Source organism: Lissotriton vulgaris, chromosome 2_1 (assembly GCF_964263255.1).
Source record: "Lissotriton vulgaris chromosome 2_1, aLisVul1.2, whole genome shotgun sequence".
In the NCBI taxonomy this organism is placed as follows: Eukaryota; Metazoa; Chordata; class Amphibia; order Caudata; family Salamandridae; genus Lissotriton; species Lissotriton vulgaris.
Genome location: NC_141687.1, coordinates 1,596,477,562 through 1,596,549,650, shown reverse-complemented (window position 1 = coordinate 1,596,549,650; position 72,089 = coordinate 1,596,477,562).

Sequence of the window (72,089 nt, the reverse complement as noted above, 5' to 3'; positions counted from 1 at the left end):
GCTTGGCTCCAGGAGTCAGGATGGGTCTGCCCAGTGGTGAATGGGGAAATCTGCATGTAGATGGGAGGGAGTAGTTGCACCTGGGACCTGAATAGGGCTGGGCCTTCACTCCACAATGCTGGCTCCACCCCTTGTGGTGCGTCGGATGTTCCTGACCCATCCTGTGAATAGGAGAAGAGGAGCTGAGCAAAACAAAGTGCTCAAGTGCTCCTAAACCAGTTGCATCTGATTTTGCCTAAACCATGTACTGGGTGACAAAGGAGTTTGCTGTATAAATAATGGGCTGTGAACCCGTGAATTTGTTCTTGTTTTTGCAACTTTAAACTACCACGGGTGTGCTGCTGCTGGGGCCCAGGGGAAGGCTTGCCTCCCTGGGCCGTGCCCTGCCTCTGGATGCCTTGGAGACTTTATTTCCCTGGGTAACCTCCTGCTTTGCCCCAGGATCCCTTATTTGTCTTTGGGGACCTTTTGCTGTAGCACCCTGGGAGTGCTTTTTTTCTCCCTACAGCAAAGCGCTGTAATTGCCCGGAGGAGCGCTTTATTTGTGCCTGTGATTTACGCAGCTGGTGAAGAGCACGAGGGCTCCGCAGTGGGGCGCTGCAACCTTTTCCGGGGGAATCTCTACATAGGGACTCCCCCCCTGCTGGAGGTGAGAAAAGCGGGAGCCCACCCCGCGTCATGGACACCTTTTTGAGTTATTAGTGCTAGCGGGTGCCCATCCTGCTTCATGGCAGCACTCTTTATTTCTGTCCCATTACGGGTGTCCACTCGCTGTTTATTTTTATTTCCAAGGGAGCCTACCATCATTTGATGTGCCGATTTCCGCCGTCACTCGCGGCCCACCTGGTTGTGGACGGGGCCGCCGGACGGAAGCAGAAGTGACATTGCAGCATACCATCACGGGCTCCCATGCGAAGAAAGAGCCCTGCGGTTGCTGCCGGTGGTGAGAAAGTCTTGGTCCCGAGATGGGGGACCGGGTGAAGCAGATGAGGTGGGACACCCATGACTAGAGAGAGACGCGCTTGCTGCCTTGAGGACGTCCGCCGAGGCCCCCATGAGCGAGGGCGAGCCTCGGCAGACTGCAAGGAGAAGACAGCATCTCTCCACTGCCTCCGGAGAGCAGCCGGTGAGCAGAGTTGCCTGGAGGGGTTGGGGGGGGAGTGCCCGAGCAATTTCCATGCAGTACTGAGTGGCCCCCCTTGACAGTGGGCTGCTCCATCCTGGCACACCGTGTGTGTGCCAGAGAAGGCACCGCGTGGGATTCCTTCATTTTCCGAGCTGCCCCACTGGATAGTGGTTAAGAGTAAAGGGGTCCCAGTGAAGGAGAGAGCATGTTATTTAAGAATCATTAGAATAATTCTAATCAACAAAAAAGTGCCTCTATAATGTTTTAATCACATTATAGGAAAAGAGCAATGTTAAGCATTCATAAAACATACACAATTGTAATGGTACAGGTGCCCCTGCGGATGGAAGGGAAGTGATATAGTGAAGGTGAGGTGGGGGGGTATTTTGTGACAGTAAAAAACACGATATTGATCGAATAATATTATGATTCCAATGTTCAATAATAAGCAAAATAAACGGTTAATCAATGCCAAAGTTTCAAAAAACATGCCCCAATGTCCATCATATACACGAATGGTGGGTTGAACGGGGCTGTTGAGGGGACGTATGTCGACGTTTCGACCCTATGAAAGCAGGATTGGTAAGATTCCTTGCAAGTGGGTCTTCTTCAGGACGGGCGGTATAGTAGGGGCAGCCAACCTAGTATTAAAAAGGGGGATTAGTAAATTAATTATGTAGTGGACAAGTCTTTGGTCTGGTCTAGGTGGGTAGGGTAAACAAAGGACGTACCTGCGTACATCAGTTTGGGGATGAAGTTATTCCAGAAAAGGGTCCATGACATTGGTTCAAAACCCTAAGAGAAATCATAATTATATCCATTAGAAATATGGTTATACGATTGAATCTACCAATTTAATAAAGGAAAACGCCAAGGGACTTACTAATGAAGTAAAGTCTGGATAGTGGGGCTGCTCCAGGGATGGGGGCATAATTTGAGGAGCCAGTGCGCTCCGTGGGGGCAGAGTGTTCTCAGAGCCAGCTGGCTCCCACGGCCCACAGAAGTGGTCCTAGAGCCCGTGCGTGGCTCCAGCAGGGGCAATGTTATTTTAAAGAGCCCCCAGCATGCCCAGAGGGCACAGTTGTGCCAGGGCCCATTTTGCCCTTTCCCCTGCAGTTCATTAGGGGACACCTGTTTATTTACATAGCCTAGATGGCTCCAACCTTTGGCGCAGTTTGTTGAAACGGGCGAGTGAGAACCCCGCCTGCATTTTTAACTCTTAAAGCTACCCAGCAAGTAGTGGCCAGCTGCACCATTTAGGCGCAATTCTTCAGAGAGTCCCTGGGAGGGACAGAAGTGGCACAGAGGTGCCAGACCTTCCACAGCTGTGCAGCACTTAGTGCCAGCTGCAGCGTTTAGGCCTCCATGTTGCGGTTCTCAGCTGCCCAGCAAGTAGTGGGCAGCTGCAACGTTTAGGTTTTGCTCAGTGGCGCAACCTTTACTTTTGCTGCTTAAGCGGTGAAACCCCATTTTTAGATGGCCAGTTGGCCAGGGGGATTGTTACATTTATAGGGTGCCAGCCCCTAATGTGATTTATGTGCTAATGCTTTTTGGGTGCTAGAAAATGTATTGTGTATAGTATGTTTTGCACACCCTATTTTGAGACCTCCAAAATACGGTTTATGACTGTGAGGTTGTTTTAACTATCTTGCTTTGTGTTACGGAGATTATACTTCCCTGTGTGATTTACGCCCTTAGGGTCGTTTATGTTTAGGTGGTTAGGGTCTAACGTATTTAGACTTGTGAGAAACTGTGCCTGTTATGATTTATATTACAGGTTGATGCTGAGTTTAGTGTCTCCCAGTGATTACTGGATGTGTTCTAAATTCATATATATTCTTTTACTATTTATTTACCGAGTTCACTCTGTGATAAATCTGACAGTGGCCCACGTGGCTCTGTACTGTGTACATAATCCCTTGTAAATGTTGCCTCATGCCAGTTGGCACAGTGTACATAACATGATTATTATTCTAATGTGTTTTTAGAATACAAAGGCTATTTTGTGTGGAGTTCCTTTTGTGGGGGGCCTGGTGGGTGCGTGCGCAAATGCTTTACACATTGCCTCGGGATAAGCCTTACTGCTCATGCCATGCTACCAAGGGGATGAGCAGGGATTATCTTTGGAGTGTAACTCCCTTGCCCTAACTAGAGTGGTGGTCTCTGCCTGGCTTTGGCGCAGGCCTCAGCCAATCAGAGATCCCATTTCTAACAGTAAGCAAGTCAAGATCCAGCAGCATCGTTCTACAAAGAGCAATTGCCAAAAATTGCATACACTGGGTACAACAAGAAGGGAATGGACGTTCTGTCCGGCTCCTCTTTCATGTCATCATTGACTTCACCAGTCACGTTGCAGAGGGCCAAATATCAATGTTGTCGACAGTAGAGGTACAGGTTAGTGCACAACAATAAAGTAGTGCAAGTAGGATGTCAACCACATAATTCTGAGGACAACAGCAAAAGAGCAGTACCATCAGATTCAACCCACCTGCTGCTCAGCATACTCACCCCAACAGATCTCTTTCATCAGACCTAGCTGGAGGTTGTATCATACAAAACAGCAAACACATACAGACTACAGCTCCTCAAAAAGGATTCAGACGTTGAGGGCGCTGTTATGGATTTATTGGTGAAAGATAATGTTAATGTAGTGCATATTTGGGAACGGGTGGAGGTAGGATGTTAAAAATGAATAGTAGTATGATTGTTATCATAGATGTGCTTAGAAGGATTTCGTTGGGGCCTGGTGGAGGTCAAATGTAAGTTAGGGAATGTTATTATTTACCACCGATATGATTAGCAGGGCTTGTGAGGGAAGCGGACTAGTGTGGATATCATCATTAGAGGATAGTATGTTTTTATCATAGATTTGCTTAGCAGGGCTTAGTTAGGGAGCAGGTAGAGATGTCATGTTTTAACATCAACATTTTGATGGACTTTAATATTTAAATCGAAACATTGATAATGGATTGCTGTTACTGTGAATTTCACTATCTTCACAGCAGGACTCAAAGTATTGTTCCTCCCAGTTAGATAATGCAGGTTTAACTGTTTTCATGGTAAGTATAGATCCCATGATGGTATCATATTAGTATGTTGTGCTGTTGAAAGTGAATTAAATGGCATATGGGTCCAAATTTACTAAGGCTGTGCACCAGCAAAAAGCAATGCGAAGTGATGGAAACTGGAGAATCAAATCTATCTTTTATTGGAAGGGCATTTTACCACCTACAATGTGCTTTTTTCTCAGTCCAAAAAGTGCAGGGCTGCTTTGCATTATTGTCTGTCAATGGGGCCTACCTGGAGTATATCTTGTGCAGATCACATCAAACATCCAAAGGGGTTGACTCAAATCCTGATCGCCTTAGATAACCAGACTGGGTTTTGAGTCAAAGCATAATGCTTCAAAAAACCCACCCATTGCTGAAATGCAGAGCATATATCTAGTGCATGGCATCATTCAAAGTTTATCTAGACGTAGGATTTTGTGTATTGGAACCGAAGCTAAAATTGCACACCCACCTCTGCAAGCCTGTGCACCATTCAAAAGAGCCTTTTAGACCTACTGCACAGAGAATGACAGCAACAGCAGGGAAATCTTAATAAATATAGCTGTTCACAGTACTCCCCCCTTCCGCAATGCACTGCATAAAACCTGATTGCTGCGCTGCACAAAATATCTGCCCATGGTATGACTGATCTGCCTTTTGACATACGCACATATTATCTGCATGAGGTGGTACCTTACTTGGCAACCTCTTTAGCAATTACTTGTAGTTCACTGTCACAAAACCTTCCTCTTGCCTTCATGAGCCATTTTATCAAATGTTGTTACTTAGGTCTGTGAATAGATGTCTAGGTCTAAGGACTGAAATGGACTGCAACTTAAACAAGCATTTGCAATGCAATAGGTCTCACATTTGCAAATGTTTGAGCCATTGGCATTGTATGAAAAACCCTTCATCCATGTGTTGGATTTGAAAACAGATAAATAAATTGAATTGTCATTTACAATGCCAATAACTTAAACTCTGGCATTGTAAATGACAATGCTTTTTATCCATGTTTTTAAAAAAGAAACATAAATAAAACGCATTGGCGTTCGTTTACAATAACAATAGCTCAAACTCATGCAAATTCTCGTGTTAATACCAAAAATACATTGATGCTTCTGCTTTTCAAACTTAAAAACATCCGTTGTATTAGAAGCACCTTAAACAAATGTAATGCAAAAATGTCCCTTTTGAAAATATGTCGTCCATACATAAATAGTATTTTATAGGATAAGCAATTAACGCACACTTACATGAACGGTCTTTGAAGCACTAGATATAAAGGGGCTTCCAGTGCAGAGAAAAAAACACAGCCCTGTTTCTCCAGTCTGCAACCTCTGACAACCACCAACAACAGACATAGTAGAATTATTTTGTGATGTCTGCTGTGGCTTTGAGCTGCTCAGTGAAATATCTCACTGGATTAGGTAGGTCACTAAACCTACAACAAGTGCTCCTTTAAATGTCCTGTAATTTATATGTGTGGATACAGCTGAAGTGCACTGTCCCGTCCTACACAACCACTGCCCCTACAGCTGTGGCAAGTAGAATTAGTGCATTTTTATTTAGCACCAACTTTAAATGGGCACGCCTAAAAGATTACGAGTGACACTATCTTACGAGCAAAATCAAGCAATATAGACAAGGGAAACATATATAAATCATAGAAACTACACCTATTTGAGCAACAAGAAACTCTAAGATATTAAAACTGCTGTAAGCAAGCACAAGAAGTGCAAGGGCACTAATATTGGCTGCTGCCTGGAGGCTGTGCGTCGCTGCAGCCAGGCCCCACTGGATCTCACTGATGAATATTAAGCATGGCGACTGTATTGTTCCTAAAGCTGAATGTTCTACATGCGCCGCAGGGCGGGACGGCAACGAGGAGCAAGCGGCAACACTGACTAATAAAAACCACTGTGCAGAAACATGTGGCCACGTTTCTACTGATTTTGTAACCAATTGCACTAAAAAAAAAAATTTATTTAGCATCTGCAGATTATGCAGCTGATGGTGAATTAAGGGGCAAACGCTGCATATGTATAGTTATTCAAAGAATGCCGCAGCTGCAGAATGGCATAATTGCAGTGGCCCTGCCCTTAAATATAGAAATGTGACAGGCACTACCATAAAAAAAGAGTGAAATTTAAATTTGTGAAATAATACATTAATGAAAACAAGTAGAACAACTATTACATAATTTATATTCATCATATCCACTGGATCACAGGAGCATATAATGTTTGTTACTTGTCTGAAAAACACTTGATACCCAGCCAGCAACTGGGCTTAAGCTTGTAATGATTTTTCATTGTGTACTGACCATGTTAGAATTCCCACAGTAAAATGTAATGAACAAAAAATGGATATGAAGGAAACATATGTATTTCTGAAAGATACTAAGTTTAGGAGTACTAGACATGTGTACACCTGTGAATTTCGGGTTACAATCATATGATTCCAATAGATATTTTGCAAAATGTGGTAATTATTTCACACTGGCGGTCATTTGGGAACCATAAATTGAGAGAAATCAAATTAGTAACAGCACATGTACTATTCGTTATTCATAAAATTGCTGGTAAAACAACTATACCCTACTTATGTGAGATGTCCTATCGTCCATGACAGGAAAGGTTACAAAATGTGACATGAAGACATCACATTTTTGGCATAAGAAATTACCCTTTTTTAAAAGGTAGGTAGATTTGGGGCTCGTCTCTGGTGCCACTAAGGAAAACCTACCAAACGCAAACATTTTATAAAACTAAACAATACATGGAGTCCAGGTTTGTGTGTTATATGAGGATCCCACCAAACTTTCTTACCTAGAATGCCCTTGGCTATGATCATTGATTTTCCTCACATTTCTGTGAGGGGAAATTACGGAATCAGCGGGGATGCACAAAATCTCTACCACCCAGCATTCCCACACTTTTCTCAACAAAAACAATAACCGTCTTGTGTGACTGAGTCTACCCCCAGCAACAGGAAAGTCCCTATACCAAGACTTTGCATCAGATTTCTTGCATAACAAATTACCCTTTTTGTTGATGTGGGTAGCTGTGGAATGTTTTACTTGGCTTGACTACAAACCAGGTAAATGTACCAAACGGAGATAGACACCCAGGGGAGTCAAGTGTGTTGTGATTTGTGCGGATCCCACTACATTTTCATACCAACAGTCCTCTACAAACCTTACAATGTGGTTAAAACTACACTCTTTCCGCACATTTATGTGAGGGAAAGTTCCAAAATCAGCGCAGACCCCTACAGTTCCTACCATGGTACAATACTTGTGTGGCTGGGCTTAGTGTATGCAACATGAACAGATCAAACAATATAAGGGACCATACATGACTTGCATGGTTTCTGATCTGATCTGCTTTCACTTTCAACATTTGATGTTAATATATTGTATGTGTTGATTATCACACAATAAAACAAAATTACCTGCAGGATGTGAAGTAAGTGCTTCCCTTGTGTTTGAAAGTGAGTTTTGTAAAAGTAAATCCATATGGTGCTTGCACCAACAAAATTTTGTTGCGTTAGTGTTTGTATGAGAAATCCACATCCTACATATCAGCGAGGTAGAGCAGTGGACATGAACATCTCCTCCACCACACCAAAGACAATAATTTAGAAAAAACAACCACCTCCTTCCTCGCTCATTTTTACAATTTCATCAGCTTGCCAACTGACTCCTAAACTGTACTAATAATAATTGAAGGTCCAACAGCTTGTTGCTCTAGCCTGTCTCCCATACACTGACAAACCTTCCCTCATTCCTGACATGTAGATCCTACCCCAAAATAAATGCCAAGGTATACCTGCGCTCCAACTGCTAATAACTTCCCATCCATTATTGTCCCCTATGGAGAGACCTTTTTGCCAGTGATTCACCCTACCCCAATGAGATGGGCAGAAAATACAGACCTTCTCTGAGGCCTGGCGGATGCGCGCGGCTGGCCAGGCAAGCTGGGTGATATCGCTCCTTAGCACAGAGCCCTTCGTGACATTTGAACTTAGTCCAGCACTTACACAATCCCACTCATGAAAAGGGACATATTTTGGATCACATTTGGACCCACAATATTTCACTTTCCACGACCCCTGCTCATTGGCAGATAAAGGCCGTAACTTACAGCGCCCAGAATCCTCTCACACTTAGAAGTGAACCCAATAATTCATACGTCATTCTTTTAATCCTATCAAGGGCTACTCCCACTGCCACTACTGCGGTTTCTCCCTCCAGCCAGCCGCAAAAAAGGCAACCCCTTCAGACATGTCATCCCCATTAAAAAAAATTCTTTTAAACTGCAGATCACTTTCAAAACATTCAACAAAATTGTCAATGTTATTGCAAGATTTTAAATCTGATGCACTGTTTCTGACGGAAACGTGGCTCCACAATGATTCTGACCCTATTCTTATCCAAACTCTTCCTCCCGGCTACCTGATACACAGGGTAAATCATAAAAGTTGTAGAGGTGGAGGAATATTGTCAATAATAAAGTCAATTGCCGTATCACAGCAGGCCCTTTGCCGGACTCCGAAAGTCTTATCTTTGCGATTGACGCCTCTCCGACTAGCACCTTTTCATGCCTCCTAATCTACCGCCCTCTAGGCACTCCTAGACTTTTCCTTGATGCCCTCCCTATCACCGTCGCTAATCTAACCTTTGAGCCTTCCAATTTTACGGTGCTTGGAGACCTTAATCTCCATCTAGATGATCCATCTAATAAGCCGGCCAATGAACTGTCCGAGAACCTCCTAGCACTTCAGTTTAGTGAGAAAGTGAGAAAACCCACTCATTCTAAATGCCATCTATTGGATCCTGTTTTTAGCCACTGGAATGAACTCAGCGCAGGAATTCCTGTCCCGCTCCCATGGTCCGACCAAACTTTCCATGGATCAGTGGAAACACGTCCTGGAAGTCACTAGACCAGCCAATGACCCTAATCTCCACCAGGCCATCGAGAATTTTAACCACTGGATTCAAGGCTCATTGGATGCAGTTCTTCCAAAAAAGCCTAAAAATAACTTAAGCAGGCAGAACGTTGCACCATGGTTCTCCTCTAAGTTGAGCGATATGAAACAATCCTGCAAAATGTTGGAAAGGAAATGGAGAAGAGACTACTCAGATCTTGCTAAATCAGAATACAGGGAGGCAATTCGATCCTATAAATTTGAAATTAAACTTGCCCAGGCTGTCTTCTATGAAGGAAAGAATAATCTAGCCACCAATTCTCCCAAAGAAATTTTCTGTATTGCTAAAACCCTCACCAAACTGCCCCAGAAACAGCCTTCGCCGGATGGTGCTCTTTTACGTTGTAATAGCCTGGCTGAATTCTTTTCTCAGAAAGTCCAAAACATTTATGTATCATTTCCAATCTCACCGAACCCTCCTGCTGTGCTATCTATGCCAGATCCACAACCTGGAACCCAAATTTCTCTTGAACAATTCCCTCCCCTTGATCTTGCACTGCTGGGTCCTATAATGACCAAATTCAAATCTGGCTCCCCGATAGACCCTGCTCCCTGCAGATCCTTACTTGAGCCGTCAATATCGTTTGTCTGGTTATCCTTGACCTTGTGAACTCATCCATCTCATGGGGCACAGTGACCTCAGCCAGGAAATGTGCCATGGTTAAAGCCTTCCCAAAGAAACCTAATTTAAATCAGGACGATCTTTTCAACTATCGGCCCATTTCTCTTCTTCCCTGGGTGAGCAAGATTCTTGAGAAACACATTAATACTACCTTGGTGGACTTCCTCGAATCAAACAATCTACTTCATCCCTCCCAAACCGGCTTTCGCCCCCAATTTGGGACTCAAACTACCCTTCTCACAGCAACTAAGGAGGCCAGAAGGATCTTGGATGGTGGAGGTAATGCTGTGATTATCCTCTTCGACCTCAGTCCCGCTTTTGACACTGAAAATTATAACACGTTCATCCTCCAACTCAAAAACCTGGAAGTATCTGGTACTGCTCTAACCGGGGTACAATCTTTTTTGAATGAGCGATAATTTAAGGTTTTCTAAGGTGATGTTGTCTCCAATCAATAGCCCCTTAGTTGTGGGGTATCTAAGGGCTCCTCCCTGAGCCCTACACTGTTTAATGTGTATATGAGGCCACTGGCAGAGATTGTCCATCCATTTGGCATTAAAATCATCACCTATGCAGATGACACTCAGCTCATTGTGGCGCTAAACCACCACGAGCAGTCAGCTAGCACCCTAGGCTGTTGCCTAGAGGAGGTTGCCAGATGGATGGAGCTCTCTTGTCTTAAACTTAATGGGGATAAGACGGAGCTCATGCTCCTGGGCAATTCCCCCTCATTCAACTCTGCCCTGCTTTGGTCCAACTGCCTTGAACCCGCACCATCCCCAAAAGACCAGATTAAGAGTCTAGGCATATGGCTTGACCATTCCCTTACTTTCAACTCTCAGGCAGCGGAACTTTCAGCCACATGCTTTGTCCTACTTAGGATGCAGCGAAAGATACTTCCCCTCCTCCATTTTCAAGCCAGAGGAATCATGGTGCAGGCTCTCATCCTTTACCACCTGGACTATGACAATGCTCTCTATCTGGGTGCCCCTCAATAAACCATCAGGTAACTCCAGATTATCCAAAATTGTGTCACCCGTCTGCTCTTGCAGATCCCTCGCCAACAGTCTGCAAAACCAGCCTTGGAGACCCTGTACTGGCTACTGATTAGGGAAAGGATCCAGTTCAAAGCCATGTGTCTGGCCCACAAGGCTTTCTGGAAGAATGGCCCTGCAGTCATCCAATCCCTGATCACCCCATACCAACCTAGGAGGAACCTCCATTCAACTACTGCCTAACTTCTCCTACCTCCCAAAATAAGAAGAGCCAGGTGCGGCACACAATCTTTCACCTATAATTCGACCACCCTCTGGAACATTCTCCCACTTTCTCTTCGCCAGGAGCCAAATTTGTAGGCCTTCCGAAGACTTTTAAAAATCTGTCTCTTTAGCAACCACCTCTAAACACCTTTTGTTGACCACTGGTTGTTGCCGTCTGTAGCACTGGGAGGCCTCAGGGTAGCCATTGCGCTTTATAAATAACATTTAATTTAATTTAATTCATTTCAGGTCTGAGGTGATAGATCGAGTGACATTATTGGGAAGAACTGCAGGAAGGGGAATGGTTCAGTGGCTTGTCAGTGGAAGCATATGTTAGGCATGCAAATGTCTCATAGTTGACTGTTATAGGGCATTTGTATGAATCTCAAATGGTGACAACATTCATATGTATCATTGTGTGCCCTGGATGATACATTTTCAGGCTCCATTTTTCATATTGTCCAAGCCCTTCCGATTTGCTCTTGCTTCATAATGTCCTTTGTTAAACATGTCTCATGACTATAAGTAAACATGTATTGTAGCAGATTGGTAGCAGACAATGGGGCATATTATCAAGCCTGTGCGCTAAAATTATCGCCGCTTTATTGGCCGAAAACGGCCGATAAAGCGGCGATAATGGGCTTGATAATATGCTCTATGGAATTCCAATCGAAGCACATGTTAGATATGAAGACATCTAACATGGGCTTCGATTGGGATTCCACAGAGCATATTATCAAGCCCATTATCGCCGCTTTATCGGCCGTTTTCGGCCGATAAAGTGGCGATAATTTTAGCGCACAGGCTTGATAATATGCCCCAATGTTCCCCAAAAATAAAGTTGCATCTCGCTGTCCCTGACAACTACAGCTTTTTCTGCCAGCTAACCTGTAGCTATCACCCACTCCCATGTCCACATTCTCAATCCTCCACGTCAGCCTAGCACATTCCCCACAGGTCACCCATGTCCCAGCCCATCTCATCATATGATAAAAAAAAAACATTTATCTATTTAACACCTTCTCAAAGGAGGTGATAAAGCGATGTTCATGTAGAAACATTTTTTCCTAGCTATGGAAAACATAGGGATTTGGATGTAAACTTTTTGTGTCCATGTGTAATTACTCGTTTTGGCTAATGTAAATATTAAATCCTTAAAATGGTGCATGAATACCACCTGGAATTGGTGACTTGTAAAACGGGGATCCTTAAATTACAATATGAGTAACTAGTAACAATGTCCTATAAATGCTGTGCAAAGCAATATGTACATATGTACATGCAAAAGTCACTTATCTGTTTCTGTGACACCTCTGGCTTCCACTCTACCATCAATTCCTTCAATATTTGAAATGTTGACAATGCTGAAAAAACACCCTGTATCCATCAGGACCACCCCAATGCTGTCTCAATTAAATAAAGAGTTGAAGACCCACCTCCGTAAAGAAGATTAGACCACAATGCATTAACTGGTCATAACCTAGCTACTTTTCCAATCACTGCTTTATATCTGTTGTTGACCCTGTACAGCACTTAGCTGCCTTTTGCTTAGGCTTGCGCTATAGAAGTACCATATACATATATACATGCACACATACTTACCATGCTTTTCACTGCAACCCCTTTTGTTATGTTAGGAGATGTTGGTGTCTGACGTTAAATTTTGTGTTTTTATAGTGCTTGCCACCTGCTCCGAGGAGAATGCATACCTGTGATTTTGCACCAGGTAAAATTTCATCCAGGTATTCTGTGCAATAATCTGCACATGACAAAAGCAGGTAGAATAAAAATGCACATGAAAGAACGTGTAATCGTGTTGAGTAGAATTAGGCATCATACCGAGTTACAATTTCTTTCCACCTGACACAATGCAGGATTAGTCCTTTCCGCATTTCCTTTGTCTCTTTTGCAAATTGCAGCTTCTCATCATTCTCCTTTACTAGTTCATTGAAAGACAAACGTGTCGATATTAGTAGTGCAGCAGATGCAATGGAAGCAGCTCCCATGGGCATGAGGGGCTACTGCACCCTAGTTGAGCTCTTACTTGCCAACGGAGGTCGAAGTGGCCCTTTTTTTACTTGCTTACTTTAGGTATTTATTTATCTTAGAACCATGTTTATGCCACTTCCAGTAGATTTACTATCTTAAAGATTCGTGATTGGAAAGATTGTCCAATCCTTACTGGAACCAATAATTCACTTTTCCAAGCGTACTGATCGTTTATATTTTAGGTTGACAAAGAAAGGGTGGGGCAGGGAAATTATGCACCATGTTCGACTGTGTTTGTGACTAAAGTAAAGCACCTTGTGTGAAACTTTATTGCTAAGAGTCGTGGCATGTACGGACTAAGGAGCATATTACCAACAACTAGCGATAATTATCGCTATGTTGGCTTAGCAGCAATATTATTATCGCCGAGCTCCGCCGATTTTTATCGCAGATAAACCTTTCTATTATCAAGGTTTATCTCAAAAATGATAACAATCGGCCGAAATGCATGAATATCGCTGAAAATTCAGCGATATTCATGCATTATCGAGCTAATGCTCTTAGCCATGTTATCCACCTACCATTGGATAACATGGCTAAGAACTGCTCTGGGCAGGCGTTAGCTTTTGGAGATATTCGCGCTTAGCGCGAATATTTCTAAAAGTAGGTAATAGGAGATAGCAATGTTAGCGACTGTTTCCAGTCGCTAACATCTTGGCACGCCCACTTTGCATGTCATTAGCGATAAATATCTCTGACATGCAAAGCAGGCCCCAAGATGATCGCTATCTCCTACTAGCTGTCGATAACTGGTGTTAGCGGCAGCTAGGTAATAGGACGATGAAATTATCGCTGCTTTAACGGGAAAAATTCCTGCTAAAGCGGCGATAAGGCTCTTGGTAATATGCCCCTCAATGACCTAGGCCTTCACCACTTTTTTCTGTAAACAATTCGAACTAACCTTCACATTTATTTTTTACTGAGAATCACTTATTTTAAGTACTTAGGCCAATAATTCACAATAGGTTAAACACGTTTATGTTAAAATAATTTTACCTAGAGGGAATCTATTTAGAAGTAACCAGAAGAAAATTAACCCTTATCTCAAAATTTCGAAATTTGTTCAGCCCACCTTTATTGAATGTGCTCATTAAGTCAACCTAACTTGCCCAAAATACCCACCTAATCTCTGAACCTCTATTACAGCAGGGACTAGGCCTCTCCCAGAGATTCTACCATGAGATTCTGCCAAAATAAAATGGTGGGCCAGTGTGGGGGCAAATAATAAAACATAAGTGCACTTACCTGCTTCTCCCTTTGCCGCTGCGTCTGACGGATGCCTCGTTGCTCCTCTTCCGTAAGATCTGGGCCTCCACAGGCTTCCAGACACCCTACCCAATCCAGATGCTGCTCTTATGCTGTGAGAGCAGTCCCTGGATTGGTCTGAGTGTCCTGGTTAGGCACTCACGGGGGGACTGGGAGCCTGTGCTATTTCTCCACTCAGCTGTACAACACAGAAAAGTCTAAGATGTCTGGCGAAAAAGACATGTTCACTTACAAGTGTCCTCTACTCCTCCCAGTCCCTCGCTAGTGTCAAGAGGATTGCCTGGCCCCACCCTACTCTCAGCAGCATCAGCAGTCAATGAAAAATGAAAAAAATCTTTGTTTGTTTTATTTTTCATTCTCAGTGAAGCAACGCTCCTCCCTCATTGCGGAAGAGCTGCCGCTGGATTCTACTAGGTATTTCCACGGATTGGTTAATCGTGCACCAGGACTAGGCCTTCTTATGCTTCAGACAATACGAAAGAGTATCTCCAGTTGTCTGCCCTTTGCCAGTCAATGAAGTTTGCATTTACTATATATCATGGTTGATTAACACTGCTTTCAGTGATTAGAGTCCTGTCTACACCTGAGTGATGAAATTCAGTATGCTCACTGGTCTCTTTATCAGTAACCACTACTGCCAGTGTTGGCTTTCACTTGCTCTTGTGTTACTCTGCTCCTTTCCATGCAACTGTATTTCCAGGAATTGCTCAGTAGTTGCTTCAAGATAGGGATGTTGTCTTATTCTCTGGTGCATGTCAGTGCCTCTTGGGCTGGGCTGCTGCCACTCATAGAGGCAGTCTCTGAGCTCTTTAACAAGCCAATAAAATAGGTCTGTGGCCCTCCAGGGCGACCTGATATGGTATTATCAGTGGTTGCCTAGAAGTAGTACAGTGGATTGGCTGGAAGTGAGTTTAATGCTTATCCAAAGAATAATGAATGCTTGCTTATAACCACTCAACAGAGCATCCAAAGATTGTTAGTCTTTCAAACCTGGGTAACTCCACATAGTATTCACTTGCGGGTTTACTGTGCTTCAAGTGGCTGGGCATCTCTTGCTCATGAGAGCCTCAATATGGTTTCTGACTGGTTGATGTACAGGGTTTTTAGATATCGGTCCTCTGTCACTCCTGGTTGACTCTCTGTATTGTTTATCTGGTTGCATAACTGTACTTCTGGGGCTGGGCGTACCCCTTGGATGCTTCTTAACGTTTGTTCACTTGCTGCTTAACACTACTGTACAGATTCAGTATCTGAATGTGCAACTGTGTCTATTCTCACACTATTTGCTACAAGCAGCAACGTCACCGCACCATGTTTAGAGCAAGGCTTCAAAGCACATTCACCTCAGCCATTCTCAAGGGGAAGGTACTATAAATGTTACAAAACATTCAAAGTAATAAAATACAATAACAAAACAGTAGAGAAACATGATACCACAGTGGATGAACATTGTCACTGACGAGCCATCAATGATTCTGCGCTAAGAGGCACAATAAAAGGTGTGTCTAGAGATACCTTAGTAAGCATCTTTAGGCCCTTGAGCAAGAGAGTCAATATTTGTGTAGGTGTACTTCATACATTAAACAGCATATCTACAATATACATAAAAGGCATCCTTAATCTCGTCTGTGATCACGCGTGCAAGCACTGTCTTACTTGATAATAGTTTGTGAACAGTGTTATGGCCCCACTTTTTTTTTTTTAAGTAACTTCATTGTCTTTTATGAATCACACAGGTATCCGGGGCAAGCCAATGTCCTGTGTCAAAAATGTGACCCCCACCCCCTTTGTAATCCCTGTACAATAGAATAACATGATTCCGCATTGAGAAGAACTCATTTCTTAATTCAAGGAAAACTGACAGGAGAAAAAACCATCTTCCGGATCATTGATCTTTTCTATAACATTTCATGTGCCTAATATACATCTCAAGATGCTCGTATGGATCATGCCAAACCCAACTTTTGAGTCCCCTCCTCCTCCGCCTATCTCTCACTGTCCTCATTTCCAGCATGAAGCCATTATATCGATCTTTTGTCTACATGGTGGTGGTATACATCATTCACTAGTGCTAAGAATTAACGCATTCCATCTGCCTGTCCTGGTCCCGCCTTGCCATGGCGACCCCAATCTAACTTCCAGATTCCTGAGTCTCTGAGTTTTGCTCCTCTTTGATGTCCACCAGTATCTGAGACCATACCCATAGATCCTCTTCCAATTTTTCATCCGTTTTCACTAGTTTCATATGCACTTTTTCCGTAGTTGCCAATTCGCTCATGTCCCTCATCCATTCCCCCACCTTTGGTGGCCGGGATCTGTGCCAGTTAATAGCAATTTTTCTATTTGCCATCTCTCGGCCCAATGTTAGAAGGTGTCTGCTCAGTTTTTTGTTTTTGGGGGTGGGAAGTAGACCCAGCAGCACCTTTCGGATCTTTCTGGGGATCGTCCAACCCATCACCCTCTATAAGTGTGTGATTATCGAGTCCCAATAAGAGAGCATTTATGGCAAACAGTAAATTAATCATAGTCCATGTGAATCAAGAGATTCGTATAACCTTTGATGGACCGATTTGGCTCACACTAGAACATTCTGCATTCTACCTCCATAACTCCTCAAGCTGAGGGGCTCTGTTTTATTCATTTCACAGCACAGGGACCTCATCTATGACTTGCCTCAATCACAATGCTTACCAGGTGTAGGAAGGTGGATATCTGACTATATGGTTACCCCAACTTTTTGCCTAGTGTTTAGCTGGTTTTCAACTTAGTTGGCCTGGGATCCTGCTAATCAGGGCCCCAAGCTATCTGTTCTCACTGTAAAATGGACTCCATGTACTTTAGGTACATCTACAATTGGATATTGGGTCACCTTATGAGCCGCTGTATAGTGTACCATAGGTACTCAGGGCATAGGTGCATCCAAGGCCTACCAGAGGCTGCAGCATGTATTATGCCCCCCCTGGCTGGCCATCCACATTGACACAACTGGCTGATCACTCAGCGGGGCAAGGTTGTCTAATCACCCCTTGCTTAGGTATAGTATCCCTATACCTACCATTACATATAGACACATATATACCTATAATTCACTCCTATGGCAGGCCTTGACAATCCTGAAGGCAGAGTGATTAGTTTTATGTGAGATGGTGCTCTAGCATGAGCTGAGCCTGTCGGCAGCTTTCGGAACCATGTCCTAATAGCTGTTCTATGATATAGCCATACCATATACTCTTAAGTGCATTATAATCCTCGCGGTTAATGCTAACTTTGGTTTGGCTTTATCAAAACATGTGTAAGGTTTGGAATACTACTCCCTCCCCCCCCCCGCCAGTCCCGACGGCGGGGGTAGAATTCCATCCTTCTAGAGGGAGAAGACATGTAGTTGTAGCTTTACCCGGTTAAAGTTAAACAGAGCCTCAGCATCACAAAATGGATGCTGCTGCCACAGACACAAGTCTGACCTCCTGCAGCTAGGAGCCCTTCCAGTGAGGGAGGCCTAGACAATAGGTTTCCTGCCTTGGGAGGTGCTAGCACCTCCGCAGACAGGCTATAGTGTATTGGGGCAGGGTGGGTTGAATGAAATGAGACACTGCCTGGGGCACACAAGGTGCTCCATGCATAGCCCGGTTTAAACCAGTTGCTGGGGCACTCCAGCCCCAGCTCTGGTGCAAAACTGGACAAAGGGAAAGGGGTGTAACCACCCCCTTCCCAGGTTCCACCCACAGGAGGGACCTAGCAGGTAATCTAGCCCCTTTAATTCATGTAAAGCTAGGAGCTGAGTCTAGAGATTTTAGATTATCCTGAACTGAAACTGTGAAATGAAACTCTGGACCTTCGACATTCTACTGCAACTAGAAGACTGAAGAATCTCCCTTGTGGTCAAGGAGTGACCACCCTGTGCAAACAGTCACCACCTAGCAACTTGCTGGTTTGCTTTGTTGATGCTCTTGAAGGAACCCGACAACCCTACTTCACAGGACTAGACTTCCAGACTTCTCGGACCCCTACCCACACCTCCAGCAAAGCTGAGACCCATGGCAGACACGAGAGACGTGGGACCGGACACCTGGCCATTTTGCTCTTTGCTAAACTGTGCAGCTTCTGAGGTGTCCTCGAAGTTGTGCATTGGGGATTGAGAAGCCCCAACCCCGAGCCGTAAGTGCAGTGAAGATCAGCCCGCCACACTCCACGAGTGCCGCGTGGGGCCTGCTCTTGCATTTCTACTTGACGCGTCTTTACGGTTGCTAGCCTGTTGGCTAGTGGCCATCTTAAAGACACCATTTTAAAACAATGCTGCTTGCCTGGTTGCTCTGGGCTTGCTCCTGCTTTCCTGTAAAAGGAAAGTCCCACAAACCTTGCTGGTCTTTACAAGAAGCTGATATTCACATCCTGCGTGGATTGCCTTTTCCAAGGCTTGTTGACTATGATCCAGAAGCCTCCACCGCCAACAGTGAGAGCCTTTGTGGGACAGTCCCTATGCAGCTCCTGGTTGTCGTCGACGCCTCCTGGTCCACGTGGCTGCAGAGACAAGCTTCACTTCTTCACTTGTTTGCAGCTCGACATCGCCTGGTGCCTTCCTGGTTCCTTCCTGGTCACTGGCTAGTGACCCAGACTCTGTCCCCTCTGCTTTCAGGTTCTTCACCTCCTCGATCCACCCTTGGATCCACCCGGACATCTTTCTCCTGGTCGCCTGCAGCATCTTCTTGCAGCTCTCCATAGGATTCGACGACGAAACCCAACACGACTTTGCACCTATGCACCCGGCTTCCCTGGGTGAGGTAACTCGAGTACTCCGGTGCTCCCGTGGGTATTAACTATCCAAGTGTCCTACTTTAACTGGGTTTTCCCGTAGTCACTCCAGAAGTGTCTGAAATCAACTAGTTTCTAACTTTTACGTTCCTATGCTAAGTCTATGAGAACTTGCGTGTGTGTAAAGTCACTGCACACGCATCCTGTAGGGCTCCTGCTTCCTAACCTTTGGTTTCTCACTGTAGCCCCAGCGATTTCCTAGGCCCTAAGCCTATTCACTTGTCCTGAAGTGGTTCTTATACCACTTACTTAGTATATGGTTCGTGAGGCCTCTAGGGCAGAATTGTATTTGTGCAACTTATAGTATGCTTATTGAGTTACTTGTGCTGTATCTTGAACTCTGACCTCATAAAGAGGGCAGAGGGGTTGTGTTAGTAATACATACATATATATTTGATATATACCTTGTGTGGTGTCCTTTCATTTGGTATTCAAGGGGTTATTATTGGTAAAACAATTGGCTTCACATGCTCTCTGAAGTATTAGCCTAAGACTGCTTTGTCCATGCTACCACTAGGATAGCTGGTCTATAAGGTTGACTTTACAACCATCACCGTAAGGGTTGTTTGGACTGATACAGGGTGCCCACTAGAATAGTGGACATCACATATCAGGCCAAATTCTCACACCAGGGTCATTAGAAAGATCAAGAAATCAAATGCAGTGATCCTTCTGGTCCAGCAAACTATGGGTTCCTTTCCCCCACTGTCTAGTTTAGGAATTTCTGTGGGTTGCTCCTCAAGTTCTATTCTTCATGAACTCCCCTCCATTGTCTCATTCTGCTCTCTGGTGGATCTATTAGGAGTCTGGAAATTTAGTGGTTAGTCTTTTAGGCAAAAGGGTCTCTCAGGGTGGTATCCTATTCCATTAAATAGCCTTGCCACCTGAAAAACATCAAATATTACTTTCGGAAGTTGAACCATTTCGACATGTTGTTATTCAAGACGTGTACAGCCAGGTTCTGCAGGTCTCCTATTGACTCTTGATTGTCTCATAGATAGGTTTTACAAGGTTTGTCAGTTTTCTCTTCATAACAGTAAGTGGTGAATAAACTTTTAGGTAAATTAGCATTTCAGTCTAGCTTTTACTTGAATACCTAATGTGGCATCCCAGAACATATGTACAATAGTTTACTCTCTGATTCTTTCCTGTAATTGTTCTAAATTATTCCTTGCCTTACAGGTTGCAACTATGGAACCTTTATGGAGGTTGACGTAAAATTCTCTGAACATAAGAAGTATAGGGGCAGATTTATGTTGGGAATGCGCCACGTTTGCGTCACGCAACTGCGGCATAAACGTGGCGCATCCCTACGACCCATTTACAACGTGATGCATCTAGGCAGATGCGTCACGTTGTAAAGCCCTGCGCCACTTGTATGCGTTTCGGCGCAGGGTGGGCGTTCCGGGGCAGGTGCGCCTCGCAAAAGTGGCTGAGTGAAATCTACAAGATTTCACTCAGTCACTTTCAGGCCAATGCTGCGTCAAAACCCTGCGCCTGCTTGAAGCAGGCGTAGGTCTTGACGCAGCATTGTAAAGATGGGGCACCCCCGAGCCTTGCTGGAGCTGCGTCGCGCTTGCGACGCAACTCCAGCAATGCGCCACCTTTTCGGCACAGATGCGTCACGCATCTGTGCCGGTTTTGCCCCATGGTGCGCCGCATTGTAAATGCGGCGCACCATGGATGGCGGAGCAGCGGTGCAAAATAACTGGTGCATCCCTGGGGATGCGCCAGTTATCATAAATCTGCCCCATAGACTTGTGACATTTTTTGTCGGGATCCCCATGTTTTTTTCTGAAAAAAGTCATCCCCAAACACGGTCCAAGGTTTCTGTCCACATTTTCTTCCCCTTTCCATTTCAAGTTATATAGGGGCAGATTTAGAGTTTGGTGGACAGACTAGTGTCTGATGGGATGGCTAAGGACATCTCCTCCACCAACGAAATGTTTTTTGCTAGCTAAATTTAGAATTGTCGGCTGGACCACCGGCCAACTCTGTACATTGAAACCAACTGCCATATGGGGGTAAAAGGTGTTTAGATCAAGCACTACCTTAATAGGGCCAGATTTTTTTTATCACATCCCAGGGCTAGATTGTCAAATCTTTATAACATATAGTGGTGTAGCAATCAGTAGTACAAAGGGTGCAGTTGCACCAGGATCCAAGGAATTCGAATTAAGACTTCAATTACCCAAATAGTGACTGGGGGGGGGGGCATTTTACCTGTTACTAATAGGGCTATTATAATGTTGATACCTACTGATGAAATAGCCCTAAAAATAAGGATTTTAGAAGAGGAGATTTGTCATGTGAAACTTCAACCTGGTCCCTGGCCTCCGCTGAAAAGCTCAACATCCTGTGATTCTGGGCAAATCGCTTAACCTCCCCATGCCTAGCAAAAAATAAATGTGTCCTTTTGTAATGTAGCTGGTGCTCATGTAAAGCGCTCCAATACCTTCCAGTCAAGTTTGCGCTATACATAACTGCAAAAAAAAAAAAGAACTACGTTTAAGCCACACCACAAATCATAATAGCACTCCAGTGTTTTTCGATGTATCGGATACACTTCATAATTGACTATCACAATGTGTAGCAACCCACGGCACAGGGCAAGATGGAAAGAACATTATATCTACCAGAATTACTGTGTGGTAAATGTACTTGTGCTCGTAAGCATCACACAGAAATATACATGGGTTCTGGTTAAAGGGAGCCACTACTAACAATACTATAATTGGTCCTGGTTTCCCTTTCACCTCTTTGGGACGCTCCTGCCTGCCTTTCTGAATGTATCAGCGACCCCCAGGCGGAGGCATATTCGAGAGTTTCTCGATTTACATCAGGTGCAGAAGGAAACAGCACACAAACCTGTCTTCTGCCCCACGACGTCGCGGCTATTTTAATTGCGGCATCTGTATTTCCTGCTAACAATGCGAAACGATCCGTTGGGTCAATATTCCCAAAGTTGCTGAGATGATGACACGCAAGGGTTTCGGAAATCACACAACTACACGTGTAACGGATCCCGTAGCACTCCCCTGCAAATTGCTCTTTATAGGTAAAACCGCAAGATCGATGCAGGACAAGAGATGCAGTACACAGTTCTCGGAACAGAGGCGGGATAATGACTTTTGCTGTGATTGCTCGCTTTATAACCTGCAAAGATTCTTCAGACAGCTTTGGTTTTTGGCACAATTATGAAAAAAGGGTATTTGGGGGACTGGAGGAAAGAGCAGCACTTTTTAAAAGGAAGCCGAAACCGAAGAAATGTTGTAGTGTGTCAGGAATACACACCCTATACGGCCCTCCTCCAGCTGGGGAACGGGAAGTAGCCATCTTTGATTTCTGGAAACATACTAATTCTCAGAAATCACCTTTCATTGCACTCTACTCTGTCTACTAATAGCAAGCATTAATAGATATAAAAGAGCTTTGAAGGGGCTGAGTGATGGTATGGGCAGCGCTATAGAAAACATTGGAAAAAGCATCGAGTGAATGCATATATTTGCGTGTACAGGATTTAAATAGAGCAAATCAAGGTGCAAGTGTTGCACAAGAGAGATAGTGACAAATTGAGTGCAAAAAGGGCAAACTATATGAGTTGTTATTTAGAAGAAAGAATGCAGGGCAGAAGAGAAGGTTTCAGTTAGTGTTGCTTAAAATAAATGGGCACATTTCAAAACAGGAATTTGTCCGTTTTTTTCTCTTGTGGAGTGAGATTAGGGTGTGCAGCAGGTGTAAAAAAACTATGGGGCATATTACCAAGGGCCTTATCGCCGCTTTAGCGGAAATTTTTCCCGCTAAAGCGGCGATAATTCAATCGCCCTATTACCTAGCTGTCGCTAACACCAGTTAGCGACCGCTAAAAAGGCGATAGTGGGCATTTAGGGGCCCACTTTGCATGTCAGCAAAAATTATCGCTAATGACATGCAAAGTGGGCGTGCCAAGATGTTAGCAACTGGAAACAGTCGCTAACATCGCTATCCCCTATTACCAACTTTTGGAAATAATCGCGCTAAGCGCGATGATCTCCAGAAGCTAACGCCTGCCCAGAGCAGTTCTTAGCCATGTTATCCAATGGTAGGTGGATAACATGGCTAAGAGCATTTGCTCGGTAATGCATGAATATCGCTGACTTTTCAGCGATATTCATGCATTTCGGCTGATTTTTATCGCTTAGGAGACAAACCTTGATAATATCAAGGCTCCAAAGAGATAAAAATAGGCAAAGCTCGGCGATAAAATTTTGCCCGCTAACCAAGCTTAGAGATATTTTTCGCTTAAGCTTGGTAATATGCCCCTAGGTCCGAATCCCAACACAATTGCTTTCAGGAGCATTGTTAGAGGTTGTGCAATGTACTTGCCTTTGTGGTAATTTCATTAATTTAAGTACTTTTCCCAGATTCCTGACCTTGGTATTGAAGGCAAATTCAACAGCAGGAAAGCCTGGTGCAGTGCCTGCTTGCAGGGTCTTCCTGGTACTCTGGTAGACAGATGCCCCACACAGCCTTCCTTGCTTGGGGTCATGCTTCCAAACAGTGTTAACAGCAGGAAGGGGTTTTAATAAATTAATGCATTTTCCATTTCTGCCTAGCTCAAACAGTGATGCACAAGTATTCGGTGCTGGAGCAAGGCATTTTACCAGCTTTCATATGCGAAATCATCAACAGCAGATAATACTCCCAGATGTTTTCTGCCTTCCTAGCATCTAAAAACAAGCATTGATGATGCATCAGTTTCACCTATGTAATGAAATAAGAGCTGTTTTCATGAATCATCATGCTGGAGAAGGAAAGAGCTCTCTGACAGATAATACAGGAGTGGAAAGGATGTGGCAAAGTGGCCAGAGCTGGTGACTAGAGAGCCGTGGATCCCGGTTCAAGTCTCAGCGGTGCTGTGCAACAGCCTGTGATTCTATGTAAATCCCATACTCTCTCCCAATGATAAATTGTTATGTAAATATGCTGCAAGAGTAAAAGGCAAAACTTGATGAAAATATAGTCCCACCAAAGGAGATGTTAACAGTATTTCAGCAGAGGGAAACTGATAAGAGAAGCAGACGAGGAACAAGCATTAGTAAATACAGGAAAATATGCTGCAACAATAGAAATGGAGGAAAGGTAATTTGCACGCACAGGAACCAATGAGAAGCCAGGAAAGAGAAGAGGCTGGATGTAAGACCCTTTTAAGTTTATAATAAAAATAATAGATTTCTCAAGCACAGCTCAAGCGCTGTGCAGGTGAAAGTTAATCACCCACTATTAGTTACTACTAGTTACCTTAGGGAGGGAGTGGCTACACAGTTTTGTGCAGTAAAAAACGGGATGCTCTGAAACGTCAGTTGGCAGCAGGGACAGTTTGGGTTTAGGGAGGGATATCTATAGGATGAGAGAGAAGGGAATTGTTTTAGAAGTGTTCAGAAAGAGAGTTCTGATACTGCAATGGGGTATTCCTTGACAAGACAGATCAATATTTAGAAGTCGATACAGGACAGTGTGTACGATTTGCAGAGGGAAGAAGATCCACGTTCTTCTACAGCATTCTTATATACATCTTGCAGTGTAAATTTAGTCCTGTGGAACAGAACTCAGTAGATGTCTCAAATAAATTAAATTGAAACCTATTCCTAGAGTAGTCTGTGCAGTTAAAATTATATTTTATTATTATTTTAACACATTTAAGGTTAACTGGACCTTTTGGTACAGGAGTGCGTTACCTTGAAACAGTTTTAGCAAAATAGGAGTTACATAAAGAAAGGTAGGGCATATGAGAAATCAGAGAATATTTCACAATAGTTACATATTTGCCGTAGAATACATAGGTAATTCCGACATTAAGTTTACAAATTGTCTGAAGCGGTGGACTTTAAGCTGTGTCCTGAAGGTGGTAAAATGGCTTTTGTTTCTATGAGTGAGCAAAATGTTCCAGGATGTGGTAACGGACCAAGAGAAGAGGCATACGTACAAGGGCCTTGCATCATGCTTGCTTCATGCAATGTGGCATACGCACAACGCAAAGCTTTATAATTATTGTATAATGCAACACAGCACAAATTGCTGCATTGTCATACTCTGCACAAGGCATTGCGGTGGGTGGTCTCACGCAACTCATGATTTTTTACGCATTACCAGATTCACCAGGACTTGTAAACCTGGGAATGAGTCACAATCTTACACCTCCCCAGGTGAGGCATGACAAGGAGAAACATGTTTATGCCTTCTGCAGCACTCATAGGAACAGGAAAACAACTATCTGGATTGTGTTTGTGCAGGAAGGTGGACCTTTCTGCACAAATTCAATCCTGATTTTATCACAGGCACTTTGCACCATGGTGCAAGAGTGCCTGCATTGGCAATAGGCTGCTCAAATGGCTTCGGCACAGGGGGAAAGAAAAGGAATGCACTGTGTAGGGTAAATACAGTGCATTCCTGCCCTTTCACCGTGATGCAGGCAGTGCAGCAGGTAACCATTCTAGTAAATTGCCCCCAAATGTTTACATTAGTTATTTTCAAAAAGACTGATTTTATAAATCCTGGCTCCCCTCAAATTGCCAGAGCTGCTAAGCTGCTCTGCTAGATAGGGAGATGTTATGGAATGAGTGAAAGTCATAGGAGGAATAAAAACACACAGGAATGCAGGACGAGGCAAAAGAGAGCAAACTGGGTGGGTGACACCAGGAGCAGAAACAGGTGAGAAATAGCCTAGATTTGGAGAGGTCCATGGAGACGATGAAGAAGAGGACCAGAGGATTAGTGAAAAATATCAGTTTCAGTGGGAGATCAAGGGAAGATGGAGCATGAAAAGCAAATGAGGAATAAATAGGGGAATTGACAAATTGAAATGGAATACTGAGGAACTGGACGTGAAGGAAATTAAAGGGGGTCAAACAATTAAACTGAAATGCCCACATAAAAAGAAAACAGTAAAAATGAGGAGGTGTGGAGAGCAAGAATGCAAGGACAAGTCCATCTGAGAAAGGTTGTTGTGATGGAATTTATCTTTCTTTCAGGTAATATATAGAGGCTACTATTAATTTATTCTTGCAGTTTTGCGTAGAATGCACTAGGGGCTTGCTCCTAGGATCTGGAGTGAGGGAAGCAAGGTTGGATGGAGCACAGAGGGTTAGAGAATTTTAGAATATGTGGGGCCTAATTTGCAAGCCCATTGCGCCACTGGTATGTCACTTTTTTGACCCACCAACAGTGTAGTGTGCCTGCCCATATTTACAAGTCCAAGTAAGGTCACCCTGTGTGGCTTTTCATGGCCTTGTAAATATGGATCCCTTTCACGCATTACTCTGCTTGAAAGGGGTATGCCATATGTGTTGCTGCGGGTGTTCCCATGCAACATGTTTGGAACCTGACACATTCCCAGATTAACTAAGTTTTGGAAAGCTGGGAATGCATGATAATCCTATGCTTCCACAGTGGAGTGGTGAAATGAGGATACATACTTTTAATTTCCCTCTTTCTATGTGTGCTTCATTCTGCAGCATGCATTGAAAGAGAAAAATGCCATAAATTATTATCTTTTTGCAGGGAGGTGTCCCTTCCTGTGCAAAAACATCATCTCCGCAATGCAGGCAACCTTACAACATGACGCAACGATGCCTGCGCAGGTTCATGGTAGCCAATTGTGCGCCAGCTCGGGGGAAAACACACGGATGCGTTGCATAGTTGTTTATATGACGAATCCCTGTGCTTTAAAATACTGAAACTCGTCACAGCAAAATGGCTTGGTGTGCCGCCCTGCATATTTTTTGTGTTGATTAGACCCATAGTTTTTGAAGGCAAAGAGGTTTTTAAAGTTTCATAAGTGAAGAAGAATCATGTGCCAGACTTAAAGTCTAGCTACTGAGAATCCTCTGTCTCTTGTGGATTTGCATTTGGTTTTGGTGTTTATGAGAAGATCATGACGAGATTTAAGTCATTAGACCATAAGGAGATTTGTTTTAATTATGTTCTGTTTGTGAGTGATTAGCCAACAAGGCATTCAAAAAGGAAGATAAGGGTTTTGAAAACAACCCTGTCTTTCACCAGCAGCCAATGGAGATTCTGAAGGAATGGAAAATGTTTTGGGTTTTATCCTAATCATAGATGAGGTGTTCATCAATGTTTAAAGCTTTTTAAAGACTGTTAACTTGGTACAAGGGCAACCAGCAGTAAATGAATGAATGAATTCTTTGTTTGTGTGGTTACTTAAAACCATTACAAAAAATACAATTTATATAAAGACGGTATAAAATGTAAAAATCATTAAAAAGCATGTGTATGTACAATACAATGTTAAGATTCTCTTTACTTTGTTGGGTAAAAACAGCCAAGTGTTGATCAGTCTTTTGTATTAAACCTGCAGTGTAATGATATGCAGTAGTCTCAGCAGATATAAATTAGACCTATGACTACAGAGAAGTGACATATTTGTGAAAAGATTATATGACATCTGCTCCAGACTATTATTTGAGACCGATGTCTTTGTCGAAGAAAATACCTACATTCCTGACCCAAGTTTTGATTTTCACAGTTTTACTGATGAAGATAAAAGATGGACATTAAAGTGTCAATTCAGATTTAAGCTTTTTTAGCTCCTCCAGGTTTTATCGTGGTCTGATTATTTGGCCATTCTTTTTCCTGCTCCGGTAATTCCAATAAGTTTGAGTATCCTTAGTGTAAACGTGGGATAGAGTTTTGCTTGGAGAATATGCTGATGCTTTATTTAAAAATAGAAGATGAGAGGGGCTAAAGGGTCGTTTGGAAAGCCAACAAACTTTAAAAATAGTGGCTAGGTAAACTTTCTTAGTCTAACTTCTTAAGATAAGTCTTTGAGAAACGATTTAAGTGAAGATAGTGATCGGTGTGTGAAATGTGCTTCTGACTGAAGAGAGTGCAGAAGAATATTGTGGTTCACTGTGTGAAAAACAGCCAACAGGTCACACAGGATCACTTTTCAAAATATTCTGTGTTCATCATTTTCAGGATGTCATCCCATAAAGTTATGAGGGTGGTTTCTGTCCCATATTAGGGGCAAAACTCAAACTCATTTGTGTCTAGCATGCAGTTGGATTCGATGTAGGACTGCAAATGAGGGGTGACCACTTTGACTTAGATTTTAGCTATCCCAGGAAGGCCAGCAATAGGGTGCTACTTGTTTGAGTCAGCAGTTTTGAATAAAGGATATTTAGGGGTGGATGACCAATGAGTTCTTCTGAGGAGGAAGAGGTTCATTGACCTGAGGCAGTTAGCAAAGTGAGCAAGTGGGGGAGTGAGTGAATTACCATACTTGGCCTGCGCAACGGCTGGGCAGTGATCTCCAGGGTTCTTGCTTGCTTTCTGCCTTCTACGTAAGCAGGTGTAGTAGCTTGTTGAAAATATAGAGAAACAGAAAACTGTAGAGTAAAATGCGTAAATCATGTATGAGGAGTATTTGTGGGAATGGAAACGCTACTGGACATGTTGATTCAAATGCGTTGAACTTTTTCAATGAAGAAGAACGTGTATATGGAGACAAAGCTGCACAATTGCCAATGTAAAAGGTATTAAACGTAAAATACTATCTCATGTTTGCATCCAGTTGGGGAAGCGGTTGAGAAGGTGGAGACGAAGGTGAGAGGTTGGGTCATATCTGCAGTCCCAGAGAACCGAGCAATCAGGAGTTTTTTTCATTGGAAGTTGAATGTGTATGACAAAAGTAACTGGTTATATTATGCTAAATGTTTAGGAGCTATAAGATTGACACATGTACTTTAGATGATCAAGGAGACATGCAGGTCATTAGTGATGCATGGGAGGTATTCAAGTTCCTTTTTGTTCAACTGAAGGGAGCTGAAAAAAATAAGGGTGTGGACAGGTTTAGTATGCAAAGCAACTGATAGTATGACCATGGTTATCAAAGAGATGTGGCCGACTTGGAGATACCCTCACAAGTGCAGTAGGTTGCGGAACACCTCATAGTGGATTGCTCAGTCAACACGGGAGGACAGTTCAGAGCAGAATGAAAGGCATGGGAGGATAACCCAGACATTGGAAATGATGGTTAGGGAAGAGAGCAGAAGGTTTATTAAAAAAAACATCAAACCAACCAAGGTCAGATGAAAGGAATAGAATGATCAACTTTGGATGATTTCCAAGAGGTACATAGAGATGTGTTTGATATGGAGAAGAGGAGGACATTTCCAAATCAATATTTCTCTGATTTTTCAGAATGTGTGGGCCCAATCATCACCTCCTCTACCCCAAATGTTAATTATGGAAGATACCTCCAACTCATTCTGCATCAAAATGTAAGCAATTAGGTGGGCATTGGCCCATTTGTGGCATCTCTAAATAATAATTGCAGAGAGTCATCACTGGATTTAGTGCCAAAGAATGAGCAGGGTGAATGATTTACTACAGTTTGAAACCAAAGGATAACTTAAATAGCTAAAGTTTGAGGAGAAAATGGTCTGTTCACACATTATTTTTTGTCAGTACAGATAATGGGCAGAGGCAAAGGTCTGCGATCAGATCTAGTTAAAGCAAGCATTAAGGCCTGATGCTCAAAGGTACCTTTCATTTTTGAGTAATTTACACTTTTGAGTGAGTTAATTAGTTTTTCGGCTATTCACAAAATATGAGGGTACATTTACTCCAAAAGTGTAACTTATATGTCACCACCAAATTGAAGGGCCTGAAGGCTAGTCACTATGCTGACATACACTTTTAGGTAATTTACAAATGCAATTTACTCTTACATATTTGCGTAACTTGACTACTTTTGGCTACCCACAAAATCAGAGTATAAAGCTAATTAGTATTAAAAAATATGCTCTGAATGAAATGCTGATCCGATGCAGAGCTGTGCATATGTTCACACCCACTTAGTACCACTGCAGATGACAGTCTTTCAATAATGAATGTCATATTATAGGTGCCCCAGAATAACACTCTATTCAGACCTAAAGTCAGATAAAAGAAAACATCTGGTCCACAGAAGCACCATGACATTTCTTTCCTACTTCTGAAAATGGCTGACACTCTTCCACCTTTCCTCACCAATAAAGATCTTTGCTACCATTTCACCTGGAAAAAGTCCTGCAGTGAAAAGAAACTAGAATAAATGGCTGATTCTCAATTCCTGGCAGAGACACGTCAAATGTTATCCTCTTGCCCCAAGAAACCTTTGAATTGGAAGCAGTGACCAAGCATTTGCATGGGAAATGTGGAGGCTGATTGGAATTTTATTTGTGTGATAAGATGTCACATTTTTCACAGAACTTCCTTTTCACACACTTCAGTGAAAGGAGTTTCTTAACATTTTATTTCAGATTTTGCATCTGAGGGACGATTGCCATAACACAGTAAAAACTATTCCATTCTTTCTGCTAACCTACAAATGATGGGAAAAGTTTTAAAATGGTACTCCTTTTATCTGGAAATAATAATGATACTTTATTTGATTTAAAAAATCATAAAAGGGTGGGCTTACCACCATGCAAACAGCGTATACATCATAAAAAAAAAACTTTTATCTGGAAAAGCAATATGAACAAATAACAATGTCCAACTCTCTTTCTGACCACTCATCCTTTGAAAAAGTATTTCCTACAGGCCCGATCCTATCCCTGACAGTTTTCAATTTCCAGATACAACTCCTTTGTTCTTTCATGAGACACTTTATTACAGGGATACTCAAAGTATGGCCTAGGGGCTGCTTGAAGCCCTCCTGAACTTTACATATGGCCCCCTACTGAACAGCAGCACTGGGCTGTTGTTTACTTGACCAGGTAGTAACATTCAAAAAGCTTTTAAAAGGGGAAGCATTCCTTTACATGTACACTGAAGTACAAGAAAAAAAACAAATAAGGTGTCTTGCACCACTTATCTTTATGAACACCTTAATTTGTAAATACACTGTGCACAAACATGTAAAATATGATAAAGTCTCAGCAATTCTTTTCGAAAAGTGCTTTTATTTAACTTGCAGAAGCATTTCACCTTAGTGCTTCAGTTTATTTCACTGCATTGAAAGGCATTTATTAAGAGTGATAGTTTTCAAGCACAAAATTAGAAGCATTCATACCTCCCAGCTCCCTCACATCAATGTCATCAGTGGACCAAGAGGCAAGTCATCTTTCATGTGCACCCTCTGGTTGGCCTAGGTTGTTCTTGCACTTGGAACAATATTATAGTTTATTAAGTCAAACACAGGAAAAAAATGTGTACTGTGCGCAACCTGAACTCATGCAGTTAAAAGTGCTCTCATATGTGATAATGTACAAAAAGGAAACAAAGTGAAATAAAACAAGTGTCTGAGATCCCAAAACCTGGTCATGTGGGAAAGCCGAGCTTAATCCCAAGATTTTCTGGTTTCACATTGTGCCATTCGGCCACTCTATGTGTATTTCTTTCCCACTCTCATTTTATATCAAAAGCTAATGCATTGTCTTTAATTCTTGATGCATGAAGATAAGCATGGGTGTACGACAGAAGCCACATGCAGGCTTGGCTCATTTCGGGTTGAGAGAACATCAAGCTGAGCCAGAGTTAGACATATGGCTCGAGCTTGGCTTGAGTCTTCAATGTCTCACTCACCTCTACTACATAAAGGCAATTAAAGGGGCAAAGGTATACACATTATATGATTTGCCTATCTTCAAACAATTTGGTGAAGCAGGAGTACCAACACCAATATCCAGTACTCCTTGTTTTACATTCATACCTTTCTCACTACATCATATTTTAGTGAGTGGACTTTAATACCGGGTGTTCTCTTCCCCACAGATCAAAGCAAACTGTTGTTGGATTACAGTCATGTTTTCTTATCAAACACACTCACCACCAGAGTTAAGTTTGTTTTAAGATTTTCCAATCTCTGTTAAAAAAAGGAGCAGGTAAGGAATGTTCAGCAAAACGATTATTGAAGAGTACACAATCTGAAGCAGGGTGCCCAGATTGATAAATAAACATGTCTTCTACTTTTATAGTTTCCATCTTGCTCATTACACAACAAATGGGGTGGATCCAATGGTGAGACTGTGGGACTGGTCCACTAAAGAAAACCCACTATACTGTAGAACATTTGAAGACTGTTAATACAGTGTACACAACCAGCATCCACCTGACTTACCAAATGTAGCGACAGCAAGTAGAGAAGGCTTACCCCAAGTTGTGGTATAGGGATACTGACTAAGATACTCCATACCATGGTATTATCAAACCAGTATCAGTATCAGTAGAGACAGTGGCTTAATTTAGAGGGCAGAATGGAATGAAACCCTCAAAAGTACTCCACCACTAATTGTTCACACCATGTACATCCTTTGCTTCCCTATGGCCACCTTAGTGGAGAATGTTTAAAAGTACCCATGCTCCATTATATCCTATCATCTTTATGCTCATGACGTTAATCTCTCTATTTCTTTTCATTGCAGAATATCTTAGATCCAGCAGAGAAGAATATGCCTCCTTATTACACATGCCTTCACTCTGCATGCAATTACAGCTCAGATGTTACAATGACCGCGTTGTAACAACGCATACCATTACCCCACAAGTCGTAACAACGATTTGCAGAGGTGGGTGCTGGATGTTGGAATAGTATCATTTACTATTCCAACTCGAAACAGTAGGGAAGGTGTTGGATTTTAAATCTAACACCTTCTCCCCCCCCTCTGCAAGTCATTGTTACGACTTGCGGGGTAATGGTATGCGTTGTTATAACGCAGTTGTTGTAACAACTGTGTTAATATTATTATTATTATGTTTCTTATATAGCACCAGAATCGACCCCCGAAGGGGTATCTCCGCGCTTGCCTTGGGAACCCATCCTGGCTTTTCCCTGTGAGATAGCCCTTACAGGGCATCCCCAAGGTGAAAGCCAGGCATCCCGCCGTGGGGGGGGGCGTTGGGGAGATTAAGCAAGCTTAATGGCCAGAGTTGCAGACTGTGAACCCATGATTAGGTCAGGCACCGAAGCGAGAATTATCGAGTCCATGGACATTTGAGCTCAAGACCCTGCCGCGTCGGGAATTGAACCCTGGTCCCGGGTCTGACCTCTGCTTCAGGGTCTGCCTGCTCTAACCAGTGAGCCACACCTCTCCACTGTTGTAATTGCATGCTGAGTGACGGATTTATTGTAAGGGCTGTTTAACAGCAGAGAACCTTGTAGATACTAAAACGTGATTATCACTTCAACATCCCAAACTGAACCCACTCAAGATGGAGTACCAGACATTGCTCCAACAGGGATCCATTTGTGTGCACCTTAAAATACAAATACATACATACATATTATTTACTAACACCAGGACAAAAAAATAACCTAATTAATCAATGATTATGGAATTTGTACTACATTATAAAATATCTAGGAGCCAGACAGAACTGACACCCACATAGAAATATGCAGGCCATAGTAGCTTAAAAATGATTTCATCAGGACTTTGCAAAATTATCAAATATGTTTTCTAATAATTATAATATTTACAATTAAATATGGAAAGCAATACATAAAATTGTAGTAGGCTTTGAGTGTATCTGACAAATGTAGAACATTACTGATAATCATTGGTGCTTTTCAATTTATCATAGTGAATGTATGAAATATACCATAACACAGCCAAGCCTAATGCTTTAAGAGCAATTGAAGGGGAACATATTGAAAAACATATTCAAAAACCCTGTCATGTGTTGCTTTAAAAAAATTAAAATTCCGGGATGTGAAATTAAAATATATTGTCCATGAGGGCGCCTGAAGTTCTAATGTGTATTTCAATGATTTAGTTGATCAATTTCCAAGTCATTGTATTACAGAAATAAATACTAAATATGGATATAAAACCTTCTAAGCTATTCAACGCACTAAATTATTTTCAAATAAAAAAGATTTCGAATGGACTTTGGGAGGGAAAACAAACAGTCATTGTTACACATTATTTTTTGAAAATGAACATTCATAATATTAAAAACATTCCAGTTATGCTATGTAGCCCTTTTGAAGCCCATAAGCAACTAGGAAATACGACAGGTTTTCAAAATCACGAGTGAACAGTGGCATCTCCTCCGCTATGGCACAGTGTGAGAAGCAAAAACATCAAATGGTGATAACTATCAGTTATTACCATTTTAGGTTTCCTTTGCGGGCGGGCTCTGCTAACGGAGCAGGTTAACGGAGGAGTGATTTGCCCACTCCTAAGTGTGCAATGACTGTTTGGTCGGCCTCTCGTCCCGCGCCAACCAGTCATAAACACTTTCCCATTCTCCATGCAGGCTGCATTACAGCCTGCATGGAAAACATGCCCACTACTCCAGCCCTAGGCCGAGTTCTGTGTCACAGCGCTCAGACAAATCAGAACACTGCATTGCAGCCTTGTGATTGGCCTAGGGGAGAGAGCCTGGCTGCCTGCTTCCTGTTCCTGGAGTCGGAGACAGGAGGGCAGGAGCAGAGACGCGGGACCCAGCCTAAAGGTAAGTTTATATTTTAAAATTATGCTCCCTCCCGCGTGCCCCTCCCCTTGCGCCTGCCCCCCACCCGCAAGTCATGCCAGCCACAACTGCATGTGAAATAGCTGAAAAAGCTTAACCTATTGTTCCTGCTACTGCCTCGATTCACTCTGGCATGTTTCTGCCATCCCTGAAGGGGGGTCCGTCTCACTGATGGAAAACCATTGCCTTCAATGAACATATTTGAAGATAATTAAGTTTATATATTAATAATGCCACGTCCTGATAAACTAAAGTATCTTTCTTAAATTCTAAATGTATTCATAAGACACAGTTGTCTCTATTCCAGCTCAAAAATGCATACAACCATTCAACACAACACATTCTGCTCTTAAGACCTGACGGAAAAATCATTGATGAAATTACTTAAAATGCACTTTATAATTTATTGTAAATTAAAAAAAGTTTATTTAAAGAATAAAAGTTTGTGGTACACATTTCTACCTAATTCCCTTGGCATATGCATAGGCAAATGCGTATACGATATAGAAAATAAAGGTTTACCTTTTCTTTAAAAAAGAACATACATAAAAAACACTTTCAGGTCTGAAAAGTGTGTTATTGATTGGCTTTACAGAGGTTACTGCATAAGTAACTAAACACCGCTGCAAATTCTTCTTTGTCCCTCATCAATCAAAACGAATCAATTGCAAGACCAATGAAACTGGATCAAGACTTCTAGCTGTATAGTCATATTACCTCTCATATTATTACTAAAAGCCACATCTATATTCCGAACTGCGATACTATCGCCCTTTGTCATTTTCCAATAAAAAAGGCCATACCAAATAGGCAGAGCACACCGTAATTAGCAGCTGGCAGAAAAAGCTGTAAATCTGTATGGGTTGTGAACGATTTGCTTACATTGTTGCTTTGTTGACAAATGATGCTGTACATGTTAATGTTCCTGAAATGTCCCCATTGCACCTGACGTGCCAATAAATGCCAGCCAGCTGTATGAATTATGGAAATAAGATTTTTGTTTATGAAGGTATCGGAGACATTTATTTTACAGCAGGCCTCTTGACAGATTTAATGTCTGGAGTTACATTGAGAAGATATTTGCTACCTGACATAATGGATAATGGAAACTCCAAAGGCCTTTTAATGATGGGACTAATATATATGTTACATTTGTTACCTTGTGGCCATACAATTTACTCGTATTTTAAATGTGCATATTTGAAAGCAAGGCAGGGTGAATTGTTTCTAGTATACACGAGGGCAAATGTAGTCATTGCTCTACTGTGTGTCAAAAATAGTGACAACTCCCTGGAAAAAAAGTTATTTTACAAAGCAATTATTTTCTTTCTTTCATAATATTTTCTTTGTGAAAATGCTGGTAAAACTTGTCACTGTAAACCTTTGAAAGCGAAAATAGTGAAAACACCAGTGATTTTCATCCATGTAAAATAACTGCAATACCGTTTTGAGGCATTTATACCATTTTATCTCCTTAGTCGTTATAAATGTTACACCTATATGCACTATTGTATAGCAATATGCGTGTGGAGAAGTGTGGCTCAGTGTGGAGCAGTGTTGAGAAGTGTGGCTCAATGATTAGAGTGGCAGACCCTGATGCAGAGGTCTATCCCAGGACCAGGGTTCAATTCCCCGCCTTGGCGGATCTTGGGCTCAAAAATTCCACGGGCCTAATAATTCTCGCCTGAGTACCTATTCCAATCATAGAGTCCCACTCTGCAACTCTGGGCATTAGCTTGCATAATCTCCACAACGGCCCCCACAACGCTAAGGATGCCTGGCCTCCACCTTGGGGGTGCCCAGGAGTGGACGCCTCACAGGGAAAGCCAGGATGGGTTCCACAGCGGTATTCGTACAAGTGCCTTGAGACCCTTGCGGGTGAGTAGTGTGCTATACAAGTATCAATTTACATTTACAATATTTGTTCTACAGAGCATACATTATGAAATTTGAGTCCAATATAGCCTGTATCTTCCATTAGCACTGAGGAAATATGATTTCAGAATGTAACATAACTGTGCATGCCCTTTAAAATCAAAATCCCATTATCAGATACAATATTAAAAAATATATATTTATTTCATTAATTTGAAACCACCCTTAAAGCTTATTAACATTTAATAAAATACAGATAAAAAAAGCAATGCTGATATTAAAGCGAGTTTAAAACAATTTAAGCTATATTTGAATTGATGTATATTTATGAGCTTGACAACAATAGAAGGTATGTAATACAGTGATTTCATGAAAGTATTATTAAACAGGCACAAATTAAAAATTATCTTTGTCCTGCATAAGTTTGAAAGGGGTGGCTCTTCCGTATTGGCGGAGGAGCATCACCCAACTGGCTCACAACCAGCAGCTAAAAATATAAAACAATATTTCAGTAGAGTTTTATTTTTAAGCAGCTGGTTCAGCCAGCGTGTGCAGGGAGGGGCGGGGCCGCCGCATGGAAGGTAGGTGGAGGAGGGCTATGCGCACTCTCTAAGTGCAGAGCCGGACTGACTACCGGGCAGTTTGTTATGCTGTCGAGATGGGGCTGATTTCACTGCGGTGGGGGCTGATTTCGTTCATGGAGACCTGCGTGTGCTTTGAAAAAATTAATTCAAAAGTGTTTCTGATTCAAAAATGATTTAAAGGATAAATAAATTTACCTTGTCAACAATCAATTATGCAAAATAATTCTTTGATTAGATATGAAACCTCTATTAGGTCAAAACATATAAACAACATATAAACAACAGACTCAAAGGTGTATTCAAAAGATTGGAAAGGGGAGACCACTCGGTCACCCCGAACGTATGGATGGGTGCCCCGATCCCCCGGGAAACCGTTGCGGGCGGGGGGCGTGTCCCGGCCGGTATGCCCATAGCGGCGTGGTCGGAGCACGCCCCCACCGCCTAAAAGGGTTGTCCCAAACACCTGCCCGGAAGTCCGTGTACCTATGGACGGGATGGGGGCGCGGCCCCCGCCTTCCCGCTGCTGGATAAAAGGCGCGGGAATCCAGGGAAGCGTCCTCTTGTTCCTGCGCTCCGAAGGCTGCACCACTCGTCGCTCGTGAGCCCTCAAGGGAACAAGCTGCAGTTTTTGAACGTATAATCGTTGTTTTTTCTGTTTCAGTCGTCAAGGCGTAGCTGGAATCCAAGTCACTTTGGGAGGACAGGCTGAGCTAACGTTGAACGCGGACATGCCTGGTAAGAAGACTGGAAAGAGCTCCAAGATGGAACGTATGCTGCGCACATTGGTGAACCAAGTGTCGGCGATGGACAGGAAGTTCGGTAAAGTAGACCAGCTGGGTCGCGGCTTAGCGGCCTCAGGAAACAAGTGTAGGCCCAAGCGGGGCCCTCGGGCGACCTAAGAGGATCGTAGGACCTGCTTTGCCAAACATCACCTCAGGGGTGGATAAGGGGAAAAGGAAGAAGGGGAAAGTGGGTCCTAGCGAGGCCCCAGTCCCGATGGAAGTCCCACCGGTCCCAGTAGCACCAGCGTCCAGCCCGGTACCCACACCGGTTGGTGGATTGCCAATCCCTGTGGTTATCACACCGCTGGATGACAACCAGATGCCTCCAGAATTAGCGCTTCAGTTGGCGGCTGTGTTACCCTGGTTGAAGAAGGGGGTGGGGGGATCCGCGGCTGTAGAAGACCCGGCCGAAGAAGCTAGACTGATTATTGAACAGTTAAGGCAGACAAGGGGTGCTGGGGCGGCGAACATGCCTTCTATTTCTCCACAGGTGCCGATGGTGGTCGCTGTCGAAAACCAGAATAAGTCGACGGACAGGGCGGGAGGTGCGGCGGAGGCCGGTAAGAGATCACTCCCAATGGTGAGTGAGGTCGCGGTACCCTCAAGGCGGGAAAGCTTGGCGCAACATATTCCCATGGCTACTAAAGAGATGGTGTGGTCCAATAAGTACATTAATATGTTTTCATTGTTAACTGATCATCGAGAGTTAGAATATGCCAAGTCTCAGAAGGATTTATGGCACCCCCGTGTATGGCGGGCAAAAATGGCAGAATTCAGGGTCGAGGAGTCGATGATGAATTGGATCAGGGCCTTTTCTATTTTTATAGCGATTATCGCTGAACGTACACCAGAAGTGTTGAGTGACCTGGCTTGTTACCAGAGCAGGATCACGAGCTTCCATGAGAAGTATGAAGGAGAAGAATGGAAAGGGTACGACATGGCATTTAGAAAGGCAAAAGAGTTTAATGAAGCATTGACGTGGGATTGTTTAGATACAGTATCTTGGCATGCACAGCTCTTGTCGGGTTCAGCAGGTGGTTCAGGGTCGAGCACAAATGGCTCCAGGGCCTTTCCACAGAAACAGTCGCAGCCCTTTCGGCCAAGCTACGGGGGGGAGTCTCAGCCTAGATCGGGCGGGAACGGAAGTAAGCGAGGGGTGTGTTGGGGCTTCAATAAGGGGACGTGTGGCAGGCCGCAGGGAACGTGTAAGTTCAGGCATGCGTGCTCCAGTTGTGGTAACACCTCACACCCTGAAACTAGCTGCCGATCCAGAACCAATGGGACCGGAGGTAAAGGGGGTACCAAGCAGGATTGATGCGGTGCCCTGGAAGTCCACACCTTCGCCTGTAGATATCCTGGCTTTGACCCATTGGCTGAACAGATACCCTGATCATGCGTCCGCTGAGATCCTGCGAGATGGCTTCTCACATGGCTTCAGGATCCCGGCGGGCGATTTTCGGGGGGCCCCCTCATGTAAGAACCAACTGTCCATTCAGCACAACCCGGCGGTTGCCGCCAAAAAGATCGCTAAGGAGGTTAGCTTGGGGCGGGTTGCAGGACCTTTTTGTGACCCACCAACAGCTGATTTTGTATGTTCCCCATTAGGGGTGGTCCCTAAAAAGGACCCGGGAGAGAACACGCTCATCGATAATTTGTTGGCACCGAAGGGGGCTTCCGTCAACGAGGCGATCGACCCCGACATTTGCAGTGTAAAGTATGCATCTTTCGATGACGCGGTGGTATTGTTGAATCGCTTAGGCCCCGGTGCATTGTTAGCAAAGTCGGATATTGAGTCTGCTTTTAGGTTGCTTCCAGTGCATCCCCGGGATCAGCGCTTGCTGGGTTTTACATTTCAGTGGAAATACTACATGGATATGTGCATGCCAATGGGTTGTTCAATTTCGTGTGCCTATTTTGAAATGTTTAGCTTGTTTCTGGAGTGGGTGTTCTCAAAGGCCACAGGGCACCAACATGTGATGCATTATCTTGATGATTTCCTCTTTCTGGGCCCAGCGGGCACTCGGGACTGTGCACGGGCATTGCAGGACTTCTGCGTGCTCATGCGGGGTTTCGGGGTACCGTTGGCGCCAGGTAAGACAGTGGGGCCGACTACCTCCCTGGAGTTTTTGGGCATTGAACTAGACTCCGTGGAGGGTTGCTTCCGCTTACCGGCAGAAAAGATCGCCAAATTCAGGGCTTCCTTGTTGCAGTGTCTACAGAACGAGAAAGTGACATTGCACCAATTACAGCAAGCAGTGGGTCAGCTTAACTTTGCATTAAGGGTGATACCGATGGCTCGCCCTTTCTCACGATCCATTGCCCAGTCCATGGTAGGCCTCAAGGAAGGGCACCATCGCACGAGACTGTCGGCGGAGGTTTGCCAGGACATGCTTATCTGGCTGGCATTCCTGGCGGACTTCAACGGCTGAGTGGTCTGGAGCAAACCCCCGGCCTCGTCGGTGGAACTAGGCTTATAGACCGACTCGGCGGGCAGCTTGGGGTTTGGCGCGATCCTCGGAAACCATTGGTCGGCCCAAAGATGGCCAGCATGGTGGGAGGCAAGCGGTTTGACGAATAACATTGGCTTCCTAGAGCTCTTCCCCATCTGGGTGGCTCTGTCGGCGTGGCCGGAGGAATTCAGGGACCGCTCGGTGCTATTCTGGTCCGATAACATGACTGTGGTTGAGTGCATTAATCAGCAGGCAGCATGTTGCAAATGGATATTGCGATTGTTGAAAGTAATTGTGTTGAAATGCTTGAGATTAAATGTACAATTCAGGGCAACACATGTGCCGGGTGTACTGAATAATGCAGGTTATGCGCTCTCTCATTTCAAAATGCAGGCTTTCAGGGATTGTTTACCCTCAGCGGAGCTAGTGGCAGCGCCATTTCCCGAAGCATTATGGCAAATCGGCGCCCCGGACTACAAAACCTCGTGGCAGCCAGTTTAGCGCCCAGGACAAGGAAAGCTTATGAAGGGGCGTTCCGCTCGTCATGCGCCTTTTTGGGGCCCGGCAGGGGAGCATAGATGGGGTCAGGAGGAGTCCTTTGTCCGATTCTTAGTGGCGCTTCATGAGGAAGGCCGGTCGGCGGCAACCGCAAGACGGTATAAGGCCGCCATATCATTTATGGCTCAGCTCCATGGGATCAGGGACCCGACGGACTCCTTTCTAGTCAGGAAGGCTCTGCGCGGCTGGCGGCGCTAAGAGGGGTGCAGAAAGGACAATAGGCACCCAATAGGGTTTGACAAGTTGACCTCCTTGCTGGCTAAACTAGAAGAGACATGCTCCTCACATAGCGAGGTTATACTATTCCGGGCAGCGTTTGCATTGGCGTTTTATGGGGCCCTGCGGGTGAGCAAACTAGTGGCTGCCAACAAAAGAGATACGGAAGGAGGCCTGCGCAGGGATCACATCCAGGTGAGGGGGGATTCTTTGCTGATCTCGGTAGCCAGGTCTAAGACGGACCAGGAGGCCCAGGGGAATAGCGTTGTGTTGCAGCACGCTCCAGGTAGTCCCGGTTGTCCAGTAATGCATGTTGAGGCCTACCTAAGACAAAGGTTGACAACGTGGGGGGGGGGGGCCTTGCTACGACATATGGACGGCACCCCGTTGACAAGATTTCAGTTTCAGAGGGTGCTGGCAATCACGATTGCAGCTGCGGGCTTGAACCCAAGTGATTTTGAGACCCATTCATTTAGGATAGGGGCCGCTACAGAAGTTACGGCTCAAGGTCTGCAGGAAGACAATGTTAAGCAGTTAGGCCGCTGGTCTTCGAACTGTTTCAAGAGGTACGTGCGACTGCACATGTTGTAAGTTACTGATGAAGTGCACTCACGCTTGTTGTCTTTTGTTTGGATTACAGTTTCACGAGCCTGTGACGCAGGGCGGAAATTGGGACCGGCCCAGCATCAGATAACCACCACTTCAAGAAAAAGGGATGGAAGACGTGTGGTCTGGGTCGTGGGCCACTCATACGTGAGGCGTGCCGGGGACATATTCAAGACAGGTGATGCGATCCACACATCTGAGGAATATGGGTTCAGGGTGTCCTTCTATGGGAAGAGCGGCCTGTGTATTGACCGACTGCAATGTTTTGTGGAAGAATTACTAGGGCGGAATAGGTCACCGCCATCTGTAGTCATAGTGCACATTGGGGGCAATGACTTGGTAAGACTGGGCAGACAAGTTTTAGTTGAGTACATACTTTCTGCTGTTAGCTGGTTAGCAAAAAGGCTCCCGGGATGTACAATAGTCTGTTCTCACATGGTTCCAAGGAGGGTATGGCGGGGTGGTTTGTCCACAACAGCATTGAACCATTCGGTAAAGAGGGTCAACAATAAAATGGAGAAATTGTTTCGCTCTGCTCATCTTCAAAGCATATCGCAAGGGTGCATATGGGGGGGATCACTGTTATTCTGAGGATGGGGTACATCTGTCCAGGGCGGGAAATGACTTATTTATAGGAGACATGATAGCTTGGCTAGCGGAGTTGAGGAGACATGACCTATAGGAGGTGTGGGGGGGCCAGATAGTCGGTCAACTATCTGGCCTGTGGCGGTAAGGTCATGATCGGTGAGCAGTGATTTCAAGGTCCCTAAGGGGGGTGCCACCCATTATGGATGGGAGTGCCCGGGGGGAGGCGGTCATTGGCCCCTCCCATTGGGGGGGCGGCACCCATTACGGATGGGTCGCTCAGGGGGAGACGGCCATAGGCCCCTCACAGGGGCAGACGGCTATATGCCCCTCCCCAGAATTTCCCGAGGGCCGGATATCCGCTCCGGGGGAAGAGAGTGCGGGGAAAGGGGGGGAGTCCACGCTGTCCTTACGGATACCCCTCATGGGAACTCAGACGACCTTAAGATTGCGTCGAGTGAAAGGGGCCCCCCAGGGAAGTTACAGTTGGCTACCAGGGTAAAGTCCTCTGCACATGCGCCACTCACACGTGAGGGCGGGAATTTGGTGATAGGGATCTGACACCGGTTAAGACCTTGCCATTGGCCCCTAACGTTAGGATGTACAAATTCGTATATAATGCATTTGTCATGATGTTAGACTTGGTTAGGAAAACTTTGTATTAGAGATTTGTTAAGGTTAGCCTGCATACCTGTATTCATCAAATGTAACCGAAGTTGAATTTGTACATGATACATGAAACGTTTAATTTAAAGTTTAAAATTTTGTTTCATATTTTAATAAATACAGCCGGGGGGGTCGTGAGTCCCCCCGCCTTCCAAAAGTTCAAACTGTGTCTGTCTCCTCCCATTGGGATGGGTGGTGGATGGGGTGGCGGGCATCCCGGCCCATATATATTCCAGTTAGTATTTTCACAGTCTTTTGATAACAAATCCAAATTCAAGTTTCACCTTCAGTGATCAAATCCCAGCATGACACCACTATGTTACCAACCAATCACAACACAAATGCAGACCAACCTGCCCATACCAGCGCAAAACATTGTGATGCACATCCTCAATCCACACAGCCCCTCACACTCCCTTACAATTTTCTTCGTACCTAAACAATTACTTTTTATTGGCTCTTAAAACACTTTGTCTGTGCTACTAAACAAATGAAGCTTCACCTTCATTAAAGAATCTTTTCAGCATTTGCCAGTGAAATTACAACCAGTGTGAGATCACCCAAATCAATGCAATTTCCCCCGTTTGCTCAATTAGGTTCAATTAACACTGATCAATATTAATCAACCTCAACAACTTAATACCCATATTGTACCGGTGTAGCTGACGGTACCTCACACACCACACCTCAAAATCTGTGCAAATAAGTTTTCAATTGTTAATTTATCCCGGTATCTTATGACTACAACGAGTCTGAAATCTTTCAACATCTCCTCAACCTCTTGTTAAACTATTTGCCTCACCCACTCATTGTTAACCAGTATTTATTCAAACCAAGGAAATAACGAAATCGCAGTCAGAACACATTTGCCCTATTAATACTCATGCCTTCAAACTGCAACCACCACGATTGCCTTTTTGAAAAGTAATTTAAAGAAACTATCTTAGTCATACCAAAATATCTAGTAGAGTTCATTGAAGATGGTAATAATGGACCGTGCATTATTCAAAATATGTGTTTTTTAACTGTAGATGTTAGAAAGATGAAAAATAATGCCCCATCGTATAGGTACATACTTAAAAAAAAAACTGGGAAATACGTTGTTTTAATTGTACATGATATGACACCAAGTATAATTCCGAAATTGTTATGTTTTTCTATTTCGTCACTGTCAAAAAAATCTGCTGAGCTTGCTATCACAAAGATCCGTGCAGCCTACGTGATCATCGGTGCTTCATTGATGTAAGGCTAATTGAGAGCAAATAACAGGTGAAGTACAACATGCACTGGAACAAATGTGTCTAATCTCCTCCTAATGTACGCCCTAAACAACAGTGAAAATAGACTGCCCACAATTGTCTCCTGCCATTTACGGCCAGATTCATGAAAGACCCGTTTTGCGAGTCTGAAATAGCGATTCATAAGGAATCGCTATTACAGACTCGCAAAACGGGATTCATGTAGGAATCGCAAAATTAAATGTGATTCCTACAGATTCCTTATTTGCGATTAGCAAATTGCTAATCGCAAATAAGGAATAACTCCCCATTCATTCCTATGGGCCAAAAGGCCCATAGGAATGAATGGGGAGTATTCCTTATTTGCGATTAGCAATTAGCTAATCGCAAATAAGATAGCGATTTTAAGGGTGCCAGGGGTGTCCAAAGGACACCCTGTAGCACCCCTTAAATGCAAATTGAAACAGGTGTTGCGCACACACATGTCCACAGGACATGTGTGTGTGCAACATGCAACTTAGAAAAATGCTTTTAAAAGCATTTTTCTGAGTTTTCACTATTTACCACGAAGTTTGACCTCGCTGTAAATAGCGGGCCGAAATTGCGAATTCGCAATTTTTAAATGGATGATGAACTGCATTTAAGGAATCTCAAATAGAGATTCCTTAAATGTAATTCCTCGCAAAATTGCGAAATCGCTATTACCGATTTTTGCATTTGGGATGATGAATCCCAAATGCAAAAATAGCGCTCGCAAAGGGCCAGATTCTCAGAATCTGGACCTTTGCGAGCCGATTTCGGCTTGATGAATTAGGCTGTTAGTCCTATACCTTAAACAGTTTAAACTTCTGATTAAATATCCTGGGTCCCTTTTTAAATACGTTTTTTTTAAATACCGTAGGTATTATTAATGCATTGAGCAAAACCGTGTTGCGCGTGCCTCCAAAGGGGAAAGATAACATGTATTCTATAAGCGCGACAGTTCCGTTATCAGAAAATTGTTGACTTCCATTAACAAATACAGCACGCAGTATGCAATATATGCTTAAAGAGAGCAGCTACATCCTGTTCCCGCGATTCTTACCCCTCTATTAATTAAAATGTTTTCATGTTTAGGTGAAGTGAGTACACGTCTTATCATCACCTTCAAAGTCATTTTTGAAACCACCGAATAACAGTGACTCTACGTAGGTTGCCTCCGGGCTATATAGATGAGTACAAGTTTATGATATTTTGAGTTCTGCCTTCATGTCTCACTTAAAAGAGAACTGGATTTGATGCTCTCTGTTTTAGCCCATCCTTTGATCTGGTGCAACATTGTGTGAAGTGCCTCAGTTTGGGCTCTCAAAGCCCAAGAGGGAAAGCCGAAGATGTATTTCCTGAGGTGATGGTGTTATCATCAATGATTTGTTTATGGAGGAGGAGGAAGAAGAAATGAGGTTCTTTTCTCTGATGACATTTTGCTGTTTTGTTTTTATGAAGACGATTAAAACAGCATTTTTCATTTCTCGTTGGGACTAAACCTGCATATTATGTGGAGGAAAAGGAAAGCTGCTAACACAGACCCTGGTATACAGTCCCTTTTTGGAAGGTCATGCAAATATTTTTGTGCCCCTCTTCTGATGGTATAATAAAGTTCTTTTTTCTTTCTTTGCATTTGTTTTGGCAATGGCAAACGGATTATCACATCGTTAAATAGAGAAGAATCAGCGAAATACTGCGATTTTTCCCTATTAGATCGCCATTAAATGGCCTGAGACCAAAAGTTTTTTAACTCTACAGCCATAGAGATTGCTTGCAAAATTGATATTTTAGTGCTGTCAAAACACACACACAGCATAGCATGTTGTACATTGTACATTGGCACCATTCCTGCTGATACCCGAATGGGGAAACCCCGAGCAAGATCCATGAAAACATATCTCTCATAAACCCTACCTGAAAGAATTCCGGGCACCCCTAGGGCCTTATTTATGAAGGCCTTGCGCCGCCGGTGCGTCACTTTTTTCCATGTTAAAAGTGACGCACCGGCGGCGCAAGGCCTTCATAAATAAGGCCCCTAGGGCCTTATTTATGAAGGACTTGCGCCGCCGGTGCGTCACTTTTTCCCATGTTAAAAGTGACGCACCGGCGGCGCAAGTTCTTCATAAATAAGGCCCCTAGTTTCTACCAAGCCGATTTTTGACAGACAGAGTACACCTGTTTCCAGTTTATGCTTCGTCCAGTATTTCACGTTTCACAGAAGTTTGGAGTATTTCCTCACATGTTTCCCGGGTCAATGCTTTCATAGCAGTAACACTACAGACTGGATCTTCCAGTTTGATCTTGTCTTTCTGCTGTATCACCTCAAAGTACTATCCACAGTTTTATCTCGTGTGCGCTTTGTTTTGGCTTTCATCTAGACAGAGCATGAAAGTTTATATATCTGAATCACCCCAATTTTCACAATTTCAATTGCATCTAGGTCATCAAACTGGTCCATTAACCTGTTTGAATGCAGTTACTCTGACCAGTCGCTTGGGAGTTCCTGGTGAAAGAGTGACCATTATCTGTTCATCTTTTGAGCATTTACTGGCTCTTGATTGTTCTCCCACGTGATTTGCAAGTCAAGCTTCTACACATTTGGTCCTGGGTTCAAAATCTTTGACCACGTCAGTCTGAGTTCCGTTATTTATTTTGATTTAATATTTTCTTTAATTACATCTTTAATTCAATGTTTTTAATTTAAGAAACTTACCCTTTGAAATCAACGTATTTAGCTAAAAAATATTGGACTGCAGTAGAAGCTAGGTAACACATCTCTGTTCCACCTAGAGAACATCGATGCAATATAGGGACGTGTTTTCTGATTCGTATAGCAGCCTTTTCCCAATGTAATGCTCTCTAGTGCTTCATTTGGAAAAAAGAAGAGAAGGTCCTAATTTGTTTTCTTAGGAGTCTACTTGCGGTGCTGCCACATGTTAGGGCTGGTGCCCGGCTTTGATTCTACCTCATGCCACTTTTTACAGCACCCCACACTTTTCATCTAAATCTTGCAGGCACTTTTTCAACTCTACTTTTTCTCTTTGACTGTGTTTACTATATTTCTCGTTTTCTTTCTTACTCCCTTTTCTACCTTGCTCCATCCTGTGCAGGGTAAATATCTAATAAAGAATAAAATAAGGTGCTAAAAAATAAGTGATATGCCATGCACACTTCAGAGCTTGCAATCTCTGTGCTTTAAATGTATTAAGTGTTTGATTGCTGTTCAGGAGCTGATGCCCACACATTCTTAATTTTTTGTGTGGTTGCAGTAGTTGCAGTTGTCACTTTAATGGCTGGCATTTCCATACTAACTCACAGTATCTTCAGTGTTGGTGATTAATCTGTGATCTATTTGCCAATTGCTAAACATTTGCGGTTGCACATGCCACTTTCTAATTTCATTGTGATCTTATTTGATGGTAAATCATTTCTCTGTGTTACTTAAATATTCTGGACTTCCTGGGTCTTTCCAATACATTTAAGTACTTCATCTATAATTTGGACCTGTTTAATAGTGTGAGTTCTTAAATAATGTGTTAAACCACACCTGTCAGCTTGTAACAACTGTAAGGACACCCTCAGTGGCCTTTTCTTCAGTAAGTCATGCAGCTTTAGAAATAACTCATAGCTATACCATCAACCTTATGTGTTGGGCCGAACCTTCATTGCAGGGTTATCCCCAAACCTTTTGCCTTCCTCCGCTTATTTGTTTACCTTATTTTTTTCAGCTTTAGGATTCTGGACACTTTACAACTACTGAGCACTGCTAAAGTGCATAGGCTCTGTTCTCTAAACAAGGTATGATTGGTTTAAACCTGTTTGGCATATTTAATTTAAATGTAAGTCCCTTGTAAAGTGGTTTCACATGTACCAGGGCCTGTAAATTAAATCCTACTAGTGGGCCTGCAATACTGCTTGTGCCACTCACAGAAGTAGCCTTTCAAACCTGTCTCAGGACTGCCACTGCTGGGCCTGTGGGAGCAGTTTACTGCCACTTTGACCTGGTATTTAAAACTACTTACCAAGCTTTACACTTGCCTTTTATTACACATAGGTCACCCCTAAGATAGGCCCTAGGAAACCCTATGGACAGGGTACTGTGAAAGCAGAAGGTAGGACATGTGCCTTTATGTGTTACACATCTTAGTAGTGACAACCAGCCTATTTGGTTTTCAACTGCTGGGATGCCTACTCCTCTAGCTATGAATCGCTATTAGGGACTCGCAAAACGGGAGAATGATGAATCAGGCTGATAGTTTCTGTGTAAATGTGTAGCGAAACTGCTTTACACATTGCCTCTGATGATAAGCCTACTCTACATCAAGCTACTAAAGGGTGAGCACATTATCTTTGGTGTGTAACCTACTTGCCTATACTGGAGTGGTGGGTTCTTACTGGCTTAGATGTATATCCTAGCCAACCAAAACCCCCATTTCTAACAATATGGAACAGACTTCAACTATTTTTCCAGAAGGAGGCATATACTTATCTAGTACTAGCACCATGTTTTTACCACAGATGTTTTTAAACAGTCTTTGAATGTGCTTTTCCTAAACAAGGACCTCAAGTTCCTTTGTAGTATTTACTACAAGTGACATTTTACCTACTGTAATACATTGAATATGCACATCGTGTTCAGAAAAATTACAACACATATACACAGTGGGTAATCTTACAGTACAGTCGAGAGAATATTACAACTGGATTCAATATTCTACCTTTCAGAAAAGTGGCACTGAGGCCAGCAGCCCTTCACAGGAGAGATAAAATGCAGCTTTTTTCTTTGGTCTTGCCATGTTTGAACAGTGGATATCATGAGGTCTTAGCTTTGAAATATTCTTTTAGGTCTTTCAGCAGTAGTTTCTTCGCCCATAGGCATGTTAGCTTTTTCAGCTTCTGATTTTATTAAGAGAGATTACACACAGAAGAAAAAAATGCTCTCCTGCCGTTTTAAAGGATACATTTTCTTCCTCGATTTTAGCCCTTTTTTTATAAAAGGGTTTAGAAAGTATAAGTTCATAATTGCATGACACAAGACTAGCATGCCTGCATTTTAGCAGGAAACACATATTTTGAAATATATATGTCCATTGGTTAATCAGATTTCTTCTCGTGGAAGGTAAGCTAAATCAGAAATTTCAAATTACGATCAGGGTCCATACTTAGCTGTATCTTGCCAAGTAACCACTTCAACAATCTCTCCCTTCTCCTGATTGTATTTCTGTACAAAGAAAAACACAGAGTGATTTTTCTAATAGTCTATGCTTTCGATTACGTAATTAGGTACTTTCTTACCCTTTATCTACAGACAATTCAAAAGTATGGTCTAACATTGAACTTACTGTTTTCAATAGACATTTCCCTATGCAAAAAAATAAAAAAATTTAAGCTACGTGCCGGCAGAAAAAGAGATTTCATATAAATTACTCAAAATGTAGCATGTTCCATGATTTATATTGATAGGCTTCTGGTGATATCTACAACTCACTCTGCCTTAGATCTCATGGCCTACGATGCCACCAAACTGCTATTATTGTTCCTGTTCTGCAAAGTTTTTTGTTTCATGAAAAAACTCCCAAAGTGGTAATTTATTTCATCCAACAGTCCTGATATGCAAGGATGTGTCTCCCTGTGTATTGGACCATGTTTTCTCTGCCTGGACTGCCATAACTTTCAAGGTGGCATGACGAAATTTTAGAGGCAGTCACCCTGCCTATGGGCAGCAAGTTCTGAGGTTTTGTAAGAAAGGTGATTCCTGGTTGGCTGAGGTATGCACCCAGGCGAGGCAGGAACCACCTCTCTAGTCAGGGTATACTAGATACATAATAAGATAACCTGTGCTCACCCTCTGGTAGCTTGGCACAAAACAGTCAGGCTTATCTGCCAAGACAATGCTTAAAGTATTTCTGTAACACAAACACACACGCACACTCACACACATACACACACACACACACACAGGCACACACACACCCACACACACACACACACACACACATACAGAAACTCAACAAATACATCACAAAAATATAGATTATATTATTATGAATAAAACAAGACCAAAATGAAAAAATCCAGTAAGTAGAAACAGAGATATGATTTTTTAAAATCATATTATGTGAATAAAAATACTTAAATAAAGTTGGAATGAATACAACCTTATGAGTCATTGTTCCTCTGTACAGGCGGAGTACCTTTGACCCCTATAACAGAAAAACACATTGTACTCAAAATGGAGGCCCCGGGTGAGGTGAGGTTTTATCCTCGTACAAGACAGGTGAGCACGCCAGTTTAATGAAATATGTTCTCTGTTAAACATAATGAACATATAGATGTATGTGATCAAGGGCTCCAGGGCCCGAAACGTGTCATGGCGAACGAAGGTTGCACTAAATAAAGACTGCAAATTTACCTGTCTGGGTCCGATTCGTCCTTTGTGTCCGATGGATGGTATACAGACGAAGTTCCTGATATATATGTGACCATGTGTAAGTATTTTTTCACATAATTGTTAATGCAGTAGCAATACAGTTTTTCTGTTTAGGTCCTGAAGAAAGTCTGCGACAAACAGTCAATAAGGCTGAAACATGTTGACCGTATTGTGAGGCCGCCTATGTGTTCAAAGCTGCTTCTGCACTATTTTTATTCAAGATTATAAGAGATATTTGGAATAAAAGTGTGTGTTCTCTTCTTCCTCCTTTTTAATTTCACTTACATGCACTATACAAAAAATGCCATCACCCAAAAAATGCCATTACCCATTGATCGTGTCCATGACTATGTAAGCGGTGGTCTCTTCTTTACTTCCTCCCTTTATGACCGAGAATGACATTGTCTGGTGCATGACAGGGAAGGATTGTGCTTGACCATTTTTCAAAGACACTGGACTCATGTGCATCAGTGGGAGTTTGAGGGTATCAGTTTGTGACTGAAGTGGTTCTCTCTACTGCATTCCTATACCACCAGTTTGATTCTTCAAATGCAATAACTTGCACAATATGAACTCTCTCACAATTTAGCTTTACAAAGTTTAAAAAGTGTTGCCATAATTCTGTTGTGCTTGTGACAATATGTTTGGATAAACCGAAGGACGTGTAAAAGATTGAAAGGTGTGCATTGTCAAAACATCAGGGGGCATATTATCAAGGGGGTTTATCTCCGCTTTTTTGGCTTTAAAAGCCAAGAAAGCGGAGATAAAATTATCTCCCTATTACCAAGCTGTCGCTAACACCAGTTAGTGACAGCTAATAGGAGATAGCGACCATCTTGGGCCTTGCTTTGCATGTCAGTGATATTTATCACTAATGACATGCAAAGTGGGCGTGCCAAGATGTTAGCGACTGGAAACAGTCCCTAACATCGCTATCTCCTATTACCAACTTTTGGAGATATTCGCGCTAAGCGCGAATATCTCCAAAAGCTAACACCTGCCCTGAGCAGTTCTTAGCCATGTTATCCAATGGGAGGTGGATAACATGGCTAAGAGCATTTGCTCGATAATGCATGAATATCGCTGACTTTTCAGCGATATTCATGCATTTCGGCCGTTTTTTATCGCATTTGCGATAAACCTTGTTAATAGCAAGGTTTATCTGCGATAAAAATCGCCGATGTGCGGCGATAATTTTTGTCTCTAAACAAGTTAGAGACAAAAATTATCGCTAGTTGTTGGTAATATGCCCCAACATTCTGTGCGGACACCATGTTTATCAAAACTATGAACTTAGCCTTGTACTCTCTTGTGTTTCATAGCTGCAGGATTGAGATAAAGAAAAAAAAATACTGATTGAATAACCAGGTCTTCAGGGAACTGCGGAAATGGAAGTAGTTAGATTATTTGTGGATGGCAGGAGGGAGAGCATTCCAGAGAGTAGACCAAGATAGGAGAAAGAGCGGCCGCCCATCCTAGCAAGTTTGAATCTGGGCACCACGAAATTATCCAAGGAAGCTGAATGGAGATGGCGAGTAGGAACATATGGGCAGGCCAAAGAGAGCCGATATTGAGGAGCTAAATCCCATTTGATCTTAAACATATAACTCAGGGCTTTAAATTTTATACGATTTTCCACCCTAAGCAAATGTAGGTCGCGAAGATAGCCGGAGATGGTTAGACAACAACTAGAAGTTACAACATAGGTTTATACTGCTATTTCTCTGTAGCATCATTCAAAGAAATTCATTTCTCCTATTAAAAGAAATTACATTTCTGGTATGTACATAAATTGATGCAAAGATTCCCTTTTGCAATTGTCTTGTAACCATCAAATTATTAAAATAGTATCCTTTATTATTTGGACATTGTGATCATTTAGTGCTCATCTCGATGTTTTGGAGTGATCCATTTTATGGCAGCTGTTTCACACTTCTTAGTTTAGAAAGAAGATTTTATAAATGAATAAAGGAAAATTTGTATTGTTCCATCAGAAACCTTAATTCGTATCTGGGTATGAAGAATAAGAGTTTATGGTGTCTTTGTGGTGTGTGGGTTTAAGGCAGTGTTGTTGGAGATTGTTGTCTTTGAGAAAGGCTGTAGAGGTGTCCAAGAGGCATATATCCTCGTTTCTCCAGTGGATGTTGAAGTTTCCAAGGAAGATTTTGTTGTCTGAGCTGATAAGTTGAGAAGTGAAGATATCCATATATTCCTCACTGAAGGGATTGTTATTATCTGGTGGATTACAAATCTCATTCAGTTTGATGTTGGAGGTAGTGGGTGTGGGCATTTCCACTGACATGCAATTGAAAGACTGAAACGGAGGCATTTGGAGGATCCTGCATCTCAGTGAGTTTCTGTGCATGACTGTGAGTCCCCAGCCTCGTCTGTCTTCTCAGTCTCTATGTAAGATTGAGTAATTGGGAGGGAATAGAAGTCTAGAGCATGGTTAGCTGAGTTGTTGAGCCATGTTTCAGTGAGGATCATGATAACAAGATTATGGTCCAGGATTGAGGCCGATATCTCTAGACAGTGTTTGACTGGAGACCGACAACTGTATATCATACAGTTAAGGGAGAAGCTGTTGAATTTCTGGCTCGACTGTTCAAGGTGGGAGGTTGGGATTTGTATCAAGTGAAAAGGGGGTGAATGTACATGGGAATGGTGTGTGTTAGAGGGCCTGCAGTATGAGATAATTGTGGGAATTGGGTCACCCAATGCTGGAATAGATGGTGAGGGTGGAGCTAAAAGCTGCATAACTCTCTGGGAGATAGGGTAGTTCTAAGATATCTATGGGAGATTGTGTCCATTTGGGTCTGGGTAGACAGCTGCCTCTTGGTATGGAGGAGGGTGTGGGGTGGAGGGACAGCGGGAGTGAAGGAGGGAGCAGCAATGGCAGAGGGGCAGAGGGGAATTGCAAATATTGTCTGTAGGGGGTATTCACAGTCTAGTGTTGGCTGTGAGCAATGGGATGAGGGGGGTATTTTGGACTCCAGGATAGTCCAGAGAAAGAGCGTTAGGGACCATAAGGCGTAGGGAGTGGATAAAGGGTGATAGAGACAAATGCATATGGGGAGTGTGGAGGATCAGGGGAGGGCTTGAGGGTTGGATAATAAGGTGAACTGTCTCATTGGCTTGAAACATGATTTTCCCATTGTTGTAGATGGAGATAGTAAAGTTGCCCAATAGGCCAAAGGGAAAAAGCATTTGAGTTTGTGACCAAAGGATATGCTGAGAGAGAGGAGTTTGGAAGAAAATTGTGTAGGAACCTGATTCATACGTCAGTGTTGTGTGTGAAGAGGAGGAGGCCAGCTTTGAGGGCACTATTGCATTGGAAATCATATTGGTCTGCAAAGAGGGTTTCCAGGTGGTCTCTCAGGGTCCTATCTTTCAGGTTTTTTTTGCATATTTGGAAAGATTTGGGGTATTTGATCTTGAAAGCATCAGTGCCAGACACGGACAGGTGCAATAGTGGGAAGCTGGGATCCAAGGGCATCTCCGTCATGTTAGTGGGTGATATGAGATGGAAGGCAAAAGGAATGAAATGATAACCAATGCTAGGGTTTGGGTGTCCTCACTGGGACCACACCTTGATAACACCTCCTGCAGGACCTAGATGGGACAGTCAATCTGTAGAGCAAGCAAAGGGTAGATGTCCCTCCCAGCCTCCGCAGGAAGGATCCAGCAATGCCCCATTTATAGATTTGCTCCCACATTGTGGCCAAGGAATGGCAGAGGCTGGCAAGGAGATTACAGTTCGGTGTTGGGCACCCCTTAGTAGGTTTAGTAGGATATTTGGGTTGCCTCTGTTCAACACTGGTAACTGAAGCCCTTCTGCCCACTTACCCAGCTGAACTCCCTGTTGTGTTGCTTATCAAGCCCAGAGAGCAATGAGAGCCATGCTAGTTTCCCCAGTTGTGTGTGAATAGGCAGACATAAGCTGAATTTAGCAGTCATTCGGCAGTCATTCAGCAGGGGCATCTAACAGCGGTCATTTAGAGGTCAGGCACATAGTGGAGGGCCTCTGCTAAAATGCATTGTTAAGATGCATCCACAATGGAACTGTAGCCATCTGAGACAAAGATATCTGTTTCTTTTGAGGTTGAGATGCCGGAGGCTCCTCTGCGGAGCCACTTCGTGTTCACAAGCACCTAATTTCAGCCATCTTGGGATCTGGCAAACTGAGATCGGGTGTATTCTCTGTTAATTTGTTTCCACAAAACAGCTGCTTAAAATCCTCAGCAGCTCTTACTGCAAGCAGAGTGCATTAATCTGTGTTCCTGGATTACTCACCTGTGCCAGAGGCCAGCCACTTCAAATCATTCTCATTTCTCTGCCTGTGTCTGCTGAGTGGGAGAATAACACCCCACAGCGCTCAATGAGCATCCCCCAAAGTGCAACTTATACATGCATCAGTCCAGGCAGCAGTAAACTCATATTGCAGCTGATCCCAGGACAGTGGAACGGTGGAACGGTGACACAGTACCACATTGCTGATGGGTCTCTATTATGTTGGAAAGCAGATACCTTGTTGGAGGTTATTTTTGTAGTCCATACCAAAGTTAAGCTTCCATAATTGACTTACATTAGATTTAGAGCCTATAGAGAGGAACATGTAGCATTTTTGCTGATGAGAAAACTGGAGAAATCAAATTGCTAATTGATAGTTTAAATAACAGATTGGAGGAAACAATTATCCAAATATTTCATGCCATGTTACAGGGAGTTGGAGGAGAGCTCATTGAGACTGGCCGCCACAGAGATTAACAGGTTTGGAGTACAAGTAAGCCAGTCCCAGGCAAAGCATCAGACACTGTCATAATTAGGCACTACCAGGGCAGATTTGAAAAATATTCAGGCCTTAGAATAGGCTTATAATTACGGTCAAGCACGACAAGCTCCTAGCCCTATTGGAAAGAAGGATGGGCCTCTCGGGCATTGTGTTACAGTGGTTCTCCTCCTTCTTGAATAACAGATCTCAAAGATTCAAAATGAAGAATTCAATCTCGCAACCCTCCATGGTCACTCTTGGTGTGCCCCAGGGATCTGCCCTCTCACCGATTCTCTTCAATTTGTTAATGGAGCCCCTGGCGAATGCCCTGAAGTCTGCGAACATTCTATATCACCTATATGGGCATGACACTCAGCTATACCTTAAAATCCCCTCACCAGATGACTTCATTGCTCTTAATACTACGCTTCTGAACACGAAAAGCTGGCTCACCAACAACCATCTGATGCTGAGTACCAAAAAAAACAGAATTCATTCTCATCTCACCACCAAACCATACTCCAAGGATAGACCTCTGGTTAAAACACCTAACCTCCTTTGATTGTGTCCCCCACATCATAGACTCGGCGAATTCCCTAGGTGTCACCATTGACAAACATTTGAATATGCAGTCGCACATCTCTACGGCCACCAAGTAGCTAATCACAAAATTAGTATTCTAAGGAAACTTAAACCCTTCCTCCCTCAGGCTGACTTAAAAGTTGCTGTACAAGCTCTTGTACTTCCTAGATTAGACTACGGAAGCACCACCCTCTCTGGTCTCCCTAAATACAGGCTTGCACCGCTGAGAGCAGCTCTGAATGCTGCTGTCAGACTGGTATCAGGAACCAAAAGAAACAGCCACATCTCACCATCCATGAAAGCACTGAACTGGTTGCCGTATGAAGCAAGAATACACCTTAAAGTGGCGTGCATGAGGCACAAAGCAATTCACAACCATACACCCAGCTACTTGGCACTAAAGTTGGAAAAATCTGGAGGCTGCAGACAACTACGAAGTGCGAGCACACTACTTCTGAAACCCCAATCCTTCCAAAAGAAGAGAACAGGCTGCAGAGCTTTCTCAGGGATTGCTCCAAAAATGTGGAACTCTCTACCACCCCTAGTGCGTGGAATCACCTCCCTTACTGTATTCAAAAAGGAAGTAAAAAGTCTACTAATGAACAAATTCATATCATAAATTTAGGTATGGGTTGTATTTGACTGTATGCCTTTTCATCACATCCCCCACAATTGTTGCTGATTAATGTTTTAGATGGATGTAGATCTGTTTTAGCTCTCTCACTTTTATATATCTACCTTTAATCGTTCTAGGAATTTGATTGGCTGACTTCATAATGTCTAATGTACGTTGTTCTACAGATGCTATTGCTGGTCTTTTACCTCTTATATCTATATACTTTTCATTTATATCTCTATTATTACAAATTGATATTATGTTTTTGTTGATTACCTCTACCACTGTTATTCTTCTATTGAAAAGCGCTCTGATACCCTTGTGGGTCACGTTCGCGCTATATAAGACTTTATAAATAAATAAAAATAAATAAATAAATAAATATTGATTTTAATGGAAATGGGTAGAATTTTACTTTTTGTAGGGTTGGATATCATGATGTTATGATTAATCCAGGACTCAATGGATGTTTGTAATGCTGGGAGTTAATGGAGTCATCTTTCAAGTTCATGATACTTTCTGTATCCTCCATATAAAATTACACTTTTGCTGAAATTGTTTAAAAGGGATGGCTAGTGGTTGTCTATACAGATTAAACACGATCTGAGAAAGAGCTGATCGTTGGTGGACAACCCAACAAAGTTGAGTAGAGGTAGACTGGAGTATAGCTATTTGGATTTGCTGAGATCTGTCAAAAATAAAGGATTCCAGATAGGTAAGTACTTTTCTTTAAAGGATTTCATGGTCAATAGTATAAAATGTGACTACTACTGAACTTTCACAATGCACCATCCATCTCAAATCATTCATAGCAGAGTTTTTAAACATGTTCTGTGCTGAAGCCTGGCCTAAATCCAGTTTGGATGGAGTCCAGAATCTTATTACGTCAACAAAAGATTGTAGTGGTTTATGGATTACCATTTCCAAGAATGTTGCTATGTATGGAAGAAGAGAAATTGGCCTGCATTTAGAAGGATCAGACAGATTCCAGTTAGATTTCTTTAAAATAGGTCTTATAATTGCTTCTTGACTCGGTAGCGGAAAATCGATTCAGCAAAAGTGGTGTTAATAATTTGCCTGATCTAGCGGGAAATCGATTTTCCAAAGTTTTTAGGTTTTGAAGCGGAACACCTATCAAGAGGGGAGCCCAAATACTCACTGGCATTTATAAGAATTAGGCAATCTTCTTGCAGTAAATTTATGAGTCACTCCTCTTTTGACTTGCTCATTCTAGAGGATTCAGTATGGTATTTATTGGTAGAAGTTACTTTGTCTAGGTCATTCTTTATATGTTTTATCTTTTAGAAAAAGTAAGAAATCCCTCTGCATTTGTTATGAAATAATATTATTGATTGCGAAAATAGAGGTGCATAGATTATCTACAATTTGAAAAGGTTCTTGGGTGTTATTTCTGAAGTGAAGAATCTCGTTGAACTACTAGTATTTTTTAGTGCCCCGAATTCAGCAGTTGTATTTTAGATGATTTTAATCTATAATACAAGTTGAGCCACTTCCTTTCTAGAGCGCTTTGTTTTATTGAAAAATGTGCCTGTAAATCAAAGATTGATAACATATTTGTTTTTTCTCACTTTAGTTTCTAAGACAGGTAAGAGTGTGTAGCATCTCATTTAAACTGAAGTTAAACAAATGGATGTACCTATAAATATCCATATATATTTTTTTAGTAGGGAAATACATTTTTGTAGTTTTCTTAAAGGTTTCTTCAAATGCTTTTGGAGTGACAATTTTCCAGTTATGATAAATAGTTGTGGTCTGCTGTCTACATTTGGGCGTTTTATAGACATTGGTAATGTTGAATGTTATTAATGAATGAACAAACCATGGCATTTCTGAGGCAGCTAAGAAGTTAATGAGTTTAGATGATGTCAAACATAGATCAAGGTGTACCCTGCCTGTGAGTAGAGGTGTTCACTTATAAGGGTTAGGGATGTAACTGTGTTCAAGTGGGTGGAGTCCGGTAGTTTACAGGGGGATTCTGACCAATGTTGTAGTCACCTAGGACTGACGACATCAGACAACAACGTTTGGGCATGGTAAATAAGCACCTTGAAGTCAGTGAAAGCAGTTTGTGTTAATTAGTGGTGGAAGGTGACATAACATGCATCCTAGCTAAGAACAGTGTTTCAGTGCCTGGATGTCTGGTGAGGCAGAGATGCCTCATTGCGAAAGTAAGGGAAGCGAGGGAGTAGGACTCAGAGTAATGCAATTACTGGTAAGTAATTGAGGCATTACATGTAAACAAGGTAAGTGGAAGGAATAGGCTGACATGTCACAGTTGCTCACAAGAAGCACTTATTCCAGTAGTAACTTTATATAACTGTTCTACCCAAGACAAGTAAACATGTTGGCATGGGCATGAGGATTGGTGGCCATGACCCAGGTTTGACCAGTGGGTATCTGCAAGGGTAAATAAGTGCAACTGCGTTATGATTTAATGCCATGTAAAAGCGGCATTGTAATTTGAGCCTAAATAGGTGTTAAAGCACTTACAATGCACTTCAGAGTCATGCAAAGTGAAGTTAGTATACACTTCCATACAAATGTAGAAATAAACAAAAAAACCTGAAAAGGAATCATGACTCAGCAAGCCTTTGAAAATGTTTGAAGGTAAATACCATTCTAGAGACAAGTTACAGGATATTAACCAATCTCTGTGGCCGTTTTAACAGTGAAGCTATAAATACAGCACCCATTCATGATGTGTCTTTGCTAGGCAATTGAAGTTGAGACTCAGTGGCAGCTGGTGACTCTCGTAAATGGTGTGCCATTCGTAGGCTACTTTCTGCAGCTGCATTGCACTTTGTTTATCTCTTTCCCTTTGGTCCCTTTCATCTCCTTCAGCCCACTCCACCAAAGCAGAAGATTTGTTCACGTTTACCATCATTACATTTGCATTGTGGAATGGAAGAAGAATCCACTACTATGCTGGATGTTGTTGATCAGTCCAGGGCTCAACCTCTTCCAAATGAGGTCCATGGTTGCTGTAGACGTCACACTCGTCTGGCATCTAATGTCAATACAGAGAGCACATCGGTTCCGTGGTAGCCCCGCCCTATAAAGGAAAACAGGAACACATTTGCATAAAATAAGGTGTTTGTAGAATGTAATGGCTCGCAGGTAGGGGGTCAACTTGAATCATTTTGAAGACCACACCCTTCTGAATGTCTGTCACCAGTGTGTCTCCATGTTTCCAAAATAAAAGAAATGGAAAGATAAGTACAATTGATATATGTTATAAAGAGTCTTAATTAAGTAGCACCTGCATGTGCACATTACGATTTTAAAGAAAACAATTATTGAGGAAAAGCCAGACAATGTGAAATAACTTTCAGAGTCTGCCTGAGTTTTATTCATTTGATGATTCACAATTCAAGCAACAAGAAAAGTAAAAGGTCGACCAGCAAGTGACATTCAAAATATTTATAAGAACATGTGTGAGGAAACTTGCAAAGGCCCAAGGTGATTAAACTAATGAAAAAATATATTTGAGGACAACAACTGTTGAAAGAACAGTTGAAAGAAAATATCAAGTCATTATTCAAGTGATTCGAAGAAAATATTGTGGACAATACAGATTTAGAAAGCAACTTGAAATAAAATAAATGGGGCAACATTTGTTCAGACTGTTTTAATGGTAAAAAACAGAGACATTATGAAATAGGGATATATATATAGATGAGTAACCTAAGAGAGAGTAATACATGTGGTTTGTTTATTTGTAGTCTGAACAGTGGTGAGAAGTAGGACAGCAAACTGGATAATCCAATTGTGCAATGTATTAAGGAGAAGAGAGTAGATAGTCATGAAAACTTCAGGTCAGTCAATTTAAGTAGAAGCTAAAATGTGAATGCTATAACCATACTAAAAATAGAGGTGGGTAGAATTTGCAAAGTTTCACTCCTCAGAATTCAGTGGTGATACATGAAAACTCCATGAGATTCCGTGGTGTTCTGCGAACAGGCGGAAATTGGCATGTTGTGCTGCTTGCAATTGGAACTTGTTCCATGCTGCAAAATCAGCTCAAATGGTACTATGTGGCATGCCAGTGGGTGCTGCTTCTTTGCGGCAGCTTGTTCTCACCCCAAATGGTCACAACCAACTACGACTGCCTGAATTGAGAACATTTCGCTCGGTGCCCTATTAGCACCCAAAAATTATGTTAGGGGACACTAATTTACCATTGGTGTGCCGTAAGGGAGAAAAAACTATGCCATGCGACGGTTGGGTGAATTTTGCCTGAACTTCTTCTTACATGTGTAACACAGAGTGGCCAAAACTCCTTCAACTCTGCCAGCAAAGTGGAATTTATCAACCATCCGTGAGTGTAATTTTAGTCCTATCCTTTTTGCGAATGAGTTCTGACATAACATTATTGGCTCCACCAAAATCCATGTGGAAGCTATGCAAACATGAGCATAAGTACTGAAACTGTGAACTAAAAGAGCTAAACAAATTAATACAAATGAAGGCAAGAACAGGCTAGGCAAATAAGCTTTAACCAGCTGGTTTCCCTCCAAGTACCAATGGCTAATAGATATTTATGGAACCAATTTTCAGTACCTGATATATCTGAATTGAGCAATAGTCAACAAACAGCAGTGGTGATTTCAATTTTAGCACATCACTCTTTGTGTATAATGACAATTGGCATACAGTATTGGTGCCCCTCAAGGTAATGAACATACACCCCACTACCTCAGGTGTCAACCTACTATGGTTAAACTGAACCCAGTGTAAATGTTATATATAGAGATAAACCTCAGCACTCTGACCTGTTCAATAATTTATTTGTGGAGAGTTATCCAATTCTATGATACTCAATTTAAACAAGGAACAATGAATAGTTTGCAGTTCGATTTAATGTAAATAGGATGAACAAATTCGGCAATATTCTCAATACATTTGGTTCAAAAGCAAAAATTGTAAGGACACAGTATTTCCAGGATAGGGGATGTAATACAGTAAACCTCCTGTAGAACGGTGGATCGGCAGCCAACACGTGTTTCGTTACAAAGTAACTTTTTCAAGGCTTAAAAAACACAATCTATCAAGTTTGCTCGAATTTCATAGACACCAGGTTCTTCTTATTAAGTTGACCGAGTCCTGTTCAGTGACTTTGCCGATGTCGTCCAAAGCGATAACTGCACCACACAAATTCTGTGCATTGAATTAATCTTTCGGGAAGGCTTCTAGACATGGCGAAGCTTACAGCCAAAGGGGCATATCACTGCCCTCTGGTCTTCGTAATTTTATGGTCTTATCTTGGTCCATGATGTAATAAGACAAACCTTTAAACCTAATAGCAGTTTTCATATACAGAATCAAAGAATTGAATAAAGACTTTTCTAATTGGTTACTTTTTTTAGAGGCAACACCAGGCTATTCAAACAAGCCGACCGAATTGCAAGGGTCATTATACCCTTATGTTGGATTGACAAGTATCTAACCCACAGAGTGTCAGAGTGCCGAGGTTTATCTCTATATATAACATATCTGAATTGATCTTAACATGAGCTTAACATGAAACATAAAGGTGAAGGTGGATGAGAAAAACATGAACCCTAAAGTATGCATATGAGAGGAAAGCAGATGTGCATAGGTATTAAATCATGTGAGACTCATGCAGGATTACTTAGGGATTTAACATTGTAAAAGTTTGAAAGTTCACTTGGATGGTGAACAGGAGGCTGCCTAAGAGTAGTCAGAAGTTAAAGAAGCCAGATGATCCATTGCACTCCTTCTCATCCGATATCTTATAGATGAACAAGAAGGGTGCCTGAGACACTGTTTTAAAGGTGGTTGAGAGATAAAAGAAATCGAGGGCAGTACAGCTTCCCACATCAACCATCAGCCTGAGATTTTCCATGGCTTTCCCAATGCAGGCAATGTACTGTGACAAGGGCAAACATCAGCATGGGTGAGCTCAAGCAAATTGGTCTCCTAAATAAACTTTAAAAGTTTTGTGCTTACAAAATGCACAAGACATTAGAAAGTGATGTGCAGAAGTAAGAGGCAAGATGAAGTATAGCCCGAGGCAGCAAAGCTATAAGGCTATTAGAACATCCACCTACCAAGGGTGGAATGTTTCAAATTAAAAATGGAGAAACAGAACAACAAACATTGAAATGTTAGAGCTATAGGCTCATACCGGTCATTATAAGCCCAGAGCTAATCCACTATCTTCATTAGAGCTCTCAACATTCCAATGTTATAATATGTAAAAGAAATCCACTATAAACTTATAGCCCGACTATCTATTAAAGGCCTGCTCCAGCGTTTCAAGCCTGAGCTGAAGGTGAGGGTCTTTAACAAGGGATTTCGCAAATAATGGCTGGTATAGTTCACCTATGGTGGGCTATAAGACTATTAGAATTTTCTGCCCCTATGTAGGGCCTAGCTCTAGCAAGGGTACATGTAAATAATCATGCCACACAAATGAGCTTGGTATTACACATCTGTATTCCTCAGTGTATAACCATTACCTGAACATTCTACATCATGAATTCCATCACCCACACACTTATGACACTGTTCTATGGAATCTGTTAAGAACCAAAAGGGTCCTGTCATCTCTACATCACAAGACACTACATCTCCCCTTTGTTAAATAAAAGGTACCTGTAATACATATATACATTACAACTCTTCAATAAGTCGTTTTGGTGCTCAAGTCAATCGCCCAGATCTATGACTGGCATTGGTGACATAGACATTGAGGCAGTCATTGGTCTCTCCGGATTCCCAGGTGGACTAGTCTCACTCCTGACATCTGGAGATGGTGAAGGTTGAGGCTGGTAATTAGAATGAAAAGAGTATTGTGTAATGGACTTTCCAGGATGGTAAGTAGTCACCATGTGTCCTTTACTAGTTACAACCCTCAGTGGCTCAGTATCAAATGATTCCTCAGACGTGCATTTCCATTTCTGACTGATGATAAGTTGTTCTCCCCTGTTGAACACAGTGCTTTGAGCACAGTGGTGTCTCTCCATGCAGGTACTCATTTTGTGTTTGTGTGAGTAGCCAGTGTTTTAAAGCTTATTAATGTCATTTAGAATTGTCAGTGGTCCATTGTGGCAATTTGGTTACCATGCATCTCCCAAACATTAAGGTGGCAGGGGCCTCACTGGTGGTAGAATGGAGAGTTACCTGTATGCACGAAGCGTAGACTGAAGAACTGATATGAGTTCAAGCTTTTCCAGCGCAGTGTGTTGAGTGGTACCCATAAATCTCTTTACCACACTTTTCCCCTGTGGCCAGAGAGGTGTCATTTTCTGATGCTTAACATTTAAATGAGTGAGAACATCTTTAAATTCTTGACTAGTGAAAGGGGAGCTAATGGCAGATTTCAAAATCGCAGGAACACCCAATGTTGCAAAAATACTTTCTAGTCTCCCAATGACTGTCATGAGTAGTTGACAACAGATTTCCAACCATAGGAAAAATGTAATATTCACCCAAAAATAATTGTAGATGATGTCCGTTGTCAAGGGGCCAAAGAAATCAATTGCAATATTCTCCCATGCGTACTTTGGGAGATTACACAAGTTTAAAAGATGTGGGTTTGTCTTGGATGACAAACAGTTGCGCAAATGGCAGTCCTTTAGCCTTTTTCAACTGTTTTATCAAGACAAGGGACCCACACTCGGTCCCGTATAGCTAGATTGTATAACAACTCCAAGGTGTCCCTCATGGGCCAGTTCAATAACTTGTTGTACCAGACTCTCTTGTATGACAATTCTCAACCTTCATAAGATGATACCTTCAAGAGTACCAAGGGCATCGTGAAGAGGTGGAGTATGAGTTTTCCACGATTGGTGTCTGTTAGAAATGGGGGTCTCTAGCTAGCAGTGATATGCACCCTGTCCAAATAGGGACCCATTCTTCTAGTCAGGGTAAGGAACACCCAGGACCCTCCTTACCCCCTTGGCAGCTTGGCAGAGGCAGTCAGGCTTATGTCATAGGCAATGTGTAAAGCATTTGTACCAAGCACACACAGTAACACATTGAAAACACAACAAATCGACACCACACCAGTTTGGAAAAATAACCAATCTTTATTTAAGCCAAACAAAACCAAAATGACAAAGATCCAACATACATAACTCAAAATATCACTTTTTAAGTGTTCCTTTGATGTGCCAAAACCTACAAGGAAAAACAGCTGCAGAGAAGGGAAGCAGTGGAAAACACAGAGATGCATTGGTTCTTGAGTCCCTTGGGGAAGCAATGCATCAGTTCTGCAGCACGCAGAAGAAGTGTTACATTGGTTTCAGACTGTAAGGAGATGCGATGCGTCAAAATCTGAAGATGAATGTGGTCTGCGGGTAATGTGTAGAAAAACTCGGTGCACATGTACGATGTGTGGAAATCCGGATGCACTAAGGTCAATGCAGTGGTGGCAAACAGGCACTGCAGCAATTTTCTCAGCCACAGACCGGTGATGGGTCAATTCTTTCAGCCACACAGCAGGGCCTGTGTTGGAGTTAGTATAGTGGTCTCGGACGTCGGCGACGTGGTTCGTTGGAATCAGGATGTGGCAGTTCTTCAGGCTGCACAAAGATGTGCATGGAAACTTCTTCCAAACAGCGGTGCTGCATCAGAAAATCATTAGCTGGAATGTTGAAACATCGATTTTGCAGTCTTTTGCTGCAGGACACACCTCTAAGGGCCCAGAACTGGAATTGGCACCACTTGGCAGGTCAGAACTCCCAGTAGTGGAGTTCAGGGATGCTGCAGGTTAAGTCTTTGATTGCCCTGAGACTTAGGAGGCCAGCACACACAAGTCCTATGAGAACCTTTGAAAAGCAGGATTTAAAAGCAAAGTCCAGCTCTTTCACAGCCCACAGACAGAAGAAGCAACTGCAGGCCATCCCAGCACAGCAACACACAGCAAAAGGGGCAGCTCTCTTCTTGAGAGCTCTTCAGCTCTTCTTCTTGGCAGAATCTTCAGTCCAGATGTGTTTTAAATGTGGGGCTATAGATCCAAAACGTGTACCCCATTTGATCTTTGAAGTAAGCACACTTTAAAAGAAAGTCTCTGTTGTCCACAAGATCCTGCCTTGCCCTGCCTTGGCTCCAGACACACTACAAAGGGGCAGAGATAGCATTGCGAGCAGTGGCGGCTGGCACAGTTCGGTGGTGGCAGGTTGGGTGTCATGGAAGCGGAAGATAATGGGGATGGGGATGAGGGGTAAATGAAAAAACAAATTAAACTTACCTCCTCGCTGCATCATCCCTCGCAGAGTCCTCCGTATCGTGATTCTCCTGCTGCCCGAGCTCGGAACAGGAACTCTATAGGCTGAAGCACCCATGAGCAAATCACAATGCTGCACCTGTGTAAGCATACCTTTTCACGTTCTTTCTGTCCACAATACTGCCTATGGCATTACCTCGTCAGCAGTCCAAGGATGCACGGCTTCTCGACAAGTATTGTATTACCGGTTAGTTTCCATCATTCCATAATGTAGCTTTCAGATGGACATCAACCACACCCACTTTAATCACTGTGCTTTACTCGTGTGTAATATGGTGGCCATCTTATCACTATACTTAACCCTCACCAAGTATTCATAATGTACGTGTGGTTGATTTCCTTTGATTTAAATATACAATAGTGAAATCCATTTCTAATACCCAGGTGGGGGAACTTGCCATGTTAACAAGGCAGTTTAAAAATGCACTTGCAGACACTGCAGTAGCAGTGCCCAGAGAACACAAACCAGCAAAAACAAAGTCCAGCATACAGCAACAAATTCAGGAGGTAGAGGAAAAAAGATAGGGGACACCACATCAAGGATGCTAGTTCTAACAGTGTGCAATAATGTCTTTGCGTATTAGCAAATCCCTATCAGCACTTGTGGCAGCAATTATTTGTTCTACCGATATGGCAGCAGGTGTACTGGACTTCACAATGAAGTTAAAATAGGGATCAGTCACTTCAGAAGTAGTAATTATTTAATAATAGAACCTCACCATACATCAATAAATTATTTCAGAAAACAGAACATACACATCCATCTAGTGTTTTGTTTAGAATTGATTGAATTCTTATTTAGAAACATTCCATCATTTCAATCATGTTACCTGGTTCCTGAAAAACCTTATCTTTCCAAAGATAAAGATAGACACAACAATGTATAACAAGTATCACAAAATTAAATCAAGACCACATCAAGGATCCAGAAAAAAACTTCAACATGTATGAGCTATATGCATCCAATCCAAGCCTGTGCTTGAAACATTCATTGTATTCCCTTATTAAGACATAAGAATAAAAAAACTGTTTTTATGATATAATTTCCACTTATTCAATCCAAAATGTACGATAGTTCATTTAAGGATTTCCAACCGAGATGGCCAAGTAATGCGGAAAATACTCCCTTTCATTCCGCACGTTGCTGGTAAATGTCTTTCGACCTTTGGTAGTCATAAGGGGTGCAATACATTTTAGGAGGTCATCATCAGGGCGTATTATCAATCGTTAGGTCAGGATACTAAAAGGAATCAAATTGTTTGCCAGCACTGATTCCACTAAATAGCTGTTCTTTTACCCTCAATACTGTGAACACAATGAACGGTGTAAGGGATCATTTAATTGGGTAATGTGGAACATCACTTTGGTGTGCCTGCCCCTTAATATAACTGGACCATATTTCTATCTAAATGTATTTAGTTTGATTGTTGTTGACAGCTTGTCTATATCAAAGTATTTTTCTGGATCGTTGATGGTATGGAGAATCCATTCACTTTCAGTGTGATCTTGGGAGAGTATCCATATGAATTATTCACTTTCACTTGTCGGTCTAGCTTTGGCCAGTGTTTGTTCTGGCAAGAAGCTAATTTTGCCTGTGCATGTCATCCGTCAGTCAACTTTAACATTGAACACCGATCTTCCTCTTTGTCATTTGATAAACTTTTAGACAAAGAATTTGATGCCAATCGATGTCATTCAGATTCTACTTGCCTCAACCGACTGGCCTTTTGAGCATGCGCAGAACATTGTGTCTGGAACTTTTTGGCATCCATTTTATTTTCTCAACGTGATGCACTTGATCTTGCCTCAGTAGTTTTTTCAACCTGATGCACTTGATCTTTCCCTTGCTTTGCAAACTGTTACAAAATGACTCTCTTTCCCAAAGCCTTTGCATACCTGTGTAATGGCAGGACGCAGTGGCGGCTTGCAGAGCTAAGGCTGTGGGATGGTGAGGAGGGGCGGGGCTGGGTGGGGGTTAGTGAAGTCTCACATACGACGGCAGATATTCATTTATTTATTTACGTTCAACTTTACATTTGTATGTCCGACTCTACTACCCCCAAAACCCCGATCGACCCCCACCCAACCTCCCCCGTACAGCGTTACCTCTGCGAGCCGCCACTGGCAGTACGTCTACCCTCTCTGGAAAGGAAAATCCACATCGAAAAGACAACTTATTTTCTTTAAAGACAAAACGTTATGGCCTTCAGCCTTGTGTTTTGACTCACTATTCACAATCATCAATGATTCATTTTTGGCCATTCTGGCCTCTATGTTAGCTGGCTGTCTGTCAGCTCTTTCTGCTCCTCCGGCATCTATGAACACTCACTCCAGGCTGAGAGTCTTTTTCAAGATTTGACGTCTGAAGGAATTGGAGAGGTAATTTTCTATCACCCTGAGATGCATGGCCTTTTCATTGTTGTACTCATTCAACTTGCAATGCAATGCTTGATTTATGAGTGAATCAAGCCTCTCTCTACAAACTCAACTATAATTTCTCCAGCTCTCTACTTTTCCTGACTGAGGATTTACCTTTCATAGCCGACATTCAGCATTTGATTGAATTTGGGGTTTAACACCTCTTTGATTTGACAGTTCGTCACCACATCACCTTTTGGTAGCACTTTTGTGTACCTTCACAGACTACATTCTTGAGATATTTAATGATCTGTTTGTCATTTGCTTCTTCTAACACATCAATGAAATCATTAAAGGATTTAATCCAGGCAGTACATTTGTCATTAATATTTTGCCTTTTGGCTGTGTCGAAGGGAAGCAGTGGTTTGAGGAATGTGGCAGCATCATAACCTGTGGAAATTTCTACTACCAGGAGTTTTCTCCGGTGGCCGCTGCTGCCCACTTGTACCGGCACCCTCATCACATACTAGCCACGTACTGACATTTGGGTTGTTGTGCCCAGTCTCTGATTGTACGGGACTGACTTCTTTTTTGGTGGTGAGTAGTGGCTTTGTTTCTTGCATTTGATCTTCACCTTTCTCACCTCTTTGCTTTGTATCAGAGTTCTACTTCCTTCAGCATTTCTTTGCGATCGCCTGTTTCTGCTCACAGCATTCTCCTGCACCTGGCTGTCGCTGTTTGTTGCACTTTCCATTCCTAGTTGTCACTGTCTTTAGTGTTTCTTGGTGTTAGACCTGACATCATTGGCCTGAGTCTCTCCTCCATTTTTTTCTGTTTGCCTCCACTGTTTACGATGTGTTTGCTGGTATAATGCTTTGGGCACTGTTCCACTGCTGTTCAGTGCCACAGTGCAAGTGCTCCCTATGTAAAATTGCTTTATTGATTGAATTCCATGTTTGGCTTATTTGGTTTACTATCAGTCTATAGTCTAGTCCACCAGGAGTGTCAGGGCTTGTAAATACAAATGCTGCTCATGGGCCTGCAGCACATGTTGTGCCACCCATAAGAGCGGCCTAGTAAAAGTATGTCTAAAGGTCTGCCATTGCTAGACCTACGTGCAGTCTGGTACTGTCACGCAGACTGCGCAGGTACACCTACTTGCCAGTCCCTAAACCTTCCCTTAACTTCATGTTAGTCACCCCTATGGTAGGCCCGAGGGCAGGGTGCATTGTAAGCCTAAGGTAGGACAAGCCTGACCAAGTTGGCATGTACTAATAGTGAATTACAGCCATATTTGTTTTTCACTATTGTAAGGTTACCTGCTCTCCATTAGTTAGAATGGGCTGCCAGGATTATTAATGCTATAATCCTAGCTGGCTCGGGGAGCATGGTGCAATGTCGAGTTTGGTATCCCTGAACTCGGGGTTTAATCACACAAACGTTTGTGTGGATGGTTTTTGGACTCTGGGTTTGAAAATAGCACTTTTAGAAAGTGGCTATTTTCTTGTCTAACTATTTCTGGTTTCTGCTGGTTTGGTGTGTGTGTGTGACAGGAGCTGGGTGGCTCCAGAGGTCTGAATGAGTCAGTGTGGGACATTTGCATTGAGAGTAGGGGGAGAGTAGCTCCTGATAGCCTGCCCTGCCTGACACAATGCTGGCTCCACCTCCTGCCAGGCGACTGATGGCCCTGTCGCTGCCAGGGACGATCCTGGCCCCACCTCCTACCAGGAGACTGATAGCTCTGCTCCTGCCAGTGACAATGCTGACTCCACCTTCTGTTGGGCGTCTAAGGACCCAGCCCTGCACAGTGAATAGGCCAGGTGCCTCTGCCTGGCTACACCCACAACAAACCCAGGATGTGGGGAAATTCCCCTGCATGGACAAAGGGATCAAAGCCAAAACGGGGTATAAGAGAAGGACCCCTGAACCAAGAATTTAGATCACTTCTGACAAGGAAACCTGAACCAAGGATAAATAGCCTGCTGATCCAATGACTTGCCTACCCCTTCTGCCAGTGTGCTGTTTGCTGGGGGGATTCCTGCAGTCACTTCTTTATTTTTGCCAAGGAACCAGTAGAGAGGAACTGTGTGTGTACTCTCAAGCTTTGCTGTAGAAAATCTCCAAGGGCTGGAAGAGTGCCTGCCTCCTGTTGAAGTCACAGGGCTAAAGTGCTTGTATGCTGGAACCTGAAAGTCCAGCACCTCTGAAAGAAACCAGCAATCTCAACGCCGACGGACGCCGCCGAATCCAGCTCGACATCGTGAGTAAAGGCTCCATTGTCCCGCTTCCTCAACGCCCGACGCCGGGCACGATCGACGCCAGTAGCGACACCAGTGAGTAGCGAGTTCGACTCCAGCTCCAAGTGACCCCGTGTCTGCACCGCTGCTGATTGCATCGACTTCGAGCCCTCTTGACGCCGTGAGCGCTGCTCACTCTTATAACATCATCATCGACATCGATGAGGACGCCGTATCCTGCTTCGCCTCGTGAGCGCTGCTCCTGCCTGACATCTGTCGACGCCGCTGCAGATCGCCCCGACTCCAAGGCCCGATCGACGCAGAAGACGCGACGTCGGACATCTCGACTCCGCTGATCATCGTGTGCTTCGCTTTTCCAAGGTACTGTGTTGTGGGGGTCTGTGCGACTCTGGGCTCAACGTAGCGCTCCTCGCGGTCGACGCCGAACCCTTTGGATTAACTTTGCCTCGACGTCGTGTGACTCCCATGGGGGTTACAGTGTTGCCAAGAACTGTGATTTAAAGAAGAAGAGTTGCTTTTGTTACTAAAGACTTTTGTGCTAAGAAGAAACTACACTTGAACTATTATTTTTTCTTCCAAGAGTATTCATAAGATTGTGGTGTATTTTTGTTGTTATTTGGTCTTGTGCTAAGCCTTATATAAACATCCTTATTTTTATAATACTACTGTGTCGTGTCCATTTGTAGTGTATTCACTTTATTACTGTATGTGGTCATAAATGCTTAACGCACTGCCTCTGAGATAAGCCTGTTTGCTGTGCCAAGCTACCAAGGGGGTGAGCAGGGGTTATCTAAGTGTGTGATCCCCTTGCCCTTACTAGAGGGGGTGAGTCCCTAGTTGTCAGAAGTGTATACCTCTGCCAATTAGAGACAGCCAAGTCTAACATTGGTGGAACAGCGGTGAGGATTTGAACTTTGCATTTATGACCCATGTGCAGTGATTAGTGCGCGCTACATAGTGAAAGCAGACCATAGCGCAGCCACAATCTAATTTGGTTGGATTCTATTTCTGTTCTCCGCTTTTCTGAAGCTTGATTTTTTGAACACTGCCAGTTTTGACCATAAGTGATGCCAGAGTCACTACCCCTGTTATTGTTGTGGAGGAATTTGATAGAGCAAAGATCGACGACTACACATTAGGTCAACTGAAATCCTTTTGCAAGCAGTTGAAAGTTCCTACCACAGGCATAAAAAATAAGCCAGGATATCTCAAAGCCTTGAAAGCATGGTTAGAGGCTAGAGATCCCACTGATCTGGTAGTGGTACCGCCAGTGGAAGGGGATGAGGAGGTGCCAGTGAATGGGGCCGTGTCCTCTCCCGGTAGCAGTGTGTCCTCCAAGGGTCTTTCTCCTGAAGAAAGAGAAGAAAGGTAGAAGGAGCGAGTATACAACATGGAAATGGCAAAACTTAAGATAAATGGGCGGTTGGAGATAGAAAATGCAAGAGGTAGGAGAGAAGCTGATATGGAGATCAAAAGGTTGGAGTTTGAAAGAGAAAAGTTAGCTTTGGAGCATGACACAAGGTTGAGTGAGTTGGAACTCAAAGCTGAATCCCTCTGGTGGCAGCATCCCGTCTGTGCCTG